General features: G+C 40.8%; 2 protein-coding genes across 2 annotated transcripts; one reads left to right on the top strand and one right to left on the bottom strand.

The window, feature by feature from the left end:
* The first annotated feature begins 1,075 nt into the window (after positions 1-1,075).
* On the top strand, positions 1,076-5,764 carry c8a (complement component 8, alpha polypeptide). Its single transcript, XM_061294700.1, has 11 exons — positions 1,076-1,231; positions 1,725-1,830; positions 2,110-2,257; positions 2,374-2,521; positions 3,227-3,416; positions 3,495-3,677; positions 4,208-4,448; positions 4,531-4,662; positions 4,927-5,084; positions 5,259-5,484; positions 5,603-5,764. The coding sequence occupies exons 1-11, from the start codon at positions 1,080-1,082 to the stop codon at positions 5,752-5,754; spliced, it is 1,836 nt and encodes a 611-aa protein (XP_061150684.1). The 5' UTR covers positions 1,076-1,079; the 3' UTR covers positions 5,755-5,764.
* Positions 5,666-58,788, bottom strand: LOC133165807 (uncharacterized). Its single transcript, XM_061295702.1, has 25 exons — positions 58,247-58,788; positions 56,597-56,736; positions 54,759-54,857; positions 29,229-29,360; positions 28,846-28,965; positions 28,458-28,496; positions 27,238-27,303; positions 26,261-26,320; positions 24,783-24,830; positions 23,249-23,363; positions 21,419-22,042; positions 20,289-20,410; positions 19,957-20,041; positions 17,860-17,947; positions 11,397-11,544; positions 10,221-10,368; positions 9,615-9,756; positions 9,400-9,532; positions 7,772-7,969; positions 7,462-7,702; positions 7,239-7,367; positions 7,005-7,168; positions 6,498-6,651; positions 6,297-6,368; positions 5,666-6,224 (listed from the first exon to the last, which is right to left on the bottom strand). Exons 1-25 carry the CDS (start codon positions 58,347-58,349, stop codon positions 6,070-6,072), a joined length of 3,525 nt encoding a protein of 1,174 aa, XP_061151686.1. The 5' UTR covers positions 58,350-58,788; the 3' UTR covers positions 5,666-6,069.
* Positions 58,789-61,200: the final 2,412 nt, after the last annotated feature.

Genomic DNA, 61,200 nt, shown 5'->3' with positions numbered 1-61,200 from the left:
ACAGAAACAACAACAAACAGATAATTTGGCATAATGGTCATGCTAAGCTTATCTTGGTTGGTGGAGCATGTTGATTGAGTAAGAGAAAATAATTAAAAACTTCACTGCAACAGCAAATAAAATCCTGCTCTCCACACCTTTTTTGAATTTGTCTACACTGTTTGTACTATGTGTCCTCTCTGCATCCATTGCAGCCTGGTCATCCTGGATAAGGGACCTTCCCATCTGTGGTCTCTTCTCAAGGTTTCTCATTTCCCCTAGCTGGAGTTTTGAGTTTTTCCTTGCCCTTTTGGGAGTTTAAGATCAGGGGACGTTTGAGAATATTTGCCATTTTTCACATGTCCTGAGTGTTGTTAGTCACCTAAATGTTGAACAGAGGGTGTGATTTGCCTAAGTCAAATCCCTTGTTTGGCACGCTCAAACATGGGGAATAAAAAACTCTTGAATCTTGAAATTAACAAAGCAATGAATGAAGATCGCCTCCTCGCCTTCACTAGCACAGCTCATAAAAATTACGCTGCATTTGGAAAATAAAGCAACAAAACACATTTCCTTACCTCCTCCATTATAACTCGTTTTGTTCATCACGTTTGCGCAAAGGAAAATCTGTGTGAACGTTGATGACTTTTCTGGGGACGACTTTCAGGTGACGTATTAATGCTAATCAACGACGACCATGCAAACAATTTGAAAGTCCCGCTGCTGCGGTGCGCGTACGCAATTTACGTCACTGCTTACGTGCGCGTTCATGCTGAAAGAAACCATAAGTACAACATAGTTCAGTTCACATACAAAATGTAACCACAAACAAATTTTTATACATGAATCTTTTTAGGCACTTTTTTTTTTTTAATGGAATATGTTTTTTAGCTTTGCTAAAATATTCATAACTCCAGATTTGTCATAAAAACTGCGTAGTTGTAGAAAATAAAGATAGATCATCACGGGTTTTGTGGTTGATAAGAGATTATTAAACTTTCCCAACCGTTGCAAGAGCTTTTGTTTACTCTTTATCAATGATTCACTGTTTGGTCAGGATTGCGTTGGTAAAATGACCCCGTTATGACAACAGTACTGTGATGTTCCATTTTCATCTTCAACATAAACCCAAGGCTGTCAGAATGGGCAGTGTCATTAATTTACTCCTATATTTCTACACGCTGCATCTTTCAATCAGTTTCAGCGTTAATGCAAACGCGTACAGCAGGCGACAGATGTCAACACAGAACAGGTACAGCAATTTTCTCTTGAGAATTGATTGAAGTCTGCGCATGCTAATTGTGGGAAGGCGATGGCCTTCACACATATGTTATTCTACACCATTCACTTTATTATTGTGTGAAGGCGATGGCCTTCACACATATGTTATTCTACTCCATTCACTTTATTATTGAGGCAGAGGCGTAGCCAGGAAATTTTCCAGTAGGGGCGCACGCCCACAGGGAAAAAAATCGAACATCACCTACGCCGTTCGCTGATCGCTAAAACAACATCCGGGTCCGGGAGGCAAACGGTGAATGGATAACATCGCACACATAGAATAGCGCAAGCACATTCGCGCAAGACCAAAAGAAAAAACCGGCATGAAAATGAAGAATCGAAAAAGCTTGATTTTTTTCAACCGGGGAGCAGGGAGTCCTAACCGGGGCGCCGCCCCGGCTTGGCTACGCCTCTGTATTGAGGTCTAGTTACTAATGGGATTGGAAAAAAATTTTTTCCCCTAGCACCACTGCTCGGCGGGTAAGAGCTGTAAACAGGCCAATACCTGTCAACTGCAAACTGGGGCCCTGGTCAACATGGACATCGTGTAACTCATGCACAGACAAAATGGTACAAATAATATTTTACTGTGCTGCTGTTCGACCTTTCTGTAACTTTTCTGTCCGTTTGCTTAAAAGTTACTTGCAGTTTCTTGCCAGTTAGGACAAGGGTCAAAGATGTCCAAAAGGAATAATGACTCATGCTCTCGTAATCAACAGTTTTGAAATGCAGAATGACAGATTTACTGATATCCTATTTGTTGACATCTTGAAAGTGAACACAAAAAAGATTTTACGTCGCTCAATCCGAACAACCTCTTTAATTTCTCCTTAACTTGATTTGTCTAAGTTTCGTTTCCGATATCTGGAGAAGCCATCCCAATTTGGCGGTGTGCCTTGCTTGGAGACGCTGTGGGACACGCTAGCATGTTCAACAACAACTGCACCGTGTTTGGTACCAGATTACTGTGGGGAGAGCTTCACCTGTAAAGAAACTGGTAAATTCTATCAATGGCAACAGTTCAAGTTGAAACACAAGCAATGTCTAATAATTATGAGAGTCTTTATTTTATTGCTAGACAAATGAAACCTAATCTTTGATTGTACACTGCAGGGCGCTGTATCAGCCAGTCCCTTCGCTGTAACGGAGAGGCAGACTGTGATGATCTCTCAGATGAAGAGGATTGTCAAGTGTTCAACGAGAGGAACGACAAGTGCTCCACCTTCCTCACCATTCCTGGTGCTGAGCGTGGCACTCAAGGGTAAACACTCTTTGTAAGGATCGAATAGTACAGCCATGTGCAGGGCGACCAGGTTTTATTGTGAAAGCGAAGGGGATCGATGGAGTCTTGGAGCGGTGGGTGAGGGTGGCTGGATGACAGGACGCTTCTGGAGCGGGTGACAGCTGCTGCAAAAGTGGGACAGGACTGACTAGACAAGGACCGAATCTCCAGGAAACGGGGAGTCAAGCTTTCGAAGAGCCATGCGGACAAGGACATGACGAGACAAGCTGACAACTGGAGTTGCGCTGGTTGCGCTTCCTGATGAGCCAGCGCCAGGTGCCGGTGATCAGGGAGATAGGGGGGCGTGGCCCAGCGGCCGGCGGCGCCCACGTGACACTCTTGCTATAAAGTAAACGAAACACGGCACTTAAGATGCTTATCAAACTATCATTTTTACTGTTGGAAAAAGGGAAAATAAAAATAGAATCAGCGACAGTCTTGAAGTCTGTTTACTACAATTTGTTTACAGAACATAGCCAAGTTATTCCAAACTAAGATCAGTAATTTCCTAAAACTGTTATTTTCCTCTGGTCGAATTGGATGAGAAGGTTTCAAGACTTGTAAACACATAATAGCGTCATCATACCGTCGACTGTTTATTTTGGCCGTACCTAATGACAGAGAAATGATAATAACATGCTATCTTCCAAAATGAACCCACGTTTGTATCTTAAATTGTTTCAGCTACAACGCTTTGACTGGAGAATTTGTGAATCACATACTGGACCCAAAGTATTTTGGAGGAGAATGCAAATATGTGTATAACGGCGAATGGAGAAAATTCACCTATGATGCATTCTGTGAGAACCTGCACTACAACGAAGATGAGAAAAATTACAGAAAACCTTACAACTACCACGTCTACCGCTTTGTGGTACTGTGATTTATTCTGAAGCGCAGGTTGCCAGATGGACTCGACCGATACTTGGTAATGCAAGTTTATCTTTTGCAGGCAGAGGCTACATCAGAGGGCACTCAGGAATATTACAGTAACGTGGTGAGCCTGTTGAAGGCAAGGAAAACGATGAGATCCTTCAATGCGGGCGTCTCGGTCGGCATCTATTATGTGGAAGTGGGACTGAGTGGAAGTAAGGAGTCTGAGTTTCTGAGGAATATATCACAGTATAAAAGCCAGGTACCGTAATAGCCAGTGCTTTATATTTCACCGACATTCACAAATATCCATCCATCCATCCATCCATTTTCTGAACCGTTTAGTCCCCACGGGGGTCGCGGGTGTGCTGGAGCCTATCCCAGCCGTCAACGGGCAGTAGGTTGGGGACACCCTGAACCGATTGCCAGCCAATCGCAGGGCACACAGAGACAAACAACCATTTGCACTCACACCTAGGGACAATTTGGAGTGCTCAATCGGCCTACCAAGCATGTTTTTGGGATATGGGAGGAAACCGGAGTGCCCGGAGAAACCCCACGCGGGCCGGGGAGAACACGCAAACTCCACACAGGGAGGGCCGGAGGTGGAATCGAACCCGCACCCTCCTAACTGTGAGGCAGACGTGCTACCCACCGCGTCTCCGAGCCGCCCTACATTCACAAATATCAATTTATAAAACAACACATTAATTAATTGTATTACTTATTAATTTTAACTTTTAATTAATTGTAATTTTTAATTAATTTTAATTGATTAATTTTTGCTGCCAGGACCTTGGCTTCATCAGGCTTTTGTCCAAAGTGGAAACAGGTGACTTCAAGATGAGAAGTAATGAACTGATGCTCCACGAGGATTTCTACCTGTCACTGATGGAACTCCCCGAGCGATATGACTTTGGCATGTATTCGCGCTTCTTCAACATATTTGGCACCCACTATGTCACCGAGGGAGTGATGGGAGGAACCATGGAATATGTGGTGGTGGTCAACAAAACAGCCATGGTTGAATCAAGTAGGGTGGGCCTTCTTGTTTACATTTTGCCGGAAACTATTTCACCATATCTCTTTTTTCATCATGATGTATCCCTTTGCAGAACTTGAATGGAAACAGACTGGTTCATGCATTGGTGCCTCGCTTGGCTTGAGCATGACAGTCGGAAATACTGGACAGGCAAAACTCAGTGTGGGCGGAGAATTGTGTAAAAAAGGTGGACCCTTATTACATGGTGAGTGAAGCATTGGGGATTGGAACAGCCAAAGCTCGACAAACAAAACAACATCAGAGGTTGAATGCAACTGGACTGTTGAGAGGCAATGTGTACTGAAATTGTTAAGTGTATGAATATGACACCTTGCAATTCATATGACCTACATTTTTGTCTCATTTAATTGAACCACCTGATGATTGTAAAAAAAAAGATAGTGAGCTTTGTTATAAAATACAAAAACAATGCACTATTTTTTGTTCCTATTTATACTTTTGGTTAAAGTGACAGACAAGGGTTCCGCTGTGATTAAGGACGTCCTCGCGCTGGTGAAGGGGGGATACACAGAGACCAGCAGTGGTTTAATGGTCATCAGAGATTCGGAAACCTATCGCAAGTGGGGGGCAAGCCTTAAATACAACCCGACTGTCATTGAACACGAGGTAAGGCAAAGTACCTTTTGCAATACTTCCCCTAAATATGTAGGTTTTGAAACATACTGCAGCTGTGCTAATTTGCATCGCTGGACGTATAGAAAACATTTTGGGGGATCTGAAAAAAATGCTACACTTGGTTGAATGGATCGTCTGCTTAATCACTCTCTGCAATTGTGCCAGATCATGCCAATCTATGAGCTTGTGCGCCTCAGCACAGCATCTAATCAATTTGGAGCCAGACTGAGCAACCTCCAGAGGGGACTAGATGAGTATCAGCAGCAGTTCAGCTCTTGTCGTTGCGCCCCCTGCAGGCATAATGGTATCCCTGTGCTCGCTGGTACATCGTGCATCTGCATCTGTAAACCCGGCTACCAAGGAGAGGCCTGTGAGGACACTCACCGAACCGGTAAGACAATAAGAAACAGTATTTTGCATTATTTTACTCGGAATTATTCAAAACCTATTATAATGTTCTTCTGGTAAAAAAATAAAATAAAATAAATAATAATGAATTTTATAAACAGGAACTGGAACGGATGGGTCGTGGTCCTGTTGGGGAGGTTGGTCTGCTTGTACATCAGGGAGGAAACAGCGGACTAGGGTCTGCAATAATCCGGCACCTGATGGAGGCGGAGCTATGTGCCTTGGCTCCTCCTCTCAGTCTGAGCGCTGTTGAACATGTGCAATTGAGTCATTGTAAGTCTAGTGACTATATTAGACTCTAGTCTGTTAAATTCTCAAATAAAATGAATAATTTCTATATTGCACAATATGTACAAAATGTATTGTGAAAAAAGTTGTGTTGATTCACGTAACTTGTAATTGAGTCCTCTACAAATAGATTGCAATGTTTGCCTTCTGTTTTATTTCCCCTCCAACTCATTCCCTGCCATTGACGACTGTAGACGTCAAATACATCAATATATTGAAATTGTTATATTTTAAATGTTAATTGTAGGGTCATACAGACAGGAGGGAAACGGATTGAATTTTAAAAGCATTCAGTGGACTCCTCCTGCATGCCTCTGCACGGCAGGCCTTCCTTGCTGGGCGCCGGGTTGTTACACTGGCGACTCCTCGTCTTTGTTCTTCTGCTGCAGGAAGACCACGAACCCCAGCAGCTCCAGCTGCCATCGATGGCAATATCTGTCAAAATGCATCCGACTGTGTCAACACATTTAAGAGAACCAATACTACAATAATATTGTATGAGTTAACCTTTTTGTCTGTGTGTGACCTCACAGCCGCGACCACTGTAGCCAACAGGACACACACAGTCACATCTGGTCCCTATTGGGAATTAGATGATGTATTTTTAGCATTCCCTCCACAATTATGATGATGATGTGAAACCGACTGTATGTATTGTATAGACTTGATAGGATATGACTGAGTTGCATGCAGTTCAATAGATGATACCTCTGAGCACAGCCACTCCATTATTGCGGCAGGGAGCACATCGACATGAGCTGGCCTCTTCCAAGTACTCAAACAAGGCCCGTTTGAGATTTCTCTTCAAGATGCTGTCATGGATGAAGTCTCTTGAGGTGATCAGCTCATACAGAGGTCGCGTCTAATGAGAAAATGCAGACTCTTGGAATTGCACAACTGGAATGCTTAATCGAGTGAACCTTGACTGTGTTTTCATTTGGAGCGCTTTCCATTTGGCATCTTTTGCTGTTTACGCCCAAACTTGGCTCTGATCAGGCCAGCTGCTTTGCCTTCAGGGATCATGCCAATTCCGCTAACAACCCGAGCGGAGTAAAGTTAATAAAGTTACAATGCACAAATATGTACTGCCATTAACAAAATTGGAAATGAAAATGCAAGATTTTACTATGTAGTATATAGGCTGACTCACTTCCGAGGAAAGTTACAAATTTCTCAGACATTATATTTTTGTGAGGGGTGTAAAAGCACTTCTACCGTTCTGCGAAGGAAGTCCGGATTGAAGCGTACTCCCTCGCCCCATAATCTCATCAATTGTGGGGAGGGAAGCTTCTGGGACACCAAAGCGGTGATGGATTCACTACTACCGCCCCTTACCACCGCCACGGTGTCCTCCACCATGCAACCAAGTGAGGTCTCCTCTGGAACAATACAGTTGAACTAAATGTCCTCCAAAAACAGTGTAGTGTGTGTGTTTGCATGCCACCGTACCTCCCATTTCATTGAGGAGGCCATCACAGAATCCACCTTGAAAGCCCACAGACACGTAAATGCCATATATGTTGGCGCCAACCTTAAGTCCTGATTGTGTACATGATTTGTAGTCTGTCAAAGAATAATCTAGAGCAAAAAAAAGACTGTCAGAGAGTTTTACTTTTTCTGCTCCATATGTCAGAGGAAATGATGATTTATGGTGACCACTGGCCCCCATTACCGGTTTTCTCTAGCTTTTCTTTGTCCAGGATGATGGTGTGTTCGTAATCCCCTCCGAGGGCAGCCTCTGTGATGTAGTGCGTACCGTAGTCTCTGTAGATCTGCCTGTATTCACCATAAACGTAAGACTGAGGCAGGGAGCGAAGACGCTGCAGGAACTCTGTGCTCAGCATCAAGTTGTCTGACTTGAGCATGTACTGGGCCAACTCCAGCTCAGCTTTGGCCCTGAGGAAGCTGTAAGACTGATGATTGGGATTTGTATTATTTACTTGCAAGAATACTAAAGTGGTTTTACAATAAAGATATCTCACTTTGCCGGAGGCTCGACGAATCTTCTGGACTGACTTGGAGTATTTGGCTTTGTTGTGGTTGTAGCCAAATTCAAAAATACCTGGAATGCCAAAGCCAATGGAAACAATCGTTTGGGTCATCCGCTCCTTAATGGTGTAATCCATGTAGTCGGAGTACGAGTCAAAAGCATCCAGAGTGAAATCGTATGACCCTTTTGTCTGTGAAGAAATGTTCCTGTTTAAAGTGCTGCATTGGATAGTTATACCGTAATTTTCGGACTATAAGTCGCACCGGAGTATAAATCACACCAGCCATAAAATGCCCAAAAAATGTGAAAGAAAACCATATAAGTCGCTCCGGAGTATAAATCGCATTTGGGGAGCAATTTATTTGACACAATCCAACACCAAGAACAGACGTGAACGAGCAACAACAGGCTAAACGATACGGTATGCTAACGTGACAAACACAAACGAGGAGCTGAGAACGGGCCTGACGTAACATTCAGTTATTTTAAAAAAACGATTACATAAATAACACGTTTATAAAACCATCTGTGTCACTCCAATTCATTAAATCCATCGATCGTCCTTTGTCAACAATGCCGTGTGCCGCGCCGCAGTTCAAATTATTCCACAGGCCCATACAACGCTATATGAACTATATTTTAAATAACTATCACATAGACCAGCTCAGTGGCCTAGTGGTAGAGTGTCCGCCCTGAGACTGGAAGGTTGTGGGTTCAAACCCCGGCCGGGTCATTCCAAAGACTATAAACAAATGGGACCCATTTCCTCCCTGCTTGGGATTAAGGGTTGGAATTGGGGGGTTAGATCACCAACTGATTACCGAGCGGGGCACCGCTGCTGCTCACTGCTCCCCTCTCCCCCAGGGGATGGATCAAAATCACACGGGGATGGGTTAAATGCAGAGGACAAATTTCACCACACCCAGATGTGTGTGTGACGATCATTGGGACTTTTTAACTTTTTTTCAACATAAACAACAATATTATCAAACCATTTGTGTCACTCCAAATCATTAAATCCATCGATCAAATTTCTCGTCCTTTAGGTCATCCTGGTGACAGAGGACATGTCTAGAGGATATGGCGCTTTAAAGTGTTAATTACTTTATTTGATTTTTTCTCTCTATTTTTCATGTTTTGAATATGTTCAAGATAAAGATATCAAAGCATGTGAAGTGATCAACTATACTAAAAATAACATGTGAAGTGGTCAACTATACTTGTAAGTGATGTGTTAATGATCAAGTAAAGATTTGTGAAAAAAAACATATATAAGTCGCTCCTGAGTATAAGTCGCCCCCCCACCCAAACTATGAAAAAGACGCGATTTATAGTCCGAAAATTACAGTAAATAAAAAACTGAAATGCAACCCCAAAAAATGCAGCTAACTACATAATAGTTATACATAAATAATAGGCAGAAAAAATTGTCTTAAATAAATAAATAAATAAATTGGTAGCCAGAATATAAATAAATAAATCCATATGAATAAATAACCCGAATATAAATAAATAAATAAATGAATAAATAAATAAATGGATGAATGAATGAATGAATGAATGAATCAATCAATCAATCAATCAATCAATCAATAAATTTTGCTTGCTGGCTTGCCATACCTGCAGAGTGTACTGCTGCAAGTTGTAAGGCTTCCTGAATCGAACATCCTGGATATAGTGAGGCAAACAACTACCAGCATAGTATCTGTTATCCAGAACAACTCCCTCCAGGTTGCTGTTCAAAATGTTGATTCTAAGGCAAAAAAACCCAAACAAATACAGAATAGATTGACAGTATCTGCCTGAGAAATACAATACTTGGAAGGAGTACTGACCCCTTGGCAAGGTTCTCAATGCCCCAGTACTCCTCAGATTCAAATCTGCAGGGCTTCTGACTCCCTGCACATCCAACTTCATCTGACATGTCACCACAGTCATCCTCCCCGTTGCACTGCAGCGTTCTTGGAATGCAGCGACCTGCAGGGCGAGCATGTTATGACATTGGCAGTCACTCCATTCTTGACCCTAGCCCATTCACACTAATGGAGAGGCTTATTCCTTTATTTTTTTTTTCAAGTGCAAAATTTAACAGAAACACCATGCAAACTCAACCCAGGAGGTCCTAATCCGATATTTTTAAACCTCAAACTGTAAGGCTGACTTTATATATCCACTAGTGGTAAAAAAAATATTTTAATTCTCAAACTACCCACACCTTAATCACTCTAATTTTGTAGTTTGTCATATATTGCAATATTATGTGCTAGAGAAATCTATTTCTACTAATATAATTATTTTTCATTGTTGATTGGCTGGGAGAACTCACATGGTTCTACTTATAGAGAGATGTGTGTGTTGTGTCTACCAAATATGGTTTGGTAGCTAAAATGAGGTCAAAACCAAAATCACGTGGCTCAGAGTGCGACTTGCAGAAGACTTGCCTGTTTGGCTGCAAAGAAAACCTTCACATGGCAAAATGTTGTCACAGGTGTAACGTGCTGGAACTTCACAGCTTTCCTCCTCCCTGCCATGAAAATGGCAAGGCTCCCCTCCAAACTGTGTTGGCTGGCTCAATTTGGCATAGCGGTACTGAGAAGTGAGAGAAACAGTTAGACAGCAAAATCCTCAGCAGAGGTGCAGAAGAGCTCTTAAAGGGAGCTCCATGGTTTCATAACAGTTAAAAGTTAAAGTCCCAATGATCGTCACACACACATCTGGGTGTGGTGAAATTTGTCCTCTGCATTTAACCCATCCCCATGTGATTTTGATCCATCCCCTGGGGGAGAAGGGAGCAGTGAGCAGCAGCGGTGCCGCTGCTCGGGAACCATTTGGTGATCTAACCCCCCAATTCCAACCCTTAATGCTGAGTGCCAAGCAGGGAGGCAATGGGTGCCATTTTTATAGTCTTTGGTATGACCCGGCCGGGGTTTGAACCCACAACCTTCCAGTCTCAGGGGAGACACTCTACCACTAGGCCACTGAGCTGGTTATTAGTGGGCTGTTTTAACCTTGTCATGTCAAAGCTTTTAATCCGGCCTCTAAAGGTAGAGAGATAGAGTTGAAGCACTAGAAAACAATACTTGTTGATCCAAATCAGGGCTGTCAAATACATTTTTGTCACGGGCCGCATTGTAATCATAGTTTTCTTCGGAGTGCCATTATGACTACACAACAAACTGATGAATGACTACTTTTAAAATCAGAGTAGTAAAAAGTGTTAAAATATTTAAAACAAATGAATGGTAATAAAATTACTAGTAATATCTCTATTTTTAAAAAGTGAACTCGATTTTTAATTTAGTATTGACACATAAAGTCGATGCACAAAAACAAAAAAATGAATGGTAACAAATTTGCTAGTAATATCCGTATTTTTTAATAAGTGAACTCAATTTTCAATTTCGTATTGACACATAATGTCGATGCACAATTTATCTTCGCGGGTCGCTTAAAGTGATGCGTCGGACCATATCTGGCCCCCGGGCCGTGTATTTGACACCTATGATCTAACTGATGTATTGATCTAAATCTGGTGTCTATGGGCAATGTAAACCACTTTTGTCTTTATTCTCGACTGTATGTTGCAGTGCAATTGGACATGTAATGTTTGTACTTACTCTTTTTCCCTGACAAATGTCACAACGTGACCATGGACTCCATTCTGACAGAACACAGTCGACAGGTTGAACCAGTGCCTGGTTGCCAACTGCTCGAGTGTCACGGACTCTCGGATCCTCATTGCTGGCTGATGTGACATCAACTGCACTGTGACATAAAAAATATTTGTACGGTGTGTGAAAGGTTTTATGAATATATCCCTTTAAAAAAAAAATATTGTGTATATATATATATATATTGAAATTGAAAAGAAGAAAAAATAAATAAAATAAAATATATATATATATATATATATATATATATATATATATATATATATATATATATATATATATATATATATATATATATATATATATATATATATATATACATATATATAGGGCGGCTCGGTGACGCACTAGGTAGCACATCCGCCTCACAGTAGGAGGGTGCGGGTTCGATTCCACCTCCGGCCCTCCCTGTGTGGAGTTTGCATGTTCTCCCTGGGCCCGCGGGGGTTTTCTCCGGGCACTCCGGTTTCCTCGCACATCCCAAAAACATGCTTGGTAGGCCGATTGAAGACTCCAAATTGTCCCTTGGTGCGAGTGCAAATGGTTGTTTGTCTCTGTGTGCCCTGCGATTGGCTGGCAACCGGTTCAGGGTGTCCCCTGCCTACTGCCCGATGACAGCTGGGATAGGCTCCAGCACTCCCGCGACCCCCTTGGGGACTAAGCGGTTCAGAAAATGGATGGATATAAAAATATATACTGTAATTTTTGGACTATAAGTCGCGTTTTTTTTCATAGTTTGGGTGGGGGGGGCGACTTATAATAAGGAGCGACTTATATGTTTTTTTTCAAAAGTTTCCCCCCCCCAAAAGAATATGTGAAACCGCGATAAACGAACCGCGATGTAGCAAGGGATTACTGTAATTTGAATTTCAAGTGACGTCAGCAGCGCGACGCGACGTGGCGGTTGTTTACATAAGATAAGATAAGATAAGATAAGAGGAACTTTATTAATCTCACGTGTGAGAAACTGCATGTAACAACAGCCCGATTTACAGGAAGGTACAAGTAGGGGGATAAAGGTGCAAAAAGAGACTTCTGGACCGTAGTCCTCCGGCATAAAAAATAGAATACAATATAAAAAGAAAAAATATGGAAAAATAACAACAATTGTAGTAAAACTAAAAATATAAGCTATGAATATTTACAAAAAGAAGAAGATAAAAAAGTAGTGGTAAAGTGTCGTAAAGTGTATGAAGTGTATGAGTTTCGTAATGCTAATAAAATAAATAAAAGAAATAGTGCACGGGTTATGGAAGTGAAATAGATCTAGGCATTGTGTGGCAGAGGATATTGCACATTGGAAGAATTGCACGTTATGGGGAAAGTATTGCACAGAAGGATGTGTTTACAGGTTGTCATTGTACAGCCTGATTGCGGTGGGGATGAAGGAGCTGCGGTAGCGTTCCTTCTTACACGGGGGGAGTCTGAGTCTCTGACTGAAGGAGCTGCTCAAGTTCTCCAAGGTCAGATGCAGTGGGTGAGAGGGGTTGTTCCTGATGGATGCTAGCCTGGCTAGCACCCTCCTCTCGCCCACCTCCTCAACAGTGTCTAGAGGGCAGCCCACCACAGAGCTGGCCCTCTTAACCAGTTTGTTGAGCCTCTTCCTATCCCTCTCTGTGCTGCTCGGAGCCCAACAGACCACAGCGTAGAGGATAGCAGAGGCTACCACTGAGTCATAGAAGGTTTTTAGCAGAGGCCTGCTCACTCCAAAGGAGCTGAGTCTCCTCAGGAGATGGAGGCGGCACTGTCCCTTCTTGTAGACGGCGTTCATGTGATCCGTCCAGTTCAGTTTATTGTTGAGGTGAACACCCAGGTACCTGAAACTGTCCACGACCTCAATGTCCTGACCCTGGATGTTCACCGGTGAGTGGGGAGGTGCTCCTCTCCTAAAGTCAATCACCAGCTCCTTCGTCTTACTGGTGTTCAAGCACAGGTGATTGTGCTCACACCAGTCCACAAAGGCGCTGATGGCCGACAGGTACTCCAGCTCGCCCCCCTTAGACATACAGCCAACTATAGTTGAGTCATCGGAGAACTTCTGGAGATGACAGATGTCAGTGTTATGCGTGAAGTCCGAGGTGTACAGAGTGAAAAGAAATGGGGACAGGACTGTGCCCTGAGGTGCTCCAGTGCTGCAGACTACCACCTCTGATCGGCAGCCATGCAGTTGCACGTACTGGGGCCGGTTAGTGAGGTAGTCAATGGTCCAGTCAGTGAGGTGATGGTCCACTCCAGTGTCTAGCAGCTTCACTCGTAGCAGGGCCGGCGAGATGGTGTTGAAGGCACTGGAGAAGTCAAAGAACATGACCCTCACAGCGCTGCCGGCGGACTCCAGGTGGGTGAGCGTCCGCTGCAGCAGGTAGATGACGGCGTCTTCCACCCCAATGCCGATCTTGTAGGCAAACTGCAGCGGATCCAGAGTGGGGCTCACCACGGAGCGGAGGTGGCTGAGGACCAGGCGTTCCATCACCTTCATGATGTGGGAAGTGAGGGCGACGGGTCTGAAGTGGGCCCACAGGCGTGGTTCTGGCGTGCGGTGTTTTGGGAACTGGGACGATGGAGGATGTCTTCCATGCGCTAGGCACCTTCGCCAGGCTGAGGCTCAGGTTGAGGAGGTGGCATAGAACATGGCAGAGATCATCAGCACATGTCCGTAGCAGCCTGGGGGAGATGCCATCCGGACCCGGGGCCTTTCTCTGTTTCAGCCTCCCCAGCTCTCTCCTCACCTGAGCAGGAGTGAAGGAGAGGGGAGGGGGCTGAGATGAGGTTGAAGGCCGTGGTGAGTCATTGGGGGAGATGAGTGATTGTCCATGTGGTGGGCGGGAGGGTGTTAAGTGGCCATGAAGCAGGGGGGAGTGGGTTGATTGTCCATGAGGCAGGCGGGGGGGTGGATCCAGGTATCCAGGCAATGGGAGGCTGGGGGGGCAGCGGGCAGGGGGGTGAGAGGGAGTGGGGACAGGCCAAAACGGTTGAAGTGCTGGTTAAGCTCATCCGCCCAGCGTTGATCCCCGTTAATGCTGCCACACGCTCTCCGTCCAGAACCAGACATAGTCCTCACATCCCGCACGTTCCTCTGTGCGAGTTCCTCCTCCACCTTCCTAGCGAAGTCCCGCTTTGCTTCGCGGATCGTCCTCTGGAGCAGATGCTGCAGCCTCTTCTGCTCCTCTCTGTCCCCGCGTCTAAAAGCCCACCACTTCTTGTTGATAAGGGCTTTCAGATGCGGGGTCATCCAGGGGTGGTTATTTGAGTAGCAACGCACCCTCTTAGAAGGTATTGTGCTCTCAACGCAGAAGTTAATATAGTCCGTGATGCAGTCAGTGAGGGCGTCGATGTCCTCGCCATGATCACTGTAGAAAACTTCCCAGTCGGTAGACTCAAGGCAGCTTCTCAGATGCTCGATGGCTTCCTCGCTCCAAACCTTCACTTCCTTTACCTGCGGGGGGTCTCTTCTCACCTTGGGTGAGTATTGGGAGGTGAGTAGTACCAGGTTGTGGTCTGAACGGCCCAGTGGGGGGAGGGCAGAGGCTGTGAATGCTCCCTCAGCATTGCAATAGAAGTGGTCCAGTATGTTATTGTCCCTGGTAGCACAGTTTACGTACTGAGTGAAGGTGGGCAGCGTGGAAGACAGAGAGGCATGATTGAAATCACCGGTAATTGCAATGAAGGCCCGTGGATGGTCTGTCTGCAGCTTGCACACGGCGCTGTGAATGACGTCACGCGCGCGCGCCGCATTTGCAGACGGGGGAATGTAGACACACACCAGAATAATATGTCCAAATTCCCTCGGGAGGTAGTAAGGTCTCATGCTTATAGTCAGAAACTCGATGTCCTCGGAGCAGTGTTTCTCTCTGACGTAAACATGGGACTGCTTGCACCACGCTTCATTTATGTAAACCGCGATTCCACCGCCTCTCGTCTTACCGCTCTGAGCTGCACTCCTATCCGCTCTCTCCAGTCTGAACCCGGGTAGAGAAACAGCGGAGTCCGGGATGGTGTCAGTCAGCCACGATTCAGAAAAACACAGCAGACTCGCGTCCCTGTAAAGTCCGTTGAATCGTGTCAGGGCCGCGAGCTCATCCATCTTCCCGTGTAGCGAGCGGACATTTCCCGTTACAACGGACGGTAAACACGGCTGCTTTTTCCTCTTTCCCGATCCTCTACAGCCTCTCCTCCGTCTTCTTAGTTCCTCCGGAACCTTAGGTTTCGTGGCGAAGTAGAAGGATCCGGGTCGTGCGGCAAGCAGCTGGTCTCGGCTGTAAACAATGAGACTCGCGGCGACTCCACTGAATGCACTACCACGTGCCGGTTGAAAAAGTAACGAAAAAAGAAGGACTACGGCCAAAAAAGCTCCCGAACTAGGTTTAACATGTGCAGGCTCACACAAGGTTCCCCCTAGTAGAGAGAAAAACTTAGAAAGAAAACTAGAAATAATAAATAAAAGTGAAAAAGGGGGGAAAGAGGGGAGAGCTGTTGCTACAGGCTGCACACAGGGCGGCGCCATCTTAACATCTTAAAGGACAAAGATTGATCACGGGATGACAAAGATGACGAAGGGCCCCACGTACTACTGGCATCATTAGCGGCTTTGTTTCTAAGTGACACGGCGGATGAAGAGTTTGAAGGATTTAAGGATTTGGAGTGACACTGAAGGTTTGAAAAACTATTATGGCTTTTACCCACGCCTGGTCCTACTCTACGGAGCTCTCTTTCACCTCCGTGGATTGAAGTCGGGGGCCGGCGCTCGGCCGGGTGGCTGTCCATGGACGGTGGATGGGGCTCGGACATGGCTTTTACGCACGCCCGGTCCTATTCTACGGAGCTCTCTTTCACCTCCGTGGCTGAAAGTCCATGCCGCCACACGCCGCCACACGCCGCCACACGCCGCCACACGCCGCCACACGCCGCCACACGCCGCCACACGCCGCCACACGCCGCCACACGCCGCCACACGCCGCCACACGCCGCCACACGCCGCCACACGCCGCCACAATTCCAATTGTTTAATCCTGACAAAGCAAGCTAATACAGGCGCCTGGGTCTTGGGTCCTTAACACAAAAACTCGTGTGCCTTCGTGACCAGAAAAGACGACACATTCTTCCGGGTTGCCCAGTTTTAAAGAAACACAATATGAATATTCAAGCATGCAAAATATTGTGTGGTGATTGGTCGATGGTCATCTCCTCCTCGTTTGGGTTTTCCCCTGCTCAGCACAGATGTCTGGACCACAAAGACGAGTTGTTTTTCGCGTTCCCCATCGGCCTTGAGATATCCTCCCTTTCTGGACATCGTGTTCCACGATACTTTGAAGAAAACAAATTCATGTAGTCTGCACATTCCTTTCCACTTATTAAGCGACCACACTACTACTAGAAATTATATTGATATGATTATGTGTGTCTAACGCAGCCTTAATCAAATGTGTTTGCAAACTGCCGAAAGTACATTTCCCTTTCCATGTAACCGGTCCGTGGCGCAAAAAAGGTTGAGGACCACTGATTTAGAGTGCACAGATGGTTTGATAATATTATTGCTTATATAATAGTTATCCATCCATTTTCTGTACCGCTTAGTCCCCACGGGGGTCGCGGGCGTGCCGGAGCCTATCCTAGCCGTCATCGGGCAGTAGGCGGGGGACACCCTGAACCGGTTGCCAGCCAATCGCAAGGCACACAGAGACAAACAACCATACGCACTCGCACTCACACCTAGGGACAATCTGGAGTGCTCAATCGGCCTACCAAGCATGCTTTTGGGTTGTGGGAGGAAACCGGAGTGCCCGGAGAAAACCCACGCGGGCCCGGGGAGAACATGCAAACTCCACACAGGGAGGGCCAGAGGTGGAATCGAACCCGCACCCTCCTAACTGTGAGGCGGACGTGCTACCCAGTGCCTCACCGAGCCGCCTATATAATAGTTATTTAATTTCTAATTTATATATCTTTATATGGGCCTGTGGAATATTTTGAAGTGCAAGCGCGGTCAGCGGCGCGCACCCATTGTTGACCACGGACGATCGATGGATTTAATGAATTGGAGTGACACAGATGGTTTTATAAACGTGTTATTTATGTAATAGTTTTTTTTTTAAATAACTGAATGTTACGTCAGGGCCGTTCTCACCTCTTTGTTTGCGTTTGTCACGTTAGCAAACCTATCGTGTTGTTGCTTGTTCATGACTGTTCTTGGTGTTGGATTTTGTCGAATAAATTGCCCCCCAAAATGCGACTTATACTCCGGAGCGACTTATATATGTTTTTTTTCACTTTTTTGGGCATTTTATGGCTGATGCGACTTGTGCTCCGGAGCAACTTATAGTCTTACAGTATAATATATATATATAGTAGCTTCCCGAGTGTGAGCAAAGAAATGAAAATACACATCAGCTACATCAACTTGAAAGCATCTTACCTTGAAAGTAACAAGCTCAGCGTGGACGTGAGAAGATAACAGGATAAAAAGAGTCCACACGAAGAAAACATAATGGGATGTTGTGACAGTTAAGGAATGGCGCGATGGTAATGCCAAGCTCTAAGTAAACACAGTGTTCGCCACCAGACAGACACAGAGCTGGAGCACAATGCAGCAGTTCACAACACTTCAGGACCTACAAGCACAGAGTGGTCATGTTAGATGTTTCATTGCTTGAATAATGGGCTCGTTTCCAAATACAAAAATTTAACCCACCTTGCGTGTAGGTCCACATTTCCATTGTACACTTTCTATCAATCAGACACAAATAGACATCATGCACTGTGGATTCAAAAAAGCAATGATGGAAAAAACATTACTTTGTAAGACAGGACATACAGTGACTGATTACCGATTGGCCTTTGAACTTTGTTTAGCCTCACTTTACAGAATGACACAATCCTATGACTCTTTGTTTACTCAGACAAAAAACACCAATGTAGCCACCTGAGAAAAGAAAACTACACTAAAGTCGATTGGCAATCACATTATATTTTATTTGTGACTTAACAGTGGCACAGGTACAGTGTATGGGATAATATTCGTACAAAAGTCCCTTTACTCCCCTCTCTTTTTCATATTTCTTAAATCCATAAATAAAATTGTCAAAATATTTTTGAACTATTTCATGTTTTCTAAATTATTACACAAGCAAGGGGTGCAGTTTTAAATTGTAACTCTACCACTTTGTAGTGATACTTCTATTGATTTATATGAATAAAATCTGTCAGCGGTTTCATCCAGTGGGTTGGACATATTCCCAAAAAGCAGAAGATGAAAACAACAAAGAGGTGTGAAGGAATCACTCATCTATTTACCAGAAAAAAGGGCTTGTGACATTTTAAAGAAGAGTCCTGTAGACTTATGCCATTTTCCACACCCTTCAAAACAGGTACAGCAAGCCTCGGTTTGATCGAGCATGTAACACAGATTCACAGTTCATATTTTACCAAGCAAACATAAACAAAGACATTTCCAGAAAAAAGAAAGATGGCAGCATAAAAGCAAAAACAAACACCCAGATGTCAAAGGCTGAGGTGCATCCAAGAGCGCTATTTTATGGCACAGAGGCTGGGACGATTTTTTTTTCCGTAATAATAAAAGGTTTGGCAAATTGATTTGTAGATTAATGCTTAATGGTTTTTTTTTTTGCTGATTTGTTGTCACCTGTCAAGAGCTGTATGCCATCTAACAACTGTCTGACTAACAACTGTCTGACTAATAAAATAACACAAAGTGTTGATGTGTTTCAGACCTAAAATGAAGCTGTAAACACCCCCGTTTTTTTACCACAGCTGAGCCTGCTAAATCCACATGAAGTTTGCTCATGCAAATGTATGAATGGACTTGACATGGTGACACCATGAAAACATCATCCATCTTCTCACAGTCTTTGCTGGTGCACGGCGGTCCACAGATTAAAGGTCAAACATTAAGGATGCTGCTCCTCTTGAAAAAAATATTTATTAGTGAGCAACGTCATCACAGCTGTTTAAGTCATCCTCACAGTCACCTCCCGCTGCACTTTCGGGGCAAGATGAAAGGTCACTTGCTGGCTGAAAGGTTGATTAGATGATATCGCCACAGTCTGCTCGCATAAAGTTCTTGATGTGGCCAGCTAGTTTCACAACTAGGCTTAAAAAAAGTCAAGTTTCTGTAATCCATTTGAAATGTTCATAGCCACCCATATCATTTGTATGGTTTCAAGCTTGTCTTTTGACCTTCACAGCCTCATTTCCTAGAGAACAGAGGAAGTCTTAACACTAGGTGTCATTGCAAATATGACCGTTAGAGAGCGACATTGCGACTTTCTTTGTGAAATGAAAGGGAGAAAATGCATTATGGACTAGAAAGGTCCAAATGAATAGCAAAAGATGAAAAATGAAAGAAAAAAGGAAGACTGTTGAATCATGGCTAACAAAGTAAGTGAGAGACTAATTACAGGGAGATGAAAAGAGAAGGATACAAAGGACACAAAGGGAAGCGTTTGGGAGATAAATCAAGAATGATGAGATACCCACTCTTATGTTCTCTAGCTGTCTTCCTGTGGATACGCCTGATCCTCAGATAGATCACTGGCTTCCTTGGGCAATGGAGAGGTTGGCCTTGTGACAGCAGAGTCCTAGGAAAAGAGAAGGTTACATATTTATCAACATTTAGAAAACCACAACAGCGTTTTATGTTGTATGGAAATAATAAATAAGGTGAGCTCAATGCTACTTGGCCATTTAATCAACACAATATACCCTTTGGCATTATTAAAAATGATGTCTGCAGAGGATGATAGATTGGAACATAAGACTAAATTGTTAAATATAATCCCTGTGTTTTGTTGACAGATGTGTGCACCACAGGGTTTGGGGATTTACCAATTGTTCCTCCTCGGCAGGGTCAGAGTTGCCCTCAGGCTCGACATGAGGGTAGTCTGTAGGGATGGTGTTCACTTGGCTAGGGGGGCACTCTGATGTCTGTTGAGGACCTGGAGTGGATGCTGTCAAATGAAAGTGTTTTTAATTGAAAGAAAATGGAATTCTTTTATAAATTGTCGCCATGGTTAGGCATAAAGTCAACTAAATTGCAATTTAAGGCAATAGAAATACTGTATAAATAAGCAAATCAAGTGTCTGTGCTTTTTCTCACTTATGCACGTGAATACGTAGGATAGTCTCAGTGGCCTAGTGGTAGAGTGTCCGCCCTGAGACTGGAAGGTTGTGGGTTCAAACCACAAACCGGGTCATACCAAAGACTATAAAAATGTGACCCATTTCCTCCCTGCTTGGCACTCAGCATTAAGGGTTGGAATTGGGGGGTTAGATCACCAACTGATTCCCGAGCGCGGCATCGCTGCTGCTCACTGCTCCCCTCTCCCCCAGGGGATGGATTAAAATCACATGGGTATGGGTTAAATGCAGAGGACAAATTTCACCACACCCAGATGTGTGTGTGACGATCATTGGGACTTTAACTTAACTTAACTTAACTTAACTTTAGTCCTTCAGGGACATCTAATTGGATTCAAGAAGGAATAGATCATAAAAAAAAACACCTGCTCCCTTTTATGTGTGATATAATTGGATGAAAAGATGACGTTTTTCAACCGGAACAGTTTACCAAAGGGCACAGAGGTTGACATGAATAACGAAAAAAAAATGAGGGGATTGGATGGAAGAAGGATGTTCAAAGTTTGATGTCGAGTGGATAACATTTAAATTGTAATTGTGTTCACATTGCATGATTCTTTTGCCCATGTAAGATTAGATCAAATGAATACAAAATTAGTCAAAGGACAAAAGAGTGAGTTTACAATTACTACTACCACATGCAACTTAGACAGTAAGATAAAGTGAAATGTTGAGGTGGTGTACTAGATGATTGGATGATATTGAAAACCAACTCAGCATATACGTCACATAATAAGATGCATATGAGTGTAAAAAAAAATAATGCTGCACCATTTCAACACTAGTAGAAAGGAGGCGTAATAATCAAAGATACTCACGCGATTCAGTAGATGGCGATGTGGATGTTCCGGGACTCAAGGTCATCCGGGACAGATCAAGGTCACTGCCTTCATCTTCCAGTGCGACCACAGCAAGGGGCGACAGCAGCTGCGTGCAGACCAGGGCGTCGGTTACGCCTACAAGGCTCGGCGTTGCACACCTACTCACGGACACCCTACCGGGCCCCACCCCGGATGTGGACGGGCCCTCCCCTGCGTTCAAGTCCACGCCCAGGCCGCCGTCTCTTCCCAGGCTTAGCTGCCTCTGAAGCATAGCTGGGTCGGCCGCGTGCTGCGGGCTGGTGATGGCTGAGGAGGGGGCGGACAGGTCGCAGGCTTGGGGGCACATGGTTGTAATAGGAACCAAGCCTTGGAGCATGGCGGTTGGAATGGCATGGCCCCCCACACCCACAGTCTGGGCCGGCATGTACGCCGCCATGGCCGCCCATTGCTGCTGGGTGGCTCGGAAAATGTTGGCCTGGCTCCAGATGAGGGGCTGACCACCGGGCAGGACTTGGGTCACCTGCAGGGGCCCCTGCACGGGGAAGGCTAGAGTCTGAGCCTGGCCAGGAAACGGCTGCTGGGCCCACTGAGAAGCCTGCACGGGGCCCATGGTCATATAACCTGGTGAGAGAAGGGAACCACACACGTTACAGCTGGAGAAATGGGAAACATTTATGTCACAGTTACCTCTGTAAATCGATTTGTTTTGCAAGGAAAGCAATAGAGTGTGTGCAGCTATCCTGCAATTTGTTTTCACAAGACCATTAGCCTGATAATCAGTTGTAAAAACACTTAGCACATACCAATTAAATCATAAACTACGTCGCTTTAGAATTATTAATGTTGCTGCCTTCAGAACTCCAATATCTCGTTAAAGGTAAATATCTGCCTCCAGTATTCGATTCCAGCCTTAATAAATCATAAAAAAAAAAACACGCCTACACCAGTATGAGGCCAGGGACAAAGCCTTTAGAGCGGGGGATGAGGCTGGCTTGAGGACTGCGAGGGCCGACCTGTCTCGGGGCATCAAAGAAGCAAAGAGGGCGTTCTCTTGCAAAATTACCGCCCACTTCAAGGACAGCAGGGACGCACGGAGCCTTTGGCAGGGCATTCAGACCATCACGGACTACAAGCCCGCGCCGCAGAGCTGTGAAGGAGACGTCCGTCTGCTCAATGACCTTAACCGCTTCTTTGCTCGCTTCGACGCTCAGAACAGCAGTTGCTCGCTGAAGGCCACTGTTTGGGGTGGCGGCTGCACTGACTACAACTTGAAGGCCCTGCAGCGCATAGTGAACACGGCTGGTAAGATTATTGGTGCTTCACTCCCCTCCTTGAAAGACATTTACATCTCCCATCTCACCCACAAGATTGTGAGTGATGTGAGTCACCCCGCTCACTCTTTGTTTGATCTTCTGCCCTCTGGGAAGAGGTATAGGTGCCTGCGCTCCCGCACCACCAGACTCAACAACAGCTTCATACTCCAGGCTGTTAGGATCCTGAACTCGCTTCCCCTTTCTGCGTAGCGTCCTGTACTTTTGCGCTATGCTTACTGTCTGCTGTATGCACACTGGCTCCGTTTTGCTCCTCTTATTTATTGTTATCTGTTTATTTATTATTTATTCATCACTCTTATTATTTATTGTTTGTGCCTTCTTGTTTTTATATTGTGTCGTTTACTTGTATGTCTATCGGGTAATATGTCTCGTCACCGTGGGATAGAGAAAAACTGAATTTCGGTTTCTTTGTGTGTCTTGACATGTGAAGAGATTGACAATAAAGCTGACTTTGACTTTGATACTTTTCTCCATTTCAGTCTCGGTAACTCACCGGATGGCACAGAGGTGGGGCTGAAGGGGGCGTACATCTCGGCCGGATTGTGCGGCTGCTGCTGCTGGCGGCCGCTCCTGCTTGGGTCAAGTGTGTTGGCAGGTGAAGGAGGCATCTGAGAAAGTATACGACACGGATAATAACTTTATCAAATTTACTCAGAAGTCAGCTAATTTGTCTTGACTCAGCAATACTCTACATTAGCTTGTCATAGAGTGGTTCTCTTTCCTACTCTTGACATTTGATATTTACAACTGTGTTTGTGTCTTTCTGGCCAAAAGACAGGGTGTCAAACTCATTTTTGTCGCGGGCCGCATCGTAGTCATAGTTTCCGTCAGAGGGCCAGTATGAAAGTCAAAAGCTTATGTTATTTACAGTATGGGCTACACAACAAACTGGTTAATAACCCATTTCGAAATCAGAGACTAGTAAAAACTGTTGAAATATTTTTAAAAAGTTGGATGGTAGGGGTGTAACGATACATCGATACACATCGATTAATCGATATAATGCTCTACGATTTATTGGCATCGATGCTAAACGTAAACATCGATTTATATCGCTGTGTTTGACCTCGGACATTAGACGCGACTTTATTTTGAAATCCAGTTCATTGTTGCTTGCTTCCTCTTTCCGGGAGCGCACTGCGCGTGTTGTGTTGTGAGCAGAGCAGGCACGTGAAAGGGGAGTCGACAACAAGTACGCGGCTCCTGGGCTGGTGCTATGGCTAGTGTCCAAAAAGACGAAGAAATTTGCTCCCCTTTAGGCTTCAAGTCATTCGTTTGGAAGCACTTTGGATTCCAAAGAAAATATGGCTCAACGGACAAGACACGTGCAGTTTGTAAATCCTGCCATGCGGTGATCAAATATTCAGGGAGCACAAATCTCGCCGCATATTTAAAGAAAAAACACGACATCAAAGTTCAGTGTTAAAATAAGCACTTTGTATACTGCAATACTCTTGTAATTTCCTAAATAAAGAGTTTGCAGTACCTTGTTGATTTTGCGTATGAATTGTTATAAATCAGGATATTGTTCTATATTTTCTATTAAAAAAAAATATCGATCGTAGAGCACTATATCGCGATATATCGTGAATGAATCGCAGCAGGCTTTAAGATATCGGCAAATATCGTATCGTAGTTCTCTGTATCGATATTATATCGTATCGTGACAAAACCCGCGATTTACACCCCTATTGGATGGTAATAAAAATTGCTAGTAATATCTATATTTCTTAAGTGAAGACAATTTCTAATTTTAGTATTGACACGTAAAGTCGGTGGACAATTTTGTCTTTGAGGGCCACGTAAAATGATGTGGAGGGCCGTATCTGGCCCCCGGGCCTTGACTTTGATATATCTATGATATACTACATTGTTGACTACAACACCGTGTGCATGGAAGGAAGGGACAGAAATGACTCCCAATAGTCTCAAGGTTTTAATCAGTTCATTTGTTTTCCTGGACATAACATGAGAGAATAAAATAGTGCTGTCAATAGAATGTTTGTTTTTGCGCGGGCAGTACTAACCGAAGGAGGAGTCGACATGTCGCCGAAAAGATCAAAGTGGTTGATATTCTGTGAAAGGAACCAAGGGAAAGATAGCAAAAAAGTACAATGACACAACATGAAATTGAAATTCAATAGTCATACATTCTTGAATTCATCACCACATAGACTACGGTGGTGGTGGGTTGGGGGGGGGAGCGTCTATTCACTGGAGCTGTGCCTGGAAAGAAACTACTATGCCTTTGTTCCATTATCAGACAATGGATCTTGAATGGGCCTTTTCATGGCTCGCTATAATTGAGCGGGTAAAGGGCTATTCAGTTCCATAAAACAGACTCTGATTAGATATTCTTGTGTCTGCCAATCAAAAGCATCCCATGAGAGGCTGACCTGCTTTCGAATGCTGATGCTCGTGGAAACACCCGACTTAGACAAAGCATGAACAAAGATGACGACCCTCGCGTGTAAGGAGGGTGGGGGGCACGAAGCTATGGAAGAGCTACGTTGCATGAAATGTATCTTGGGCCATGCATAAGCAGACAATGAATCACCACAAAAGGCGACGCATGCTGTAAATAAAGCGCTGCATGTGGAAACGTAACAATCTCAAAACAGAAAGAAATACACGGGAGACATCCCAGCAATCAGTGTGTCTGCAAACGGGTCTTTTATGTCGTCGTTGACATAACAGGACCTCACAGTTTGCACTTTGTGACCACCGAGGGCTTGCGGAATGGTTCGGAGTTTGGAGGGAAAGTAAACAAGTGTGCACTGAGGTCTCTCCCCGCAGGCACCGACACACATCAGGGGAGCTCTTGGGTCTGGAAAAGCTCCGACTGAATGAACAGACAAGCAGTAACACTTAGAGATATGGAGGCGCCACTACTTCGGGGCTGTATGAGTGAGATAGTGAGGGGCCGAGGCAGGTTATCTGTTTTGATAATGCTGAGCAACAAGCACAACAACACCGGTGAGAGAGAGAAGCACTGCGGTAGGGCTGTTTTGAAAGAAAAAAAAAAGCTTTCCTAAGCGATTAGGGATGATATTGCTGTATGATGGATGAAATGAATTTATTTTTGGTTTGAATGGTTGGGAGGAAAAGTGCCTTTTTGTTAAATGAAAGGCTTCTCAGGGGCAGGTTGATGGTGGACTACATGATGACTAAATTGCTACACTGCATGCAAGTCAAACTATCAACACTCCACCAATTTTCACTTTCTGAGGGAAGATGGACTCCCCCCTCATGTATTTATTCATCCAGTTAACTGGACCAGACAAACGACATGCGGATTTTGTCTGGTCCAACTGGCCAGAACCAACATCAGATTTTTGGAAATAGCGCTGCATTTTGAAACCTGCCTTGCTGATGTCTTGTGAAACTACATACAGGCATGTCACGTCCACGCTCAACCAATCGGATTTTCTTCAAGGGGACCCGAAAGAGAGGTTTGAAGGTGGAGGCGTATAGAAAGAAATAATAAAAATAAAAGAACACCTACAGTCATGAAATGGCGTTTGGGGACATCATAGATCCCTTCCTTCTGCTGACTGGTTGGGACCTGCATTGGATTGGAGGTCGATTGAAATGTAAATAGCATGGCAACACTCTTTTCCTTATTACTTAGCAGGTATTTCATATCAGGAGATAAAACTGCTAAAGAACAAAAAAGCTGACGACATTTCTTATTTCATTTTTGTAGCGACTGAATTATGCAAATGCTACAGTAGCGCTGCTGAATCAATTCTTGTTAAATCAATATTGATTGCAAACAAAGACTAAGGATGTTGGCTGAGTATTAAGAGAGCCTATTGGTATTCTGCACCAGTAAAGCTTATCTAACAATAAGAAATTGCCTCCGCTAATATTTCTCTCTTAGTCACGAGAAGTAGCTGTCACTTTAAACCGCTTTGCCTGTATATCTTGGCTCCCTACGATGGTTAACTTTTGCTTGTGTTTTTTTTCTCAAAGTCTATTGATGTACTTTCACCGCCAGATCAAATGGCATGGCAAGTGATTAGTCTCTCTCGCTCTCTTTCTCTGCATCTTTCAGCTTCAGAGGAAAATACAGAGAGGCAAAATGAGGGGGTGGAGGAGAGCAGCAGAGAGACCCGGCCGGGTAGGAGGGCGTCAGATTAAACCGTACAACTTGAAGTCCGAGCTGCTCCTTCAAATAGTCTTGGAAGGGGGGAAAAAAAGTCAAAGGCCTAAATCGCATGGATGAAAGTGACCTTGACTGTGCTTGCAGCTCTTAGATGCTCTGTGAGGCTTTTTTCAATTGACATCTTCAACACAAACTTCCTTCACTGCTTTTCATTCTTAGCTAAAAAACAGAGCGGCCTTTCGACATCACATTTAAGCCTGAATCTGCAGAAATGTCTCAAAGCGATGAGCTCGGCAGTCGTTAGTACTATTATCATCTACCACAGGGCATACATAATAAGGGAGAAGAAAAGGGGCGATGCTTTGTCTTTGTACCTGATAAACGCTCTCCTCTGACTGGGGGCCACGGAGGGGTTCGTGTCCAGCCTCAAACACTATGTACTACAAGTGCAGAGAGGGGGGGGGGGAGACATACGCCAGGTTTGCATTTCAAATTCAGGGACGTGATGATTGAGTGCCACATGATGAGAATAATCCGGAGCACACGGGGGAGAAGGGTGTGGGTGGGTTGGTGGGTGGGAGTGAAAAGAGACCAGGGAGGGTGGAAAAAACAAAGTGGAACACAAGAGAGAGAGAGGAGTGGGGGCATGAGGAGAGAAAGAAAAAAACGGTTGGAAGGGAAAAGAGCACAAGTATAATAAGTTAGGTAGCAGTTCAGAGCAATGTGGCGCTTGTCACCAGAGCTCAACACAAACATCCTGGACTAGCTCGGAAAATCCATGAATCGAACGTGTTTAATAATATAATGTCTTGGACCTGAGATTAAATCAATTGCGAAACAAATTCATTTGAGATAAAAAGATAGATAGCTCAGTTGACATTAAATTTATTTTACAGTTATGGAAACTTTATTTTATTTGGTTGGGTATTTAAAAACGAAACCATCAGAATCTTCAAAGCTAATCAGCACGATAAAGGATTTGAATTCAATTTGGGAAAAGGTCATAAAGTCTCATCATCTAATCCAATTATATGCTCTTTTTTTTTCAATTAGTGTTTTAGAGAGGGCTAAATTTGATACGAGAAGCATAATGTAAAAATTCATCATCATCATCATTATCAGTATTAATTATATTCAAATCTATTCCCTTGAGCAACGTAACTGGAGTTTTGTCAACCAAGTTTGAAATAACACTGCAAAAAATTCAAGAGCGACAAACAGATGATTCGGGAGATGTTTGGACATATGATGTCAGAGTAAGAGTTAATGTTGTCTGTATTCAGTGTGAGCACAAACACAAAAACATCCAATCAAATGCAGCCAAAACGTGGGAGGTCAATCACAATTCTGGGTGGGAGCGGATCTTTGGAAGAAACTGGAACACTGACACAAAATCAACAACAACAAAAAGAGGATGGTATTACAACATTGCACTGGCAAATGGAAATTGAATGGTTGAACAAAACTGTCTGCAAAGTTGGTGAAACTTCATTTGAGCAGATCAGTGATCATATAAAGAGTAAAAATGAGGAATCAAATATTCTCAAGAAGTAACGGGAAAGCAAGATAGCCATGAGGGTTCTTGCAAGCCTACCTGGTAAACTGGATCGTCTGCTTCGTCCTCCAAGATGGTCTGTGTTGCAAGAGAATAAAAGGCACACCACACATTTTACAGTAAAATAATGTGCAAATAATATTATATCATAAATAAATATATAAAAGATAATATAAATATCATAATGTATGTGTATATTAATAATACATTATTTCTTAATGACAATCTCTGTGAAGTATTTAGGATTGCTTATTTGTATTACTATGTAGGTGTTCCTAATAAAATAAGCGCATGAGTGTAGAGTAAAGAGGCAAAGAAAGAATATCGGTTCCACACACCAAAAGGAGATTCATCTCGTGTGTATGAATTACGATTGTGCCTCTGAATGTGAAATTTGAATGCAATGTTGTTGGTTTTTTAGCCCTACCTGGTAGACGGCCTGTTCACAGTGTTTGTCCTTCTGGGCCTTTTTCTCCATCTCCTCCCGCTGCTTAATGTCGTAGATGAGTGTAAAGAGGTCACGCAGGTCAATGATAAGAGGCTCCGCCTGTGCAGAGAAGTGAAAATCGAAGGAAGATGGGATGAGAAATGCGGAGTCATCCAGTTCACTCTGGCAGGAGGGAGGATTAGGAGATGGAGGAGAAGCAAATATGCAAATATGTCCTAAATTCTAATGCTGTTTATTAATATGTTGCTGTCACAATATGTTTCATCATTGTTGATGTAGATTGAAGTCAAAGGGTGTTACTTATATTTTGAATGTCTTATATGTCCAAATATTTATGTCTCTGCATTCATGGAAATACTCACCGACTGTGCGGTCTTGATGGCGACAAACCTGTGGTGGCCCTCCTTTCCACAAACATAGCCAAAGGCCCTGTGGTCCCTGGTGTCCTTTGCAATGTAACTAATTTCATGGACTGAATGCTGATGCTGGAGTACCTGGACAACAGAGGCAGAGCAAAAAAATCATGCATTGGAACATACTGACTATCTAATTGGCACAATGTCAAGGCTGGCCTACCATTATTATTAAAGACTAAGATCTGTGGTTGCCAGGGCAATGGCAGAGATTGTTCATGATAAATTGCATGTTTTGGGATTGTGGAGGGAAACTCGAATGTGCGGCAAAATCACACACGCTAACCACTAAAACACCGCGCTGCCTACAAAAATTGGTTTAAATGTAAAATTATTGTATACTACAAATTTCATTGAATTGAGTGAGTGTGAACTTAAAATATTTATGGAAGAAAATGCTGGAAACACACACTTGGTCTATACGTAGATAGATATATTTTAAATATTTGTATGATATATTGTTTATGTATTATATTATATTATATTATATGATACTATATTATATATACATTTTTATACATTATGTATAAATATATATATAATATATATGTATATATAGGCTGTATACTCGGCTGTGGACTCGGTCGGATTTTTGCACCGAGTCCGAGTCCGGCGTCTTGACCACGAGTCCGACTCCGAGTCCGGCTGTCCAGTTTTTCTGTTAATTCATGTGACTGCTTAGTCTTTATTCAAGGCTAATTTAGATCAAAATCTAAATAATTACAACCGTTTTGTGATGGCTTTGTCTTTATTAAACATATAAACGAATACAATAAACAGATACTTTCGAGTTTTAATCATTTATTACACCATTATAGCTCAGACATCTATCTAAACACAAATAATTAGTGACGACCCCACAACTATCGAAACACATCAATGATATAAGGTGGGTCACATAATCGTCCTTGACATTGGTACATAATGTAAACATTAGCCTAAGTGCAACTCAACGTGGCCGCATTGATCTTAACTTACGCTCCGTTTCCCCCCCAAATCTAGAGGCAAAACATTGTTCTCTCGCTGCTCCCGGGTTCTTCCATCTTGGCTGCGCACGGGGCATTGTGGGTCTTGTACGTGCAGGCAGGCAGGCGCGGGCGCGCACGCAACAACTAAATTTGTCTTCATAACAAGCAAGCAGGGTTGTGGACAGTATTCCTACGCGCATTCTCAGCAGCATGATGAAAATAAAATTGAACGTATTTTTTTTATTGTCGGACTCGGTGGACTCGGTCAAAATCAGCACCGAGTCTGAGTCCGGCAAAAATGACAGAGTCCGACCCAGTCCGAGTCCCCGAGTCCACAGCCCTGTACAGTGGTACAGAAAATGGATAGATGGATATATATTATATATCTACTCCATTTACTTTATTATTATTGTGTGAAGGCGAAGGCCTTCACACATGTTATTCTACTCCATTTACTTTATTATTGTGTGAAGGCGAAGGCCTTCACACATGTTATTCTACTCCATTTACTTTATTGTGTGAAGGCGAAGGCCTTCACACATGTTATTCTACTCCATTCACTTTATTATTGTGTGAAGGCAAAGGCCTTCACACATATGTTATTCTACTGCATTTACTTTATTGTGTGAAGGCGAAGGCCTTCACACATATGTTATTCTACGCTATTCACTTTATTATTAGTGTGAAGGTAAAGACCTTCACACTATTGTTATTCCTGTCCTTTATTAGTGTGAAGGTGAAGACCTTCACACTATTGTTATTCCTGTCCTTTATTATTGTGTGAAGGCGAAGGCCTTCACACATTGTTATTGTGTGAAGGCGAAGGCCTTCACACATTGTTATTCTACTTTATTATTGTGTGAAGGCGAAGGCCTTCACACATTGATATTGTACTTTATTGTGTGAAGGCGAAGGCCTTCACACATTGTTATTCTACTTTATTGTGTGAAGGCGAAGGCCTTCACACATTGTTATTCTACTTTATTATTATTATTTTTTTTATTGTGTGAAGGCGAAGGCCTTCACACATTGTTATTCTACTTTATTGTGTGAAGGCGAAGGCCTTCACACATTGTTATTCTACTTTATTGTGTGAAGGCGAAGGCCTTCACACATTGATGTTGTACTTTATTGTGTGAAGGCGAAGGCCTTCACACATTGTTATTCTACTTTATTATTATTATTTTTTTTATTGTGTGAAGGCGAAGGCCTTCACACATTGTTATTCTACTTTATTATTATTTTTATTAAACAACTTATTCCTCCCACTTTTTTAACATCCAACTACTCCCACATGCTTCAACCGATTCACCTCGTTCAAACTTTCACACGTTCCAAAAATTCATGGCAAGCTTGCCACCTTTTTTCTCGTTCATAACATTTACCGTTTTCAAGTAATTAGCAAATTTGTGCCTTTTATTTTCCCATTCATTCTTAATGGCAATGTCAACCCGAGCCAGTTTCCTGTAGTGGGTTCGATTCCCACATTGGGCGTCATTAATTATTTTACTCTTTATTCTTCCCGCTTATCATTTTCAACGCTTATCATTTGTAACTAACATTCGCATTCAACATTCATTACATTAAGCAATTTCCACCACTTTGATTACGTATTCGCATTCAACAAACACATTCATTACATTAACCAAATTCAACCACTGTTAAGAAAGGGACCCAATTAGCTCGTGGGAAACACAAGTGATTCCAGAACACGAGAGGCTTTCCCGAGTGGTATCAAAACCCGCGTCGGTTCGATTCCCACATTGGGCGTCATTATTTATTTTACTCTTTATCCTTCACGGTTATCATTTTCAACGGTTATCATTTGTAACTTTTGTCATTCGCATTCAACATTCATTACATTAAGCAATTTCCACCACTTTGATTACGCATTCGCATTCAACAAACACATTCATTACATTAACCAGATTCAACCAGCAAGAAGGAAGGATCCTCATTAGCTCAGTCGGAAACACAATGGAAATGTCAACCCGAGCCAGTTTCCTGTAGTGGGTTCGATTCCCACATTGGGAGTCATAAATTATTTTACTCTTTATTCTTCCCCCTTATCATTTTCAACGCTTATTATTTGTACCTTTTTTGTAACATTTGTAACGTTTCATTTTTAACGCTTATCATTTGTACCTTTTTGTAACATGTATTTGTAACATTTTCCCATTTATTTCACAATTATCTATTTTCCCTTTGAATTCTTCCCGCTCATCATTTTTAACGCTTAACGTTTGTAACTTAACATCTGCCTTCGCCTTCACACGCAATTTCTTCCGAAATTGCAATTATAGTTCTTATTATTAAACAACTTATTCCTCCCACTTTTTTGACATCTAACTACTCCCACATGCTTCAACCGATTCACCTCGTTCAAACTTTCACACGTTCCAAAAATTCATGGCAAGCTTGCCACCTTTTTTCCCCTTCATAACATTTACCGTTTTTAAGTAATTAGCAAATTTGTGCCTTTTATTTCCCCATTCATTCTTAATGGCAATGTCAACCCGAGCCAGTTTCCTGTAGTGGGTTCGATTCCCACATTGGGCGTCATTAATTATTCTACTCTTTATTCTTCCCGCTTATCATTTTCAACGCTTATCATTTGTAACTAACATTCGCATTCAACATTCATTACATTAAGCAATTTCCACCACTTTGATTACGTATTCGCATTCAACAAACACATTCATTACATTAACCAATTTCAACCACGACATAGTAAGGGACTCAATTAGCTCGTGGGAAACACAAGTGATTCCAGTACACGAGCATCATTCCCGAGTGGTATCAAAACCCGCGTCAGTTCGATTCCCACATTGGGCGTCATTATTTATTTTACTCTTTATCCTTCACGGTTATCATTTTCAACGGTTATCATTTGTAACTTTTGTCATTCGCATTCAACATTCATTACATTAAGCAATTTCCACCACTTTGATTACGCATTCGCATCCAACAAACACATTCATTACCTTAACCAAATTCAACCAGCAAGAAGGAAGGATCCTCATTAGCTCAGTCGGAAACACAATGGAAATGTCAACCCGAGCCAGTTTCCTGTAGTGGGTTCGATTCCCACATTGGGAGTCATAAATTATTTTACTCTTTATTCTTCCCCCTTATCATTTTCAACGCTTATCATTTGTACCTTTTTTGTAACATTTGTAACGTTTCATTTTTAACGCTTATCATTTGTACCTTTTTGTAACATGTATTTGTAACATTTTCCCATTTATTTCACAATTATCTATTTTCCCTTTGTATTCTTCCCGCTCATCATTTTTAACGCTTAACGTTTGTAACTTAACATCTGCCTTCGCCTTCACACGCAATTTCTTCCGAAATTGCAATTCTAGTTATTTTTATTAAACAACTTATTCCTCCCACTTTTTTGACATCTAACTACTCCCACATGCTTCAACCGATTCACCTCGTTCAAACTTTCACACGTTCCAAAAATTCATGGCAAGCTTGCCACTTTTTTTCTCGTTCATAACATTTACCGTTTTTAAGTAATTAGCAAATTTGTGCCTTTTATTTCCCCATTCATTCTTAATGGCAATGTCAACCCGAGCCAGTTTCCTGTAGTGGGTTCGATTCCCACATTGGGCGTCATTATTTATTTTACTCTTTATTCTTCCCGCTTATCATTTTCAACGCTTATCATTTGTAACTAACATTCGCATTCAACATTCATTACATTAAGCAATTTCCACCACTTTAATTACGTATTCGCATTCAACAAACACATTCATTACATTAACCAATTTCAACCACGGCATAGTAAGGGACTCAATTAGCTCGTGGGAAACACAAGTGATTCCAGTACACGAGCATCATTCCCGAGTGGTATCAAAACCCGCGTCAGTTCGATTCCCACGTTGGGCGTCATTATTTATTTTACTCTTTATCCTTTCCCTTATCATTTTCAACGCTTATCATTTGTACCTTTTTTGTAACATTTGTAACATTTCATTTTTAACGCTTATCATTTGTACCTTTTTGTAACATGTATTTGTAACATTTTCCCATTTATTTCACAATTATTTCTTTCCCTTTTCATTCTTCCCTCTCATCATTTTTAACGCTTAACGTTTCTAAATTACCATCTGCCTTCGCCTTCACACGCAATTTCTTCCGAAATTGCAATTCTAGTTGTGTGAAGGCGAAGGCCTTCACACATTGATATTCTACTTTATTGTGTGAAGGCGAAGGCCTTCACACATTGATATTGTACTTTATTATTAAACAACTTATTCCTCCCACTTTTTTGACATCTAACTACTCCCACATGCTTCAACCCATTCACCTCGTTCAAACTTTCACACGTTCCAAAAATCCATGGCACGCTTGCCAGTATTTTTCGCGTTCATAACATTTACCGTTTTTAAGTAATTAGCAAATTTGTGCCTTTTATTTCCCCATTCATTCTTAATGGCAATGTCAACCCGAGCCAGTTTCCTGTAGTGGGTTCGATTCCCACATTGGGCGTCATTAATTATTCTACTCTTTATTCTTCCCGCTTATCATTTTCAACGCTTATCATTTGTAACTAACATTCGCATTCAACATTCATTACATTAAGCAATTTCCACCACTTTGATTACGTATTCGCATTCAACAAACACATTCATTACATTAACCAAATTCAACCAGTATGTAGACAGGGACACAATTAGCTCGTGGGAAACACAAGTGATTCCAGTACACGAGCATCTTTCCCGAGTGGTATCAAAACCCGCGTCAGTTCGATTCCCACATTGGGCGTCATTATTTATTTTACTCTTTATCCTTCCCCTTATCATTTTCAACGCTTATCATTTGTACCTTTTTTGTAACATTTGTAACATTTCATTTTTAACGCTTATCATTTGTACCTTTTTGTAACATGTATTTGTAACATTTTCCCATTTATTTCCCAATTATTTCTTTCCCTTTTCATTCTTCCCGCTCATCATTTTTAACGCTTAACGTTTCTAAATTAACATCTGCCTTCGCCTTCACACGCAATTTCTTCCGAAATTGCAATTCTAGTTGTGTGAAGGCGAAGGCCTTCACACATTGATATTGTACTTTATTATTAAACAACTTATTCCTCCCACTTTTTTGACATCTAACTACTCCCACATGCTTCAACCGATTCACCTCGTTCAACCTTTCACACGTTCCAAAAATTCATGGCACGCTTGCCAGTATTTTTCGCGTTCATAACATTTACCGTTTTTAAGTAATTAGCAAATTTGTGCCTTTTATTTCCCCATTCATTGTGTGAAGGCGAAGGCCTTCACACATTGATATTGTACTTTATTATTAAACAACTTATTCCTCCCACTTTTTTGACATCTAACTACTCCCACATGCTTCAACCGATTCACCTCGTTCAACCTTTCACACGTTCCAAAAATTCATGGCACGCTTGCCAGTATTTTTCGCGTTCATAACATTTACCGTTTTTAAGTAATTAGCAAATTTGTGCCTTTTATTTCCCCATTCATTGTGTGAAGGCGAAGGCCTTCACACATTGATATTGTACTTTATTGTGTGAAGGCGAAGGCCTTCACACATTGTTATTCTACTTTATTATTATTATTCTTGTGTGAAGGCGAAGGCCTTCACACATTGATATTGTACTTTATTATTAAACAACTTATTCCTCCCACTTTTTTGACATCTAACTACTCCCACATGCTTCAACCGATTCACCTCGTTCAACCTTTCACACGTTCCAAAAATTCATGGCACGCTTGCCAGTATTTTTCGCGTTCATAACATTTACCGTTTTTAAGTAATTAGCAAATTTGTGCCTTTTATTTCCCCATTCATTCTTAATGGCAATGTCAACCCGAGCCAGTTTCCTGTAGTGGGTTCGATTCCCACATTGGGCGTCATTAATTATTCTACTCTTTATTCTTCCCGCTTATCATTTTCAACGCTTATCATTTGTAACTAACATTCGCATTCAACATTCATTACATTAAGCAATTTCCACCACTTTGATTACGTATTCGCATTCAACAAACACATTCATTACATTAACCAATTGCAACCACGACATAGTAAGGGACTCAATTAGCTCGTGGGAAACACAAGTGATTCCAGTACACGAGCATCATTCCCGAGTGGTATCAAAACCCGCGTCAGTTCGATTCCCACATTGGGCGTCATTATTTATTTTACTCTTTATCCTTCCCGGTTATCATTTTCAACGGTTATCATTTGTAACTTTTGTCATTCGCATTCAACATTCATTACATTAAGCAATTTCCACCACTTTGATTACGCATTCGCATTCAACAAACACATTCATTACATTAACCAAATTCAACCAGCAAGAAGGAAGGATCCTCATTAGCTCAGTCGGAAACACAATGGAAATGTCAACCTGAGCCAGTTTCCTGTAGTGGGTTCGATTCCCACATTGGGAGTCATAAATTATTTTACTCTTTATTCTTCCCCCTTATCATTTTCAACGCTTATCATTTGTACCTTTTTTGTAACATTTGTAATGTTTCATTTTTAACGCTTATCATTTGTACCTTTTTGTAACATGTATTTGTAACATTTTCCCATTTATTTCACAATTATCTATTTTCCCTTTGTATTCTTCCCGCTCATCATTTTTAACGCTTAACGTTTGTAACTTAACATCTGCCTTCGCCTTCACACGCAATTTCTTCCGAAATTGCAATTCTAGTTCTTAATGGCAATGTCAACCCGAGCCAGTTTCCTGTAGTGGGTTCGATTCCCACATTGGGCGTCATTAATTATTTTACTCTTTATTCTTCCCGCTTATCATTTTCAACGCTTATCATTTGTAACTAACATTCGCATTCAACATTCATTACATTAAGCAATTTCCACCACTTTGATTACGTATTCGCATTCAACAAACACATTCATTACATTAACCAATTGCAACCACGACATAGTAAGGGACTCAATTAGCTCGTGGGAAACACAAGTGATTCCAGTACATGAGCATCATTCCCGAGTGGTATCAAAACCCGCGTCAGTTCGATTCCCACATTGGGCGTCATTATTTATTTTACTCTTTATCCTTCCCGGTTATCATTTTCAACGGTTATCATTTGTAACTTTTGTCATTCGCATCCAACATTCATTACATTAAGCAATTTCCACCACTTTGATTACGCATTCGCATTCAACAAACACATTCATTACATTAACCAAATTCAACCAGCAAGAAGGAAGGATCCTCATTAGCTCAGTCGGAAACACAATGGAAATGTCAACCCGAGCCAGTTTCCTGTAGTGGGTTCGATTCCCACATTGGGAGTCATAAATTATTTTACTCTTTATTCTTCCCCCTTATCATTTTCAACGCTTATCATTTGTACCTTTTTTGTAACATTTGTAACGTTTCATTTTTAACGCTTATCATTTGTACCTTTTTGTAACATGTATTTGTAACATCTTCCCATTTATTTCACAATTATCTATTTTCCCTTTGTATTCTTCCCGCTCATCATTTTTAACGCTTAACGTTTGTAAATTAACATCTGCCTTCGCCTTCACACGCAATTTCTTCCGAAATTGCAATTCTAGTTGTGTGAAGGCGAAGGCCTTCACACATTGTTATTCTACTTTATTGTGTGAAGGCGAAGGCCTTCACACATTGATATTGTACTTTATTATTAAACAACTTATTCCTCCCACTTTTTTGACATCTAACTACTCCCACATGCTTCAACCGATTCACCTCGTTCAACCTTTCACACGTTCCAAAAATTCATGGCACGCTTGCCAGTATTTTTCGCGTTCATAACATTTACCGTTTTTAAGTAATTAGCAAATTTGTGCCTTTTATTTCCCCATTCATTCTTAATGGCAATGTCAACCCGAGCCAGTTTCCTGTAGTGGGTTCGATTCCCACATTGGGCGTCATTAATTATTTTACTCTTTATTCTTCCCGCTTATCATTTTCAACGCTTATCATTTGTAACTAACATTCGCATTCAACATTCATTACATTAAGCAATTTCCACCACTTTGATTACGTATTCGCATTCAACAAACACATTCATTACATTAACCAAATTCAACCAGTATGTAGACAGGGACACAATTAGCTCGTGGGAAACACAAGTGATTCCAGTACACGAGCATCTTTCCCGAGTGGTATCAAAACCTGCGTCAGTTCGATTCCCACATTGGGCGTCATTATTTATTTTACTCTTTATCCTTCCCCTTATCATTTTCAACGCTTATCATTTGTACCTTTTTTGTAACATTTATAACATTTCATTTTTAACGCTTATCATTTGTACCTTTTTGTAACATGTATTTGTAACATTTTCCCATTTATTTCACAATAATTTATTTTCCCTTTCTATTCTTCCCGCTCATCATTTTTAACGCTTAACGTTTGTAAATTAACATCTGCCTTCGCCTTCACACGCAATTTCTTCCGAAATTGCAATTCTAGTTGTGTGAAGGCGAAGGCCTTCACACATTGATATTGTACTTTATTGTGTGAAGGCGAAGGCCTTCACACATTGATATTGTACTTTATTATTAAACAACTTATTCCTCCCACTTTTTTGACATCTAACTACTCCCACATGCTTCAACTGATTCACCTCGTTCAACCTTTCACACGTTCCAAAAATTCATGGCACGCTTGCCAGTATTTTTCGCGTTCATAACATTTACCGTTTTTAAGTAATTAGCAAATTTGTGCCTTTTATTTCCCCATTCATTCTTAATGGCAATGTCAACCCGAGCCAGTTTCCTGTAGTGGGTTCGATTCCCACATTGGGCGTCATTAATTATTTTACTCTTTATTCTTCCCGCTTATCATTTTCAACGCTTATCATTTGTAACTAACATTCGCATTCAACATTCATTACATTAAGCAATTTCCACCACTTTGATTACGTATTCGCATTCAACAAACACATTCATTACATTAACCAATTGCAACCACGACATAGTAAGGGACTCAATTAGCTCGTGGGAAACACAAGTGATTCCAGTACACGAGCATCATTCCCGAGTGGTATCAAAACCCGCGTCAGTTCGATTCCCACATTGGGCGTCATTATTTATTTTACTCTTTATCCTTCCCGGTTATCATTTTCAACGGTTATCATTTGTAACTTTTGTCATTCGCATCCAACATTCATTACATTAAGCAATTTCCACCACTTTGATTACGCATTCGCATTCAACAAACGCATTCATTACATTAACCAAATTCAACCAGCAAGAAGGAAGGATCCTCATTAGCTCAGTCGGAAACACAATGGAAATGTCAACCCGAGCCAGTTTCCTGTAGTGGGTTCGATTCCCACATTGGGAGTCATAAATTATTTTACTCTTTATTCTTCCCCCTTATCATTTTCAACGCTTATCATTTGTACCTTTTTTGTAACATTTGTAACGTTTCATTTTTAACGCTTATCATTTGTACCTTTTTGTAACATGTATTTGTAACATTTTCCCATTTATTTCACAATTATCTATTTTCCCTTTGTATTCTTCCCGCTCATCATTTTTAACGCTTAACGTTTGTAACTTAACATCTGCCTTCGCCTTCACACGCAATTTCTTCCGAAATTGCAATTCTAGTTATTAAACAACTTATTCCTCCCACTTTTTTGACATCTAACTACTCCCACATGCTTCAACCGATTCACCTCGTTCAACCTTTCACACGTTCCAAAAATTCATGGCACGCTTGCCAGTATTTTTCGCGTTCATAACATTTACCGTTTTTAAGTAATTAGCAAATTTGTGCCTTTTATTTCCCCATTCATTCTTAATGGCAATGTCAACCCGAGCCAGTTTCCTGTAGTGGGTTCGATTCCCACATTGGGCGTCATTAATTATTTTACTCTTTATTCTTCCCGCTTATCATTTTCAACGCTTATCATTTGTAACTAACATTCGCATTCAACATTCATTACATTAAGCAACTTCCACCACTTTGATTACGTATTCGCATTCAACAAACACATTCATTACATTAACCAATTGCAACCACGACATAGTAAGGGACTCAATTAGCTCGTGGGAAACACAAGTGATTCCAGTACACGAGCATCATTCCCGAGTGGTATCAAAACCCGCGTCAGTTCGATTCCCACATTGGGCGTCATTATTTATTTTACTCTTTATCCTTCCCGGTTATCATTTTCAACGGTTATCATTTGTAACTTTTGTCATTCGCATTCAACATTCATTACATTAAGCAATTTCCACCACTTTGATTACGCATTCGCATTCAACAAACACATTCATTACATTAACCAAATTCAACCAGCAAGAAGGAAGGATCCTCATTAGCTCAGTCGGAAACACAATGGAAATGTCAACCCGAGCCAGTTTCCTGTAGTGGGTTCGATTCCCACATTGGGAGTCATAAATTATTTTACTCTTTATTCTTCCCCCTTATCATTTTCAACGCTTATCATTTGTACCTTTTTTGTAACATTTGTAACGTTTCATTTTTAACGCTTATCATTTGTACCTTTTTGTAACATGTATTTGTAACATTTTCCCATTTATTTCACAATTATCTATTTTCCCTTTGTATTCTTCCCGCTCATCATTTTTAACGCTTAACGTTTGTAACTTAACATCTGCCTTCGCCTTCACACGCAATTTCTTCCGAAATTGCAATTCTAGTTGTGTGAAGGCGAAGGCCTTCACACATTGATATTGTACTTTATTATTAAACAACTTATTCCTCCCACTTTTTTGACATCTAACTACTCCCACATGTTTCAACCGATTCACCTCGTTCAACCTTTCACACGTTCCAAAAATTCATGGCACGCTTGCCAGTATTTTTCGCGTTCATAACATTTACCGTTTTTAAGTAATTAGCAAATTTGTGCCTTTTATTTCCCCATTCATTCTTAATGGCAATGTCAACCCGAGCCAGTTTCCTGTAGTGGGTTCGATTCCCACATTGGGCGTCATTAATTATTTTACTCTTTATTCTTCCCGCTTATCATTTTCAACGCTTATCATTTGTAACTAACATTCGCATTCAACATTCATTACATTAAGCAATTTCCACCACTTTGATTACGTATTCGCATTCAACAAACACATTCATTACATTAACCAATTGCAACCACGACATAGTAAGGGACTCAATTAGCTCGTGGGAAACACAAGTGATTCCAGTACACGAGCATCATTCCCGAGTGGTATCAAAACCCGCGTCAGTTCGATTCCCACATTGGGCGTCATTATTTATTTTACTCTTTATCCTTCCCGGTTATCATTTTCAACGGTTATCATTTGTAACTTTTGTCATTCGCATTCAACATTCATTACATTAAGCAATTTCCACCACTTTGATTACGCATTCGCATTCAACAAACACATTCATTACATTAACCAAATTCAACAGGTACTGAGGTAGGAACCTGATTAGCTCAGTTGGAAACACAATGGCAATGTCAATCTGCGCCAGTTTCCTGTAGTGGGTTCGATTCCCACTTTGGGCGTCATAAATTATTTTACTCTTTATTCTTCCCCCTTATCATTTGTACCTTTTTTGTAACATTTGTAACGTTTCATTTTTAACGCTTATCATTTGTACCTTTTTGTAACATGTATTTGTAACATTTTCCCATTTATTTCACAATTATCTATTTTCCCTTTGTATTCTTCCCGCTCATCATTTTTAACGCTTAACGTTTGTAACTTAACATCTGCCTTCGCCTTCACACGCAATTTCTTCCGAAATTGCAATTCTAGTTATTTTTATTAAACAACTTATTCCTCCCACTTTTTTGACATCCAACTACTCCCACATGCTTCAACCGATTCACCTCGTTCAGACTTTCACACGTTCCAAAAATTCATGGCACGCTTGCCAGTATTTTTCGCGTTCATAACATTTACCGTTTTTAAGTAATTAGCAAATTTGTGCCTTTTATTTCCCCATTCATTCTTAATGGCAATGTCAACCCGAGCCAGTTTCCTGTAGTGGGTTCGATTCCCACATTGGGCGTCATTAATTATTTTACTCTTTATTCTTCCCGCTTATCATTTTCAACGCTTATCATTTGTAACTAACATTCGCATTCAACATTCATTACATTAAGCAATTTCCACCACTTTGATTACGTATTCGCATTCAACAAACACATTCATTACATTAACCAATTTCAACCGCGAGATAGTAAGGGACTCAATTAGCTCGTGGGAAACACAAGTGATTCCAGTACACGAGCATCATTCCCGAGTGGTATCAAAACCCGCGTCAGTTCGATTCCCACATTGGGCATCATTATTTATTTTACTCTTTATCCTTCACGGTTATCATTTTCAACGGTTATCATTTGTAACTTTTGTCATTCGCATTCAACATTCATTACATTAAGCAATTTCCACCACTTTGATTACGCATTCGCATTCAACAAACACATTCATTACATTAACCAGATTCAACCAGCAAGAAGGAAGGATCCTCATTAGCTCAGTCGGAAACACAATGGAAATGTCAACCCGAGCCAGTTTCCTGTAGTGGGTTCGATTCCCACATTGGGAGTCATAAATTATTTTACTCTTTATTCTTCCCCCTTATTATTTTCAACGCTTATCATTTGTACCTTTTTTGTAACATTTGTAACGTTTCATTTTTAACGCTTATCATTTGTACCTTTTTGTAACATGTATTTGTAACATTTTCCCATTTATTTCACAATTATCTATTTTCCCTTTGTATTCTTCCCGCTCATCATTTTTAACGCTTAACGTTTGTAACTTAACATCTGCCTTCGCCTTCACACGCAATTTCTTCCGAAATTGCAATTCTAGTTGTGTGAAGGCGAAGGCCTTCACACATTGATATTGTACTTTATTATTAAACAACTTATTCCTCCCACTTTTTTGACATCTAACTACTCCCACATGCTTCAACCGATTCACCTCGTTCAACCTTTCACACGTTCCAAAAATTCATGGCACGCTTGCCAGTATTTTTCGCGTTCATAACATTTACCGTTTTTAAGTAATTAGCAAATTTGTGCCTTTTATTTCCCCATTCATTCTTAATGGCAATGTCAACCCGAGCCAGTTTCCTGTAGTGGGTTCGATTCCCACATTGGGCGTCATTAATTATTTTACTCTTTATTCTTCCCGCTTATCATTTTCAACGCTTATCATTTGTAACTAACATTCGCATTCAACATTCATTACATTAAGCAATTTCCACCACTTTGATTACGTATTCGCATTCAACAAACACATTCATTACATTAACCAATTGCAACCACGACATAGTAAGGGACTCAATTAGCTCGTGGGAAACACAAGTGATTCCAGTACACGAGCATCATTCCCGAGTGGTATCAAAACCCGCGTCAGTTCGATTCCCACATTGGGCGTCATTATTTATTTTACTCTTTATCCTTCCCGGTTATCATTTTCAACGGTTATCATTTGTAACTTTTGTCATTCGCATTCAACATTCATTACATTAAGCAATTTCCACCACTTTGATTACGCATTCGCATTCAACAAACACATTCATTACATTAACCAAATTCAACAGGTACTGAGGTAGGAACCTGATTAGCTCAGTTGGAAACACAATGGCAATGTCAACCTGCGCCAGTTTCCTGTAGTGGGTTCGATTCCCACTTTGGGCGTCATAAATTATTTTACTCTTTATTCTTCCCCCTTATCATTTGTACCTTTTTTGTAACATTTGTAACGTTTCATTTTTAACGCTTATCATTTGTACCTTTTTGTAACATGTATTTGTAACATTTTCCCATTTATTTCACAATTATCTATTTTCCCTTTGTATTCTTCCCGCTCATCATTTTTAACGCTTAACGTTTGTAACTTAACATCTGCCTTCGCCTTCACACGCAATTTCTTCCGAAATTGCAATTCTAGTTGTGTGAAGGCGAAGGCCTTCACACATTGATATTGTACTTTATTATTAAACAACTTATTCCTCCCACTTTTTTGACATCTAACTACTCCCACATGTTTCAACCGATTCACCTCGTTCAACCTTTCACACGTTCCAAAAATTCATGGCACGCTTGCCAGTATTTTTCGCGTTCATAACATTTACCGTTTTTAAGTAATTAGCAAATTTGTGCCTTTTATTTCCCCATTCATTCTTAATGGCAATGTCAACCCGAGCCAGTTTCCTGTAGTGGGTTCGATTCCCACATTGGGCGTCATTAATTATTTTACTCTTTATTCTTCCCGCTTATCATTTTCAACGCTTATCATTTGTAACTAACATTCGCATTCAACATTCATTACATTAAGCAATTTCCACCACTTTGATTACGTATTCGCATTCAACAAACACATTCATTACATTAACCAATTGCAACCACGACATAGTAAGGGACTCAATTAGCTCGTGGGAAACACAAGTGATTCCAGTACACGAGCATCATTCCCGAGTGGTATCAAAACCCGCGTCAGTTCGATTCCCACATTGGGCGTCATTATTTATTTTACTCTTTATCCTTCCCGGTTATCATTTTCAACGGTTATCATTTGTAACTTTTGTCATTCGCATTCAACATTCATTACATTAAGCAATTTCCACCACTTTGATTACGCATTCGCATTCAACAAACACATTCATTACATTAACCAAATTCAACAGGTACTGAGGTAGGAACCTGATTAGCTCAGTTGGAAACACAATGGCAATGTCAATCTGCGCCAGTTTCCTGTAGTGGGTTCGATTCCCACTTTGGGCGTCATAAATTATTTTACTCTTTATTCTTCCCCCTTATCATTTGTACCTTTTTTGTAACATTTGTAACGTTTCATTTTTAACGCTTATCATTTGTACCTTTTTGTAACATGTATTTGTAACATTTTCCCATTTATTTCACAATTATCTATTTTCCCTTTGTATTCTTCCCGCTCATCATTTTTAACGCTTAACGTTTGTAACTTAACATCTGCCTTCGCCTTCACACGCAATTTCTTCCGAAATTGCAATTCTAGTTCTTATTATTATTAAACAACTTATTCCTCCCACTTTTTTGACATCTAACTACTCCCACATGCTTCAACCGATTCACCTCGTTCAAACTTTCACACGTTCCAAAAATTCATGGCAAGCTTGCCACCTTTTTTCCCCTTCATAACATTTACCGTTTTTAAGTAATTAGCAAATTTGTGCCTTTTATTTCCCCATTCATTCTTAATGGAAATGTCAACCCGAGCCAGTTTCCTGTAGTGGGTTCGATTCCCACATTGGGCGTCATTAATTATTTTACTCTTTATTCTTCCCGCTTATCATTTTCAACGCTTATCATTTGTAACTAACATTCGCATTCAACATTCATTACATTAAGCAATTTCCACCACTTTGATTACGTATTCGCATTCAACAAACACATTCATTACATTAACCAAATTCAACCAGTATGTAGACAGGGACACAATTAGCTCGTGGGAAACACAAGTGATTCCAGTACACGAGCATCTTTCCCGAGTGGTATCACAACCCGCGTCAGTTCGATTCCCACATTGGGCGTCATTATTTATTTTACTCTTTATCCTTCCCCTTATCATTTTCAACGCTTATCATTTGTACCTTTTTTGTAACATTTGTAACGTTTCATTTTTAACGCTTATCATTTGTACCTTTTTGTAACATGTATTTGTAACATTTTCCCATTTATTTCACAATTATCTATTTTCCCTTTGTATTCTTCCCGCTCATCATTTTTAACGCTTAACGTTTGTAACTTAACATCTGCCTTCGCCTTCACACGCAATTTCTTCCGAAATTGCAATTCTAGTTATTAAACAACTTATTCCTCCCACTTTTTTGACATCTAACTACTCCCACATGCTTCAACCGATTCACCTCGTTCAACCTTTCACACGTTCCAAAAATTCATGGCACGCTTGCCAGTATTTTTCGCGTTCATAACATTTACCGTTTTTAAGTAATTAGCAAATTTGTGCCTTTTATTTCCCCATTCATTCTTAATGGCAATGTCAACCCGAGCCAGTTTCCTGTAGTGGGTTCGATTCCCACATTGGGCGTCATTAATTATTTTACTCTTTATTCTTCCCGCTTATCATTTTCAACGCTTATCATTTGTAACTAACATTCGCATTCAACATTCATTACATTAAGCAATTTCCACCACTTTGATTACGTATTCGCATTCAACAAACACATTCATTACATTAACCAATTGCAACCACGACATAGTAAGGGACTCAATTAGCTCGTGGGAAACACAAGTGATTCCAGTACACGAGCATCATTCCCGAGTGGTATCAAAACCCGCGTCAGTTCGATTCCCACATTGGGCGTCATTATTTATTTTACTCTTTATCCTTCACGGTTATCATTTTCAACGGTTATCATTTGTAACTTTTGTCATTCGCATTCAACATTCATTACATTAAGCAATTTCCACCACTTTGATTACGCATTCGCATTCAACAAACACATTCATTACATTAACCAAATTCAACCAGCAAGAAGGAAGGATCCTCGTTAGCTCAGTCGGAAACACAATGGAAATGTCAACCCGAGCCAGTTTCCTGTAGTGGGTTCGATTCCCACATTGGGAGTCATAAATTATTTTACTCTTTATTCTTCCCCCTTATCATTTTCAACGCTTATCATTTGTACCTTTTTTGTAACATTTGTAACGTTTCATTTTTAACGCTTATCATTTGTACCTTTTTGTAACATGTATTTGTAACATTTTCCCATTTATTTCACAATTATCTATTTTCCCTTTGTATTCTTCCCGCTCATCATTTTTAACGCTTAACGTTTGTAACTTAACATCTGCCTTCGCCTTCACACGCAATTTCTTCCGAAATTGCAATTCTAGTTCTTATTATTATTAAACAACTTATTCCTCCCACTTTTTTGACATCTAACTACTCCCACATGCTTCAACCGATTCACCTCGTTCAAACTTTCACACGTTCCAAAAATTCATGGCAAGCTTGCCACCTTATTTCCCCTTCATAACATTTACCGTTTTTAAGTAATTAGCAAATTTGTGCCTTTTATTTCCCCATTCATTCTTAATGGCAATGTCAACCCGAGCCAGTTTCCTGTAGTGGGTTCGATTCCCACATTGGGCGTCATTAATTATTCTACTCTTTATTCTTCCCGCTTATCATTTTCAACGCTTATCATTTGTAACTAACATTCGCATTCAACATTCATTACATTAAGCAATTTCCACCACTTTGATTACGTATTCGCATTCAACAAACACATTCAATACATTAACCAAATTCAACCAGTCTGTAGACAGGGACACATTTAGCTCGTGGGAAACACAAGTGATTCCAGTACACGAGCATCTTTCCCGAGTGGTATCAAATCCCGCGTCAGTTCGATTCCCACATTGGGCGTCATTATATATTTTACTCTTTATCCTTCCCCTTATCATTTTCAACGCTTATCATTTGTACCTTTTTTGTAACATTTGTAACATTTCATTTTTAACGCTTATCATTTGTACCTTTTTGTAACATGTATTTGTAACATTTTCCCATTTATTTCACAATTATTTCTTTCCCTTTTCATTCTTCCCGCTCATCATTTTTAACGCTTAACGTTTCTAAATTAACATCTGCCTTCGCCTTCACACGCAATTTCTTCCGAAATTGCAATTCTAGTTATTATTAAACAACTTATTCCTCCCACTTTTTTGACATCCAACTACTCCCACATGCTTCAACCGATTCACCTCGTTCAAACTTTCACCCGTTCCAAAAATTCATGGCACGCTTGCAAGAATTTTTCGCGTTCATAACATTTACCGTTTTTAAGTAATTAGCAAATTTGTGCCTTTTATTTCCCCATTCATTCTTAATGGCAATGTCAACCCGAGCCAGTTTCCTGTAGTGGGTTCGATTCCCACATTGGGCGTCATTAATTATTTTACTCTTTATTCTTCCCGCTTATCATTTTTAACGCTTATCATTTGTAACTAACATTCGCATTCAACATTCATTACATTAAGCAATTTCCACCACTTTGATTACGTATTCGCATTCAACAAACACATTCAATACATTAACCAAATTCAACCAGTCTGTAGACAGGGACACAATTAGCTCGTGGGAAACACAAGTGATTCCAGTACACGAGCATCTTTCCCGAGTGGTATCAAATCCCGCGTCAGTTCGATTCCCACATTGGGCGTCATTATATATTTTACTCTTTATCCTTCCCCTTATCATTTTCAACGCTTATCATTTGTACCTTTTTGTAACATGTATTTGTAACATTTTCCCATTTATTTCACAATTATCTATTTTCCCTTTGTATTCTTCCCGCTCATCATTTTTAACGCTTAACGTTTGTAACTTAACATCTGCCTTCGCCTTCACACGCAATTTCTTCCGAAATTGCAATTCTAGTTATTATTAAACAACTTATTCCTCCCACTTTTTTGACATCCAACTACTCCCACATGCTTCAACCAATTCACCTCGTTCAAACTTTCACACGTTCCAAAAATTCATGGCAACCTTGCCACCTTTTTCCCCTTCATAACATTTACCGGTTTTAAGTAATTAGCAAATTTGTGCATTTATTTCCCCATTCATTCTTAATGGCAATGTCAACCCGAGCCAGTTTCCTGTAGTGGGTTCGATTCCCACATTGGGCGTCATTAATTATTTTACTCTTTATTCTTCCCGCTTATCATTTTCAACGCTTATCATTTGTAACTAACATTCGCATTCCACATTCATTACATTAAGCAATTTCCACCACGTTGATTACGTATTCGCATTCAACAAACACATTCATTACATTAACCAAATTCAACCGCTAAAAGTAAGGGACTCAATTAGCTCGTGGGAAACACAAGTGGTTCCAGTACACTAGCATCTTTCCCGAGTGGTATCAAAACCCGCCTCAGTTCGATTCCCACATTGGGCGTCATTACTTATTTTACTCTTTATCTTTCTCGGTTATCATTTTCAACGGTTATCATTTGTAACTTTTGTCATTCGCATTCAACATTCATTACATTAAGCAATTTCCACCACTTTGATTACGCATTCGCATTCAACAAACACATTCATTACATTAACCAAATTCAACCTTCACTGAGGTAGGAACCTGATTAGCTCAGTTGGAAACACAATGGCAATGTCAACCTGCGCCAGTTTCCTGTAGTGGGTTCGATTCCCACTTTGGGCGTCATAAATTATTTTACTCTTTATTCTTCCCCCTTATCATTTGTACCTTTTTTGTAACATTTGTAACATTTCATTTTTAACCCTTATCATTTGTACCTTTTTGTAACATGTATTTGTAACATTTTACCATTCATTTCACAATAATTTATTTTCCCTTTCTATTCTTCCCGCTCATCATTTTTAACGCTTAACGTTTGTAAATTAACATCTGCCTTCGCCTTCACACGCAATTTCGTCCGAAATTGCAATTCTAGTTAAACAACTTATTCCTCCCACTTTTTTTACATCCAACTACTCCCACATGCTTCAACCAATTCACCTCGTTCAAACTTTCACACGTTCCAAAAATTCATGGCAACCTTGCCACCTTTTTTCCCCTTCATAACATTTACCGTTTTTAAGTAATTAGCACATTTGCGCATTTATTTCCCCATTCATTCTTAATGGCAATGTCAACCCGAGGCAGTTTCCTGTAGTGGGTTCGATTCCCACATTGGGCGTCATTAATTATTTTACTCTTTATTCTTCCCGCTTATCATTTTCAACGCTTATCATTTGTAACTAACATTCGCATTCAACATTCATTACATTAAGCAATTTCCACCACTTTGATTACGTATTCGCATTCAACAAACACATTCATTACATTAACCAAATTCAACATCTTTTAAGAAAGGGACCCAATTAGCTCGTGGGAAACACAAGTGATTCCAGAACACGAGAGGCTTTCCCGAGTGGTATCAAAACCCGCGTTCGATTCCCACATTGGGCGTCATTATTTATTTTACTCTTTATCCTTTCCGGTTATCATTTTCAACGGTTATCATTTGTAACTTTTGTCATTCGCATTCAACATTCATTACATTAAGCAATTTCCACCACTTTGATTACTTATTCGCATTCAACAAACACATTCATTACATTAACCAAATTCAACCATCACTGAGGTAGGAACCTGATTAGCTCAGTTGGAAACACAATGGCAATGTCTACCTGCGACAGTTTCCTGTAGTGGGTTCGATTCCCACTTTGGGCATCATAAATTATTTTACTCTTTATTCTTCCCCCTTATCATTTGTACCTTATTTGTAACATTTGTAACATTTCATTTTTAACGCTTATCATTTGTACCTTTTTGTAACATGTATTTGTAACATTTTCTCATTTATTTCACAATAATTTATTTTCCCTTTCTATTCTTCCCGCTCATCATTTTTAACGCTTAACGTTTGTAAATTAACATCTGCCTTCGCCTTCACACGCAATTTCTTCCGAAATTGCAATTCTAGTTTTTATTAAACAATTTATTCCTCCCACTTTTTTGACATCCAACTACTCCCACATGCTTCAACCGATTCACCTCGTTCAAACTTTCACACGTTCCAAAAATTCATGGCAAACTTGCCACCTTTTTTCTCGTTCATAACATTTACCGTTTTTAAGTAATTAGCAAATTTGTGCCTTTTATTTCCCCATTCATTCTTAATGGCAATCTCAACCCGAGCCAGTTTCCTGTAGTGGGTTCGATTCCCACATTGGGCGTCATTAATTATTTTACTCTTTATTCTTCCCGCTTATCATTTTCAACGCTTATCATTTGTAACTAACATTCGCAAATCAACATTCATTACATTAAGCAATTTCCACCACTTTGATTACGTATGCGCATTCAACAAACACATTCATTACATTAACCAATTTCAACAACAACATAGTAAGGAACTCAATTAGCTCGTGGGAAACACAAGTGATTCCAGTACACGAGCATCTTTCCCGAGTGGTATCAAAACCCACGTCAGTTCGATTCCCACATTGGGCGTCATTATTTATTTTACTCTTTATCCTTCCCGGTTATCATTTTCAACGGTTATCATTTGTAACTTTTGTCATTCGCATTCAACATTCATTACATTAAGCAATTTCCACCACTTTGATTACGCATTCGCATTCAACAAACACATTCATTACATTAACCAAATTTAACCATCACTAAGGAAGGAACCTGATTAGCTCAGTCGGAAACACAATGGCAATGTCAACCTGAGCCAGATTCCTGTAGTGGGTTCGATTCCCACATTGGGCGTCATAAATTATTTTGCTCTTTATTCTTCCCCCTTATCATTTTCAACGCTTATCATTTGTACCTTTTTTGTAACATTTGTAACATTTCATTTTTAACGCTTATCATTTGTACCTTTTTGTAACATGTATTTGTAACATTTTCCCATTTATTTCACAATAATTTATTTTCCCTTTCTATTCTTCCCGCTCATCATTTTTAACGCTTAACGTTTGTAAATTAACATCTGCCTTCGCCTTCACACGCAATTTCTTCCGAAATTGCAATTCTAGTTATTCTACAACATTTTGCGCTAGCTTTCCGTTAGCTTTCTTTGCCGCTTAACTAGTTCCACATACTTCAACCGATTCACTCCGTTCTACTTTTTCACTTATTCCAAATATTCATGGCACGGCTGCTTACATTTTTTTCCTTTCAAAAATTTTTCGTTTTCGCAAAATTCACAAATTTACGGCAATTTTTGCCCCATTCATTCTTAATGGCAGATTCAACATTTCACATTTACGTTGTTCCAGTTTGAAATTCACATAAATCAACACATTCAAATCACATTGGGAACATTCCCAAACTTGCCAAATTCACAATTTTCACGTTTTCATCTTTTATTTTGAAATTCACACCCAATTCACCAATATTTCCTTTTTCCCATCTCATTTCTACATTTTTCAACCGATTCAACCCATTCCAACTTTCAACTGTTCATTATTTTTCTACCTATTCCACAACTTCCCACTTACCAAAAACCTCACATCTTTTATTTTGAAATTCACACCCAATTCCTTTTTCCCTTCTCATTTCTACATTTTTCAACCCATTCAACCCATTCCAACTTTCAACTGTTCATCATTTTTCTACCTATTCCACAACTTACCAAAAACTTCACATCTTTTATTTTGAAATTCACACCCAATTCCTTTTTCCCTTCTCATTTCTACATTTTTCAACCGATTCAACCCATTCCAACTTTCAACTGTTCATCATTTTTCTACCTATTCCACAACTTCCTACTTACCAAAAACCTCACATCTTTTATTTTGAAATTCACACCCAATTCCTTTTTCCCTTCTCATTTCTACATTTTTCAACCGATTCAACCGATTCCAACTTTCAACTGTTCATCATTTTTCTACCTATTCCACAACTTACCAAAAACTTCACATCTTTTATTTTGAAATTCACACCCAATTCTCCAAAATTTCCTTTTTCCCTTCTCATCTCTACATTTTTCAACCGATTCAACCCATTCCAACTTTCAACTGTTCATCATTTTTCTACCTATTCCACAACTTACCAAAAACCTCACATCTTTTATTTTGAAATTTACACCCAATTCTCCAATATTTCCTTTTTCCCTTCTCATTTCTACATTTTTCAACCGATTCAACCCATTCCAACTTTCAACTGTTCATCATTTTTCTACCTATTCCACAACTTACGAAAAACGTGACATCTTTTATTTTGAAATTCACACCATATTCTCCAATATTTCCTTTTTCCTTTCTCATTTCTTCATTTTTCAACCGATTCAACCCATTCCAACTTTCAACTGTTCAACATTTTTCTACCTATTCCACAACTTACCAAAAACTTCACATCTTTTATTTTGAAATTCACACCCAATTCTCCAATATTTCCTTTTTCCTTTCTCATTTCTACATTTTTCAACCGATTCAACCCATTCCAACTTTCAACTGTTCATCATTTTTCTACCTATTCCACAACTTACCAAAAACTTCCAAATAAAGTGTTTTATTTTGAAATTCACCACAAATTCTCCAAATTTTCTACATTTCTCAAGTAATTCAACACGTTTCAACATCGTTCGGCAGCATTCCCCGAAGAAGTTATTCATACATTTCGCCTTCACACGCAATTTCTCCAGAAATTGCAAAATTCTAGTTTATTGTGTTATTTGTTTATTATTTATTCATCACTCATATTATTTATTTATTATTTATTGTTTGTGCCTTCTTGGTTTTATTTTGTGTCGTCTACTTGTATGTCTATCGTGTACTATGTCTCGTCACCGTGGGATAGAGGAAACGGAATTTCGGTTTCTTTGTGTGTCTTGACAGCAAACTTTGACTTTGAACATGCAAACTCCACACAGGGCGTGCCAGAGGTGGAGTCGAACCCGCACCCTCCTTACTGTGAGGCGGACGTGCTAGCCAGTGCGTCACCGAGCCGCCCTGTATACATCTATATATTTTATATTATTATAATATTTATATTCCCACAATCTCCCGCATTAGCAGAGATAAATTCAGGCACAAGGGGAGAGCGTTATATTAGACAAATTAAGCGGGGAGCACGGCGAGTGATGCCTGAATTAAAGTCGCATACTCAACTAACACGACTCCATTCAGGAGAGAATCATGTCAGCTTTACATAAAGTGTTTCTATCAAAACGCCGAGCACGGGAGGGGATCCCCATTTCCTCCATGATAACTCAAGAGAGATATTGACAGTGGAGTGTTATTTACCGCCAGTAATCAGAAAATTAAATAACGAGCATTAGGGGACACCATTTCCCAAACAACAAATTGGCTTGTCAAACGTGCTGAGCTGGTTGGCGGCCACGCCATTAGCACATCAGTCATATACAAAATAGATGTTAGCGTAGAGGTGGCGAGGTAGGGCTTTGCGGCATGGAGGTTGAACGCTACGGGACAAATGCTGCATAATTATAAGTTTAGCGCAGCTGAGTTGGAGCCGCAGTGTAATTAGTATTAGCGGCAATGATCATTAAGGGGTGGAACAGCGTGCTAATTACGTGTTAGCTTTGATGAGCAGAGTGGGCCTACCGAGCTGATGCTATGCCGCAGGATGAGGGGAGGCATGTTGGTGGTTGCCTCTTGATCATCCCATAATGCAACAGTGGGCCTGTGAGCTCGCCAAGATGGAGGTAGAAACAGCCCGTGGATATAAATTCAAGCAGTTTCATTCGATTAGCCAAAGACCTGCCACCATCACTCACAAGCTGGAAGATATCCTTTGCCAATTGAGGAAGCCGGTGACAAAAATGATCAAAATAACATTGCGAAAGATCTCTCTCCTGTGTTGCAGGATGTTTTTTTTTTTTTTTCAAGTTCACAAGATGGCCGACCTAGCAGACCTTGTGTTGTGGAGTGTGCAAACATCTGCCCTCTGGATGTCCTACACAGTACAGCAGCTGGCAGAGAGCTCCCTGGTGCAGATGGGATGAGTAAATACCTCATCACCTCCTTTCCCTGACTTGATACTCACTCCTGATCGTTCACAGTAAATCTTGATCCCTCCAAAAGAGACAGTCAAGAAGATTCTCTGCTTGTGCTCCCCTTTGGAACGAGCCGTGGACGCTAAGCCCTGCAGGAGATAAAAAGGATGGACATGGGATGACCAAAGCACACGAGTTTGTTTTTTGTCTCCGGCCCGCTTCCCCCCTCTCAGCTGAGTGAGGGGGGACATTGGGGTGACAGCAGTTACATAAGGTGCGATAGGACATCTTCCTGACACCTTCTCGAAAAGAATCACTCTCACGGGATTCACATCATCTTGTGCAGAGAGTTGGATATATATAATTGCATTTTTTTTCTTCTCCAAGGCTGATCTTTTTCCCTTCATCTTCCTATGTAGGTCTACTTGCACTTTAGCGTGAAAGATGGGAGGGCTAGCTGACAACAATAAAGGGGAGATTTGCTGACAAAATGGAGCGACCTGTTCGCTCCGGCAACTCTCACGTAATGCTGACTGAACAATCGAGAAAGCCTTTGAAGTCTGTTTTATTCCGGAACTACTCGACTCTAATAAAAAAAAAAACAGTTGACATTTCCACTATGTTCCTTTTGACTGACGCGGAGAGTTTGCTTGATGTGTCTTTTATAGAACAAATGTTGCCAAAGAAGAAAGAGGAGGAGAATAAAATACCTGCTGCCTCATGTCTGACAAAACCGCAGTGACGTTAACAAGCGGTCGACCTCATTTGTAATCGGCCTCCCTTCACCTCAAAACTTTACAGCACAGCTCACATTTGACATGCAGGTCATTTGGATTTCTTTTATCTGCATTTTCCGATTTTCTGGGATTTTTTAAAAATGAATCTTCCCTGAATGTTTATCAGTATTTTCTGTCAAATTTTGTGAAACAAAAGTTTTTTTGCAGACACCCTTAAGATAACCCTGGCCACCCCATGCCATGATGCCCCCCCCCCCCCAAAAAAAACCTAGCTCAGCCAGTGCACACAACATTTATTATTATTATTATTATTATTATTATTATTATTATTATATTTAGAAATGCCTCAAAAACTTGTCTGTTCTGTTTGGACAGAACAGCAGAGGAGTCAAGCGCAGATAAACAGCGCAAACAACGGACCAGTGGGAGAGTTGATAGCTGCTGTCAATCAGCCATCTTCTCTATTTGGTGGATTAGGCCTCACGGCAGTGAAAGGTTGCTCAATAGAGAACCCTTCCCCTTCTTTATCCCCACAGATAATAGCACTTGTGTATTGACTACTTCGGCTGCTCACTGCTGGTTAATGCTGGAATGTCAGAGTTAGGTTGCCAAAAAGGTTCTTTTAGTATACGTATCTACTTTATGGAGAGGGTTTTTCCACTTCCCGTAACAGTCCTTCAAGGGAAAGCGCCTTCCACATTTTTTTCAATGTCAAAGAAAAATAATACAATGTTGGATTTTAGATAATTATATGTAGCTTTAAATATCTCGTTTGATGAGAATTCACTCACACAAGGTTAACAGGAATAGACACAAAGTGCTAAGAAACAAAAAAGCTTTTTCTTTCAAGGACCAATGAAGTTAAAGTGAAGGAGCGAGTTTGATGAAGATGAAACATAGCCCATAGCTGCGTTGTACCATCTAATAAGGACTGCTTTGATTTGTTCTGTCTGTTCGGCTCTTTCGAGTGCTAAAATGAATCGTAAACTGTGAGGAAGAAGGCAGTGCCTCACTCATTTACGGGACAATTCAGACGTGCTCGCACATCTCTTCTCCAAATCTGAGTGAGATGTGAAGATACACACATGCACACACACGCACACACGCGCACGCACACACACACACGCACACACACACACACACACACACACCTTGAGCTTCATCATGGAATCCTGGCACAGCTTGTCTCCACGTGCTGCTGTCACCTCATCAATCCCAATCAGCTTGGCCTTGTAGCGCACGCCATCTCCGCGGAAACGCTTAATAAGCCCCGCCTCGGTGCGGTCCTGACCTGTGGCAGGAAGACAAAGAGGGAAGGAGAGGACAGGGTATATGAGTCAGCTGCTCTGCCATAAATATTTATGGAACAGGAAATACAGAGTGAATCATAAATTAGAAGCCAGTGAGGAAATAATAAAGCAAAAAGTTGGTTTACTGTCTTCATCCTAATCGCCCAAAGGTGCCTTTTGAAGTCAAAGTAACGTTCGCCGACCGGAGCCTTCTTGGATGTAGGCGGGATTCAGAGATGATTTCTGAGAGTCCTACATTGCCTCAAGCTTTCTCAACCCCCACCCCCACCCATGCTGATGATGATTGACACATGACAGTGACAATGACTTGATTTGCCGATTTATCACTGTAATGACATGAGCCTGTGGCCCCGACATGTGAGAAATGTTTTCCCGTAACCCGAGCCTGGGTCATCACACTGGTGACCCCCTTTGAGATTTCTCCAGGTCTTGTGCACCTTGGAGATTAGTTTTCAAGGCCTTTCACTAAATTCTAGGTCACGAGCACTTCTAGCATCCGAGGGAATGAATGTTAGATGTTAAATGCCAACACCAAACAAGAAGTGGTTCAAGACTTTTTCTTTTGGGATGTTCATTTTTAACCAAGGAACAGATTTTTCCAAATTTAGCAAAAAAGTAACTTAACCAGGTTATTGAAATAAATGCAAAGTCTTGGTTCTAATGCAAGCGCTTGTCTTGGCTTTGCACGCCGTCTTATTAATTTATGAGGGCACGATCCTCCAAACGTTGGGGGAGGGCTTGACGATGCTAAAGTCATTAAAGTCTCCAAGCAAGTGAATGTCAAATCTTGACCTAATTCAGACTTGTTTCTCTGCCAAAGCATGATGAGTCTTAAACACAGCCACACTGTGCTAAACTTGGCTTGTCACGCACACATTAAATAGGTAGAAGAGCCATTCAATTCTTATTATATATTTACAGTATTAGCTGTCATGCGATTCTTTGGGAAATCTCCAAATGAAACCAAATACTCCACGCTATCCTTTGTATCTACAAGGGCTCCGGAGTCTATTCATACAGTATTAAGCATGCTATCCCAATTTTACTGACTCATACTGTAATGTGTTGTAAAATGCATGCTTGCTCCAGTTGCATTTTAAACACCATCAGTCCGATTGAGTCCAGCTCTCTCCGCTGAGCTTTAACCAGATGTTCTTTGCCATTTGTTTCTTTACATTCAGTGTGCCATTTCCCCGTAATAACACTTTGGGAGAGATTTAGAGATTTTTGCAGAAATCCTCTCCAAAAAAATAGGCCTTGCATACTGAATGAGAGTCTTAACACAGTGGCATAACTCATGTGCAACGTGCTCTGGGTTCAGATCAAGACAAGTGAGTGTGTTGTATTTGAAGACTAAAGGGCTGTGAGGCATGCTGTTTTATGTTGTCACACTGTGCGGAAGAGAGATGTGCAAGTGTGCGTGTATGTGTATGTGTGTGTTTTAGGTGTGGTGACACATTTTCCTCTGGATTTTTTTGGATTTACAATTACCCGGGGTTGAATGGTCCTCATAACGTTTCTGGCCCATGAGCCCGATGCTCATAATCCGCCTGACAGAGGTTTGCCTAAAGTATTGTTTACTGTTGGTCTGCATCTTAACACGCCCACCCTCATGAAGTCCTGGTGGCCTGAAAGGGGTTAAAACAGTGGTGTCAAATATAAATTTTTGTCGTGGGCCGCATCGTAGTCATAGTTCCCTTTGAAGGGCCATTATGACTGTCAATGCTCAATATCATATACATTATAGGCCACACAACAAACTGATAAATAATTAGTTTTGAAATCAGCGACTAGTAAAACTGTTCTATTTTAAAAAGGTGAATGGTAATTAAAAAATGCTAGTGTTATCTCTATTTTATAAAGTGTAATTTGTAAATTTAGTGTTGACACAAGAAGTTGATGTACAATTTGTATTCGCGGGCCACATAAAATGATGTGACGGGCCGTATCAAGCCCCCAGGCCTTGAATTTGACATCCCAAAGGTCTCTTTGTGTTCTTCTAACTCCTAGAAGACCACAAAGAGACCTTTGCCACATGGGCTGCCATTTCTAACAATGTTCAAAAAATACAGTTTGATATTTATGTAAAAAAGAAAATGGAAGCCAGCTGGAGAGTAAAAGCTCTCATCAAATGTCGCTCTCGCCAAACTGGCTGTGGAAGAGGAGCACATAGAAAAGAATTACAGTTAGCCATGCTTCTCCAAACTGTTTGAGGGCTTGTCTCTCATCACCGCTCTAGAATAAGGACAGCCAAGGGACAGATGGCAGCAGATGGAGTGTCACAAGCGTCCCTCCAGATATAAGATCTTGGCAACCACAAACTTTTTGTTGGGGAAACGGGCAACGGGGAAGCTTAACCTTTGACTCCCTGTGAGCTTGTACCAGTGTCTGCTTGTCTCCTCGCCTTAAAATTACACCGCAACCTCTGGATAGTCATAATTGTCACGGTGAAGCTTCCTGTGCTTCGCTTTCTTGCTACGTTGATGCTACATTCTGTCGTTAATCTTTCCACAGGACTTCAACGACAACAGCCATTAAGTGTACTCTCTGACCTCGTATTATTTAGTAAAGATGTCTCATAGATAATGTTGAGGAAGGCAAATCTGTCCCTGCCATCTGCCTTCCTCCATGCAAACAAAATAACTTTCATAAGCCTCAGCAAACGCAGACACACTTTTACAGGCGGCAGACTCCTTTAGCCAAAATTAACCGATGGATAAAAGATGGATTCTACAAACTTACACCGTAATGAGGGCTATTGTTTACTTTATCGGAATAGCAAATATGATAGCCAAAATTATCCGAGGGATAAATGATGGATTATACAAATTTACACCGTTAATGGGGGCTATTGTTTACCTTATCAAAATAGCAAAATGATAACGGTTTGCCGCAAAGCTTTTCGGCTCTATTATAGAGTCGATGTAATTGTGAAAAGTGGTTGCAATTAAGATCAGTTATCTTTCCAATGTGATGGATCAGCTTCTCTTTTAAATTGCAGCACCTCCCTGCTAGCGGTCCTGCTTGGACCTGCCAGTGACATAGGTCTGGTGTGATCCCATCACAAGAAGACAGCTTACAGTAGTTGCTATGGAGACCGAGTAAAACATTTGTGTCAGTGGCTTGAGTGGCGCATGAGGTTAAAAACACAAATGTTAAACTAATATCTCTATTTTGTACTGAATATTAACTTAACGACACTACTTCGATTTTGCTATCAACAATTAAGGAAACTGAAGTGGACAAAAAATTTAATAAGAATAATCACAATACAGATAATAAATAAATAATAAATAACTGTAAATATAAATGAATATAAATAAATAATTTAATATTTTCACTGCAGTCAAACACTTTGTGTACTGTAACTCTCAATGAGACTTGCACACCTATCAGCAGGTATTTTAGCCAACTTCTTCTGAGCGCAGTGCTCCAACTCGCTGAGGTTTGAATAGTTCCCTCCCCAGACTGCATGTTTCAGCTCCTTCAGACGTTCAATAGGATTTCATTTTTTTTGGACACCGAGTAGCACATTTCACTCCAGAATTGATGGTGTTGAGATTTCACTGTGTCGGTCCACAGATTGAAGACACAACATGACGGACGTGGATGAAAAGCAGCCTTGCAACATATATCACAATCTATGCTTTGTATGAGTAATTTTTGGCTGTTAAACTTTGAGTTGATGTGACTTGACAAAGAGCTCCAGCCTTGTCATCTATCCCAAGGACATCCTCACAGGAGCTTTATAGGATTGTTAACAAGCATTTCACTAATCTCTGCTTGAGTTGCTTTTTTTATTTTAGAGGAGGGATAGCAAGATTTTTTTTCCTGTTGTGCTTCTACAAAGAAATAAACTACTGTGAATCATGGAGGAAGTTCCACAATTTTCTGGAGCTGCTTTGACGCATTTGGCAGATTGTTTTGAATCTGTGCAGTGAATTTCAAGACTATCAATGCATTCTTTAGTGTGTCAAACCTGATTTTTGGTGCAGAACATGAGCCCCCCTCACCCCACTTGTCCAAGTATTAAATTATAGAAGTCATGAAAATGACTGAATGAAAGTGAGCTGAAAGTAAAATAAAAGTACAGTTTTTTTCCGTGTATAATGCGCGAAATTTAACTAATTTATTGTCCTAAAATCTGGGGTGCGCATTATACATGGGTACAATTTTTTTTATTTTTTAAGAAAATCATCGTACAACAAAACCAACAACAGGACTGACCGACAAAGACGTGGGACAAAAAGACAGGGAGACATTACCAAAGACAGGGACAGAAACCAAACAGACATCATGACAGTAACACATGCAATGATCCGACGGTGAGCGAGGGGCAGACAGAACTTATATACAAAACACGTTACATTGATTGAGGTGACACAGGAAGGGAGGGGCGACGCGAACAGAAACTATGGCAACCTAGACACATAGCAAAACTGGGG

This window comes from Syngnathus typhle, linkage group LG13 (genome assembly GCF_033458585.1).
Source record: "Syngnathus typhle isolate RoL2023-S1 ecotype Sweden linkage group LG13, RoL_Styp_1.0, whole genome shotgun sequence".
Lineage (NCBI taxonomy): Eukaryota > Metazoa > Chordata > Actinopteri > Syngnathiformes > Syngnathidae > Syngnathus > Syngnathus typhle.
This window is presented reverse-complemented; position numbering and strand designations above follow the sequence as displayed.

Excerpts from the sequence above, each read along its gene's own strand:
- LOC133165807 (XM_061295702.1), bottom strand. The coding sequence starts at position 58,349 with ATGCAGACCAACAGTAAACAATACTTTAGGCAAACCTCTGTCAGGCGG. Across the intron at positions 7,368-7,461 it reads AGAAAAGCTAGAGAAAACCG|ATTATTCTTTGACAGACTAC; the intron begins GTAATGGGGGCC and ends TTTTTGCTCTAG. Across the intron at positions 7,169-7,238 it reads CCTCCTCAATGAAATGGGAG|AGGAGACCTCACTTGGTTGC; the intron begins GTACGGTGGCAT and ends GTATTGTTCCAG.
- c8a (XM_061294700.1), top strand. The coding sequence starts at position 1,080 with ATGTTCCATTTTCATCTTCAACATAAACCCAAGGCTGTCAGAATGGGC. Across the intron at positions 4,663-4,926 it reads AGGTGGACCCTTATTACATG|TGACAGACAAGGGTTCCGCT; the intron begins GTGAGTGAAGCA and ends TTTTGGTTAAAG. Across the intron at positions 5,485-5,602 it reads TGAGGACACTCACCGAACCG|GAACTGGAACGGATGGGTCG; the intron begins GTAAGACAATAA and ends TTTTATAAACAG.